This window comes from Chenopodium album, chromosome 15 (genome assembly GCF_948465745.1).
Source record: "Chenopodium album chromosome 15, dcCheAlbu1.1, whole genome shotgun sequence".
NCBI classification, from domain to species: Eukaryota; Viridiplantae; Streptophyta; class Magnoliopsida; order Caryophyllales; family Amaranthaceae; genus Chenopodium; species Chenopodium album.
The window spans coordinates 13,157,449-13,218,396 of NC_137848.1; the positions used below are offsets into that span (position 1 = coordinate 13,157,449).

Consider the following 60,948-nt stretch of genomic DNA (forward strand, 5'->3'; position numbering starts at 1 on the left):
AATGGTTGGTCGTTGAAATAGTCAGCAACCAACTGATCATGTGCTGCTTCACGATTACGTGGTATAACTTCCCTTCGTTTCTCTGACGTGGAACATCTTCTTGCTGTTGTTGCATGGTGGTGTTAACCACATATCTCAATGCATCTTCTATGATTTGTTGTTACCGATTTCTCTCAATAAAACATGTAGTCATAGATTTCATCACTAAAAGTGGAAGAATATGAATTACTACTCATTTTAAAATTACTAATATGTAGTTGTAGTTGTGATAGTGAAAGTGTTGTAAGTGAAATAGGTCAATTTATAGACAATTGAGATAAAAGTTACAAAAAATGATTTGCAATCTGGTAAGATAAGATTTTTTACTAGAAGATAAGATTTTCTGACAGAAGATAAGATTTTTTAACAGTGGATAAGATAAAAAAAAAATAAAAAAAATAAAAAAATAAAAAAATTAGATAAGTCAGATTTTGTGGCAGACAAGATAAGATTTTTTGGCAGATAAATTAAGATTTTTTAACAGAGGATAAGATAAGATTTTTAGCAGAGGGATAAGATTTTTTGTAGATAAGGTAAGATTTTGTTATAGATAAGAGTATTTAACATAATAGATTTTCATGTTACTAAACTTATATGAGTTTTACTTAATAGAAAATTACATTTTTTTTTTGGTAGAAAACATAATATTATTGCTTCAGCACATAAGATTACAACATCTAATATCAACTAAAAATACAAACTATTAAAATTACTACTATGTACGATTACATCTTAAGTACTACAACAACTCTTAAATATAACGTTATTAGCTGAAGGACAAACTCTTGATACAGAAACTAAAAGATAAAATAGTTAATACATAAAAATAACTAGTACTTAACTTATATCTTTAAATAAACCTGCTACTAAACTCCTCTCTAAGCTTCTTATACATGTCGGCTTCAAATTCATCGAGGACGGGTTTTACCATCAATGAACGTAACATGTCGAATTTCATCTCCTCCTCCTTTTGCTTTTTCCTATCTTCGCTCCTTTTGCTTATCAAGTCGATCATTCGTTCTCCTTGATCAAGCCTCTTATCACTACATTCATCAAGAGTTGTATTGAAAGCTTCAAGGTTTATCGATATAGAAGAATTACTACCTTCTGCAGCTAAACTCTTTGATTTTTTATACCCGGAGGCTGCTTTCTTCCAGCACCCACACTTGGTGATTCTGGTTCTGATCGTTTCCCACTTCCCTCGCTCTCTAAAGAAAGTTGTTGGACCGTATGTGGGTCCCATTTAGGAAAATTTTGCATTGTTTCAAAACAATGCATCAAAGTAAAATGTTTTCCTTGATTGAGTTTTGCATAATACTCATGGGCACGAAGTTTCCACTTTTCGGGTGTCATAGGATATAACCGTACGCCGTAACCCATTTCGAAACCCATTTATTGATAAAATCCAAACATTGTTGCATGGACTTAATGGTCCGTTCTTTTATCTTTTCAAGGTTATCTGCCCATGCCTCTTCGTAAAACTTCCCAATTGCAGCCCATAAACCGGCTTTAGTTCATTTTGTATTTATGGTAACGTTCCCACCGGGATTGATGTAGCGTGAAATAAGCGCTTTATCTTCAGTTATACTCCATGCACTAGCATTTTTTTTTATATTTTATTTATTTATTTATTTATTTTTATCATTGGGGTCTTCTCCAGTAATGTCAACAACACCATCATTGAGATCTTCTAAATGTTGAGCTTCCCGCATCTTTTGTTGGAGAAGCAGTGCTACTACCATTTACTCCTGGAGATTGATCCATGGGTTGGGTAAAATGTTGGGACATGGGAAATAATGGGACATTTTGTGAAGATGAGCTCCCATGAAATTGGTGATCGAGGTATTTGAGATGTATAATTCGGGTTTATAGGTTTTTGGTGGCTACCAAACCATTGCAAAGCAGCTTGAAATTGTGGATTATTGAATATACTTGGATCAAAAGGGGAAGTGTTTGAATTGTATTGAGAATTTGGACTATTTAGAAATTTCATATTTCTTCCATAATTATGATTATTTTCATCCATTACAAAATAAAGTTATAAAAAGAGAGGAAAAAGAGGAAGGAGTGAAAAAAGATGAAAAATTGAAGTGCATAAAAAATGGCCAAAATTAGGTTCATTTTATAGAGAAAAAAAAATAATAAAACCATTGGTAAAATTAGTTTTTTTTTAAAATATGTTACCGTTTGTGATTAATTACCGTTATAATTTTTTTGAGCTAGTAAAATTATGTAACAAAAGAACAAATAAAAGGTTGACACTTGTCAACTAATAGTAGGTCAATTTAAAAATCTAGCCGTTATAATTTGCTTTGCTATTTTGATGTTTCTGACCGTGTGTCAGGAGCTTTTCATTTTTTTTTATTTTTTTATTTAGCAAAACGTTGCCATTTGTTGTACAAAATTGCTTCAAATCGTGGGTTTTGGCTGTTTTGCTTTATCCTCTTGGCACAAAGGACGAGGCGTTGAATCCTTCACCAGATGAGGATTGTTGAGCATCCTCTTTTCCTTGAGGATCCTCATCATATCCTAACATCAAAAAGGATGTGTCCACATTAGCTAAAACCCCACACAAGAGGATTGATATCCTGCTTGATATTTATGCTCTTATAAATACATGCATGGTATATTTATAGTAGCCTTGTAGCATATGTCGGGTAATCAACCGACTTAGGTGAATTTCCTACACTACTCTAGATTGTTCTAATATCTTATGATAGATTTTTAATCTAGACTTTTCTAGGATATTTTTCTCTTAGATTTTTTTTTACATTATTTCCTAAATTTTTCTAGATTACTCTTTTTAACACTCCCCCTTAATCTGAAAAATCTTGTACTCCATACTATGCGTCTTCACAAATTATTCTTTCAGTGTTTGTTGATGCTCTTATCACCAACGGCCTCTGATGTTGTTTGACAACCTCTAATCTTGACTCTTCTTCTTGTCTTTATGTTGGTACTCATGTTACCAACCTTAATTTGTTGTCTTTCTTTTTTTGTTAATTTTGTTAGTACTCGTGTTACCATCTTTCGAACTGATGCTCGTGTCACCAGGTATCTCCCAAATTCTTCCTCTCGAATCTATTTTTTTTCTTTTCTTTTTTTTTTCTAATTTTGGTGCTCATGTCACCAAATATTTATGCTAAGGAAATTTTTTAAATTACCACCAAAAAATATATCCATTTTCAAAATAACCACCCGTTAAATTTTTTATTTTACTTTACCACCTCTTAAATTCAAAAAGTACTCAGATTACCACCTATTTTAAAATTTCGGTGAATTTCTCTTATGTGGACCCTACCCAACAACTCTTAGTGGTGACAGAAAGAAGATGATTAGTAGTAATGGCCATTCCAATAGCAAGCTCTTGTTTTGTTTAGTTGTTTTCTTTTGATTTTAGGTTGTCTTGTACTTTATAAACTTGTTTAAGGGGGAACTGGAGTGAAGACATGGCTGATTGTAATGCTTAGATATAGCTGTTACTAGCCGTTGGGTGGGTCCACATAACAGAAATCCATCGGAATTTTGAAATGGATGGTAATCTAAGTAGTTTTTTTTTATTTAAGGGGTGGAAAAATAAAAATAAAAATTAAACGGGTGGTTATTTTGAAAATGGATACATTTTTTGGTGGTAATTTAAAATTTTTCCTTATGCTAATGCACTTTGCCATTAGCAACCTCTTAATTTTCTGCTTCAAAATAAGCATTCTTCATTATCTTCTTTGCCAAAATTAACAATTTCCACATCAGCTTTCTTGAGCATGCAATTCTTTCCAACATGGCCGAATTTTTTGCATATCCAACATTGTGCTTTCCCTTTGAAGTAGCAATCTGCACTATCATGGTTAGTCCTCTTACAAATTTTACAAAATAATTTTTTCTCCGTACCTTTGTATTTTGATGAATCTTCTTCATCTTCACCCTCGACCTTCTTCGTGGACCCTTTTCTCTTGATTTCATCTGATTTAAGGCAAAATTTTGCTGCAAGCGCGGTCTCCATCATATCTTCATCATTACTTTGATGATTTTTACTTTGTTCATGGGATTCCAAAGATCCCATAAGTTTTTCAACACTTAAGTTGGATAAATCTTTTGTTTCTTCAATTATTGTAACTTTATTATCAAATTTGTCATTTAATGATACTAAAATTTTCTTCACAATTTTTTTATCCGAAATTTCTTCTCCATATGATTTCATTTGATTAACAATCTTAATAATTTATGAAAAATAATCTTTAACTAACTCATTATCTTTCAATTTTAAATTTTCAAAATCTCTTCTTAAAGATTGAAGTCTAATACTTCTCACCTTGCTATTATCTCCCTGTAATTCTTGTTGTAGAATCTCCCATGCCTCTTTTGTTGTATTAGCCCTCATAATTCTTGGAAAATTTGTATCTTTCACCGCATTTTGTATGAGATATAGTGTTTTTACATCCTTCATCATTTCCTCCTCAAGTCTCTTCCTTTGAGCATCACTTATGCTACTTTCATCTTCATATTCCTTATAGCCTTTATCGGAACTCCATAGCCGATATGATCTTAACATTGTCTTCATTTTGATTTTTCAAAACTCATAATTTTCTCCCCCAAAAATTGGAATGAAAAAACTTACATTGGCCATTATATATTATGTTGTGTTTGGGCTAATATGTGTATAATATTATATGAAGCCTTTGGGAATTTGTGGCTCTGATATCAAATGTTAGAATTTAGGCTTGTGGAAGTGTTATGGGTTTTGTTAATTATTAAATGGGTTTAAACTTGGGAGACAAAGAAAGATAATATGAAATTTTTATTGAATAATTAATTGGTTTACAAGTGCATGGGAGTGAGTTTCTTTCCTAGTGCTCTACCATTACATATACATGCATGGTATATTTATAGTAGGCTTGTAGTATATGTCGGTTAATCAACTGACTTAGGTGAATTTCCTATATTACTCTATATTGTTCTAATATCTTATGATAGATTATTAATCTAGACTTTTCTAGGATATTTTTCTCTTAGATTGTTTTACATCATTTCCTAGATTTTTCTAGATTACTCTTTTAAACATGTTTCAACTTTGCATAATTGAAATTCATATAATTATGATAGTTTTATGATACATTTAAATATTTTTCCTCCATTTATTTTACTTAACTTGTGAATTGTGATACTACTGTGACTTAAATCACTAATGAGTTTTCTTTAACCTCCATACTTTTTCTTTTTTTGAATAAACCTTCATACCTTTTCTTGTTGTACTTTAAAAAAAATTCAAATCTTTTTTGGTATATAACAATGGTTCTTGTTTATCTGTTTGGACCAAGGGTTGTTCATCAATCCAATATCGGACTTGACCAAACTGAAAATTTAAGAATTTTTTAAAAAGAAATTCTAAATTTTTAATAATTTCATGGAAAACTCGAAAAAGTAAAGAAAAACTACATTTTAACGTCTTTTTTTTTTAATGTTTAGTACAAAAAAGCTCATAAAATTAAAGTTTTCTATGCTTATTATGGATAATCTTAACCATTATTTACGCATAATTTTAAGCAAAAAATCAGTCCATCCCAGATCGATTTTTATAGGGTTTTGGACCGGAGTGGATAGAAGATCAGAAAAAAAAAAATTTCTAGACCCGAAGACCGGACCGATTAATTCAATCTGGTCCGGTTTGGTCTAGTCCATTTTTTAGGTCCGGACTAATTTATGAACACCCCTATTTGGACCTTTGGGTACTAAAAATCTAAAAATGACTTACATTTGGGCCTTTCACATACCTATTAGATTAAGCCAGCTTGTCCTAGTTAGCTTAAAACAACTTATAAGATGAAAAAAGACCCCCTTCCATGCCATCTTGGCCCATCTTCCTAACTGATAAGCCTCCAAAGAAGACTCCCATGTCCAAATTCCAAAGGTATCTACTCCCTTTGTCTCTAGATCTTTGTCCCATTGTAAAAATTTGGGTCAAACTTTACAAATTTTGACCATAAAATACTGTTAATCTATAAAGGAAAACATAGTCGTGGAAATCTTATTGGAGACCTCTCATTTTATATTTTATTCTAGTTTTTATGATTTTTACACGTGTAAAAATGAAGATGAAACTGTTTTAAAACGTTTGTTGGAGACCGTGAAAAGTTAAATGGAGCAAATATTAGGGAAGGGAGTAGCCTTTAGCATTTTTGCACTTGCTCTCTAAGCCGACATCTCTCCATTGTATTGTCCCTACGCTAACTTAGATATCAAAGATGTTTTTTTTTTTTTTTTTTTTTTTTTTTTTTTTTTTTTGACACACCCTCAAAGCCAACTTACATGCTTATTTGTGTAAGAGCAATGCTCAATTCGTTAAATGTAAGCTGGTTGGAGTTTTCACCTACTTTAGAAATGAACCTCATTCAAGTTGGTTGTTTTCACATCGAGTGTTCTAATTATCGAAACTTAATACTTCCATATTTTTTAGAAGGATAGCAGGGTAAAGAGAAATTATATTAAATCAAGTTTCTTAGATAGAGATCGTGACACCTTAGAAATCGAGTCAATGGGTGTGTTCTACTTACTTGATTTTCATTTATCTTATGTTATGTTAAGTTACGTTATCTTAACGTACCTAACTAATTAAACAAAATTATTTTAGTTGTAATTCTAACTAATTTTTAAGTAAATTATCATACTGCATATAAAATTAGACATTTTATATCTTATTACATTCATCTTAATATTGCAGGGGTAAATGACATCCTCATTTTACTCGGTAACACTTGCATTTAAACATGAATGGACGAACATACTTTCGTGTGTATTTCATGTTTTTCTTTCCTCTAACTCAATCTAACATTCTCTTCTCTCAATCCGCTTGCATTTAAATCAAGATATTATTTATCCCATTTGAAGATATTGTTTATACATATATAAAAACAAAAGTAATAATTTTTTTTAACATTTTTTTTTTATATATATAAAGTATGAAAAAAAAAACAAAAAGTGATGATGGCATGTATCATATAACTAATATATAAAGCTAAACTTTTAGTCAGGTCACGAGGCAACGACACTTGGCGTTCCAATTTTTCGCCAAATATTACGCCGCGTTGGATAAATTTAAATAAACTTCCTTAGATAAAAAAAAAGTTAGTTTAGAATTTTATTTGGATATAATTTTAGTTTAAAGTTGTTAGTTTAGAGTTTATTTTCCATAATATACCAATATATCAGATGTACAAATTGAATTATAATTTTATTCAAAAAAAATTATTAGATTATAATTTTAAAAAATTATCATATAAATTTATTTTTTATATGATAATATTTTTTGGAGCGAAGGAAGTAGTTCAAAGCGTAAAACATACATTTATAATATATACTAATCGGTTAACATAATATACTTCACAATCTAGTAGAATTTTATTACTATGTAGACTCAATTAGCGTCGGGTTATGAGTCATCTCGGATTGGGTCATTTCAGGTTATGAGTTAAGAAATGTTCAACCCTTGCCCAAAGTTTTGGGTTTGGGTCAACCTAACGGGCTTTGAACATATATATTTTATTTAATTTATTTTTTGCTAATTTTTTATTTTTTCAATGTATTAAATCGAACATTTCCACCAACATTATTATTAGTCATTACATGCCTACTAATCGTCACAAAAGCACATCAATTCCTAACTAATTTTGTGTCAATGATATATTTTAAAATTTGATACTTCCTCCGTTTTTTTTTATTATTGCACCATAGGGATTGGGTACAAATATAGTGGAAAAAAGTAAGAAAGAGAAAGGTAAAAATACAAAATTGCCCATGTAACATATTGATAAACTAAAAAGTAAGTGTGAAAAAGCAAGGTATGTTGGGTATTTGTAGTGTGAACACAAATAATTTTTTTCCTAAATAAGAAACGGTGCAATAGTTGTGAAACTTCATAAAAAGGTAAGTGGTGCAATAATAAAAGAACGGAGAAACTATATAGATTAATAATTCATTTTAAAATTTAATAAACAATCCGGACATCGCACGGGGCACAAAACTGGTGTACATGTAATCATGTATATGTGATTGTAATTGACATTTGGAGAAAATTGAAAAGCATGCACAACCTTCCCCTTCTACTTCTCCTACTAGTCATTCTATAGCTCGGTCTCCTCTACCTCGACATCATCTATAATCCCCACCCCTCCTTCCATTCTTGTCGCCGGAATTTCAGTCCTCCGGCCACCGCCTCCAAGGTAATCTTCTCTTTTTCCGTGATTTCATTTCTCTACTCTCACGGCTGATCTCAGATACACGGCTGCTTCTGCCGCCGCTCACGGTGGTGGTGCTGATGAGTATGATACTTTCAATTTAGATTTTGCTATTTTGATTGTTGATTAGTTCAGCATTCCTGCGTTTTGATTATTAATTATAATTGAGGTTTGAGACCTAGAAGTTTGGAATTTGCATATCAGATTTTAGAGTTATGAGTTAGATTTGATTTTGTGTTTGATTCAAGTCAAGGATATAAAAGTATGTATAATCATGTTTCTAAATCTTTTTATTTTATTGATGGATTGATTTGATGTTTATTGAGTAGTAGCACTATGGTGTTGGGTTGTAAATTGGGTTTATAAGAAGTACTCTATGTTATATAAGTATACTCTGTCCGAGAATTTAGAATTTGCATAATATAGGGGTTGGACCGTCGATTAGGGAATAGTGGAAGAGGGGTTAAAGAATGATTATATGTGATTAGAAACTTGAAATTGGAGGGAGAGAAAAAGTAGTAAGAAAAGGTGTAGGAATGGTGAGAAAAAAAGGGTTGATGTGATAAAGGGAGAAAAGGTTGTGAGATATTAGGGGGGACCGAAGTCGTCTGGGGTGTGGGAATCTTTTTCTAAAGTTGGCATTGTGAGGATATCTCGGAATCATCCCATTTAGTGAATATGGACAGAATTCCGAAATGTGTATGTGATTCTAGACAGTTGGATGATTGATAACTATATTGGACGATGCTATTATCTAAAGTAGGAGGATTAAGGGTTTAAGTGTTTAGCTCTCATTTGGTATCTCCAAGAATCATGGACATATTAAATATTCTTTAATGAATATTGATCCAGGGCTTTATTGATTAATTTATGCTGCTTGCGGCAAGATATTGAAATTGCTCCCTCTTTTTGGCTCTTGGGTCACAATTAAGATAAGTATGAGGGGTGTGTGCACTAGAGGTTATTGGAAGTATACTGTTCAGGGCTTTTTGATTTAATTGTGATAGGCGGGTCAGGTCTCCTAGGTCTATCATTGTAACTCAATAGGTTGGCAGAGGGGAATCTTCCGAGATTCACTACTATAATAACATTGATATTGAATTAGAACCGAATACCGATTGAGATGGGGTTGTGAATGTTCAGCATGCATTATATCTCATCTTATCATTCATGTGCGAGTTATTAATTTTAAACATGACTCCCAGTTCTAATTCATACATACCAAATTAATAGTCCACTTTCTATTTCCACATAGTAAACTGAATTATTAACTATCCCATTGTACCATTAACGTTCTACATTTAGATTTTCCACGACTCCAATAGTTCAGATATTGTAAAATGTTCCATAAATAAATCATATAAATCTGGTTGGTCAGATGATCCTTAATCATATTCAGCGAAGCAGCTCAGGTCCAGCCTGTTGTACAGTTCTAATTTTACTAACTCATTCTTGGTCTTTCTTCTTTCTCATCCAGTTCTGATTCTATTTTGAATATTCTTAATTTTGAGTTCTACTGAATTTTTGCTACCGATCACTCAGATGGGGGATCAAACGAATCACCCGGAGTCAAAAATTGAGGAGGAAATGGAGAGAGTGGTAGAGCAAATAAAACAATTACAGGAAGCAGCAACTTCTTTGATTTCCATGTCATCGAGAGAAGAGAAAGTCCTTCAACAACGTGCTCTTTCACTCGATGCATCCATTGTGAAACTTCGTTCCTCCATCAGTTCTCTCACGATGGATGGTTGCATAGATGCCTCACTAGCTGAAAAGGTCTTCATCAATTACTTTATAGTTGAGCTGATTTTGTTGTTTTTGTTGTTTGTTGCTGTAATTGTGATTTAATTTTGATTTTCTTGGTGCAGCTTGAGGATGAGTTGAATAGAGCAAAATGCATTCTTGTTGATGGAGATGCTTCATCTTTTCTTGCTGGCAAAGTTGACAGTGCGTGTCATTGTTTTTTCACTTGGGATCAACATTTGTTGCTAATTGTGGTGACTAATTAGTTTGGTTTACTATATAGGTCGGTTCTTGAAGATGTTTCTTGGTCCTATTAACGTGCGAGCCATTAGGAAGGATGTGCAGTTTAAAGTCAAAGAGGAGTATAATAGCTACAAGGTTGGTTCTTTTTTGCTGATCACTTATTTTTGATCTTTATTAATTAATGCCTTTTTGGCAAATCGGAATTTGTTGCAATTGAATTTATTAAGCATTCACCGAACAAGTACATTAAATTGATTCTTTAAGGGTCCGTTTGGCATCGCTGTGGTTTTCTGTTTTTTGGTTTTTTGTTTTTTAAAAGTATATTACATATGTTACATAATGGATCAAAAAATATTTAGACTTAATTAAATCATGATAATTTTAAAAACTGACAACAAAACTTTGAAAACACCTTTTTCTTGTTTCCTGTTTTTGGTTTTTAGTTTTCAAAAAAACAGGAAACTGAAAACCAAAAATAATGCGAAACAAGCCCTAAATTATTAGTTTTGTTTTTCTATACAGGCTGTACAATTTGTAGAAAGAGAAAAAGGGGAAATAAGTTCCTGGGTGATTGTGTGCCTTTCACCCCCTGTCACACTTACTAATGCATAACTTTGATGTGAATATCTCTAATAATCTTGTAGGAAAATTGTATTAAATTCTGATAATTTGAAAGTATGTATTAAGACAAATCTAACAGGATCTCACATGACTTATTTTCCTTATGTATAAATCATATAATATGGTCAAAGGGCATGAATAGTGTACAAGTCAAAATGGTGCAAGTAGCAAAGAATAGAGGAGGTATAAATTATCCTGGAGGGGGGGAGGGCATGGAGAGTTAGAAAGAGAGAAAATGGTCTCTGTAAGTTGAATTAACGATTTTGGTTGCTAGATTTATTCAGTTATTTGCATAAACATGTCACACTGTTAAAAACTGCTAAGGATTCATGATCAACTCAAATCAACAACTATTGCTGAATGATACAGATTAAAATTTTTTGTTCAGCATTGGATGTGGATAGTTAAGGAAGAAAAAAAAAAGCAAGGGATAGGGGTGGTGAGCTGAAAGGAGTTTTCCTTAATCAAGTAATCAACCACACCTGTGATGCCATTATTAAATCTGTAAGTTTTGGAAGGGGTCCATATTTATGTCAGGGTAGGGGAGCTCACATGTATCAATGTATGTAACCTTGTTTGTACAATTGCTAGAGTTTCCAATAGTACCCCTAACTGGAAAGATACTATTGATTTAACATAATGACAAATGATGAGCCAAAAGGCAACTACTGAGATATTTTATTTAATTCATTGTATTGTGGTTAAGTCTATCGTATTGTCATGAAAATTATTTTACTAGGTGCTTAGGTAGTAAAACACATGCATGTGTGAATATCAATTTTTTCTATGGGTGACTAAATCTATAGGCTAACAGACTCCATATATTGCCTTTTTGTCTGCTTTCATCTTCTTTCTCTTGTTGATCCCTCTTTTACTTTAGGTTTCTGATTTTTTTATTTATTTATTTTTTTTATTTATTTTTTATAATTTGATGTCACTCTTTGGTTGAGCAGGATAGAACTGCCTGTTTGTTTCTTCTTTTGCCATCAATGCTACTATTTCTTAGATCTTGGATGTGGGATGGCTGCATGCCTGCTTTTCCAGTTCAATTGTATCAGGTACAGGCTAGACTTGGCCACATAAACTGCAATTTTGTTTTATAGTTAGCTTAATTTAATCACAGCTATTTGTGTACTTTGTTAGGCTTGGCTTTTATTCCTGTACACAGGTTTGGCTTTGAGAGAGAACGTCTTAAGAGTGAATGGGAGTGACATTCGTCCATGGTAATGCTTTTAATTCTTTATGCCTTGTAGTCTTGTTATATCACGTGTATTAATTTAGATGTGGTGACCTAGTTTCAATCTTTTATCTTGTGCATGAGTTTACTTGGTGTATTGCCTAATTGTGTCATATGTCCCCTATTTACTTAAAATTGCAACACTTACAATTGGCACAATTCGGCAAGAGGAGAGAGGTAGTTAGTGAGTTGCTAACCCATGTAATTACGAAAAAAGTGAAATATATTATGTGATAGGGGGGATAGAGAAAGAGCAGGCCAATTATGAGTAAAGTAAACGTATTAACAGTATAAGTTTCCAAATCGGGAAGTGTCACAAGATTTTGAAATATCCTAAATTATTAAGTGTTTCAATTTTTGTGAAACAAAGGAAATTTAATACAAAAAAAAAAAAAATTAGTTTTAAATTCATTTAGCCGGTCATTTTCCTTTGATTTGCTGGTTTATGCTCCCTTTAGTTCTCTAATGAGCATGTCGTGCTTATTTAGATGTACTTTTTTGGAGCTATCCTGGATCCTTTTGTGGTGTTGTTTCTATAGCCAACATGCCCCACGATATCTGGTAGGTTGATGACTTAGATCAGCTACACTGCTTTAGGTATAGATTATATGTTTGTGTGTACACTGGAAAACTGTAGTTATTATGTGTGGGCTACCTTACCAGGAAAGCATACTATTTGTATGCTCATAAGATGTTGTGCAATAGATGGACCACACACTAAATAATATCTTATTTATGTCCAATAAAATATGTCTAGCAGCAGGGGCTTTATTAGCTGTATAGGAGAAGTTGAAAGAAATTGAGCTAATTTGTAATCTATTTCTGCTGTTTTGAGAGTTTTGTCCTCTTTTGTATTTTGATTCTTCTGTTCAGGTATATTGTGTTTTTTAAATTAAACCGGTGTATAAATAATATGTGTAACTGTCTCCAAACCTACCAACCCCTTCCCTAGAGAGATTGCCCCACAATGACTGCCCTAGCTACCACCTGACTGGTGATTGTTGCTGGTGACTATTAAGTATTAACCACCATTCAGCTGTTCCATTTATGCTTTTGTGTGAAACTTATGATTGAATGAATTTATGCACTCCTTTTATGATTTCGATTGGGTTGGTTCAAAATTATCTATAATATTGAGGATTTCACTCTAATGAACTTACGCTCTAGAATTATATTCTTGTTTTTATCTCGTTAGACTCGTTCTTCAATAGGTTTGATACGTTACAAACAGACCTTTGTTGGGGACTTGGGGTTGGAAGGGGCGCTTTTCTATGGTGTTTTGCTGGCCACTGGAAGTTTATTTGTCATCCATATTTACATCTATGTGCTGTGATTATAGATGTAAATATGGATGACAAATAAACTTCCAGTGTCTAAATTTATTTGTCATCCATATTTACTTCTATGTGTTTAAACAGTGTCTAAATTAAACAGCACTGTAAGTTGGTTTGTCATCCATATTTACATCTATGTGTTTAAACAATGTCTAAATTACATTGTGCCAACGTTTGCAGGTGGATTTATCATCATTACTGTGCAATGGTAATGGCACTTGTGAGCCTTACTTGGGAAGTAAAAGGCCAACCTGACTGTGCTCAGAAGCAGGTTAGTTTTTTTATTTTATTTTTTATTTTTTAAAATGCTTCATGTTATAGACTGTAGAGTTCCATGCATAAGAATTTAGCCTTAAGTAACAAAATTCATCTTTCATTTGCTCTAAAATAATTTGGTTAGTTGCAGTAGTGAGTATTCCTGCTGTCATCTTTGTGAAGATCTATTACTGGCGATATTGAGTCTCGACTTTATGACTTCTTTTTTTTGTCATGTTTCTTTCTTTCTTTCTCTCGATTTTATGACTTACACTATAGAAAATCAAGTATAATTTGTCAAAAAAAAAAAGAAGTAAATCAAGTATAATGGAAGATAAAATGACTCAAGTGGTGAATTCTTACTTATTGTAGTTTATTTAGCATTCCTTTTCTTGTTGAGTTCAATTTTGACTAGCCTTACTTATGCTGAGGGTCTTTTAAGCCACACTTTCCATGCATAAACAGCATAAAGACTTTTGATACTGAATTTTTAGCTTTAATACTTATGTTACTATTATGATAAACAAATTTTTTTTGTGATGGGAACTCTTGATCTGAGAGGTGCAATAGGTTTTGTGCCTAGGTTCATGCTTTACATATAGCTAATGCTTTTATGTGAATGAAAGTATGAAATATGTAGCTTTGAAACCATAATTGAATGATGATCTAACATCTAACAATTTGTCACTTAAATTGTAGCCATTGAGTTTGATTGTGCTGTCTAACAATTTGTGAGTCCCCTAGTAGAATTCAAGCTTGAGAGAGCTGTCTAGATCTATCTCTAGTTTGAAACTTTAAAAAAAAAAAATGCAAACATGATCAAATCCTAAATTTTCCATATCTTTGATTTTAAATGAAAAAGGAATTTTTTTTTTATTTTTTTTTTTATTTTATATCTTTGACTTCAACGAACAAGAATTTATTTTAGTATTTTTTGTACAATTTCTTGAGACTAAGGGGTTTCATTTATAATACAGGTTGATCACTTCTTTTTGTATCTAATTTGATTCCATATTTTTGAGCTCTGAAAGAAACTGTAAAGTTACTTTTTTTGAGGCCAAGGTATATGAGCTGTAGTCGATGATTTCCATACGTTTGTCGGAGGCTGATCATCATTTACAACCTGATATACATAATCAGGTTTGTTTCTTGTTTGTTTTGTAACACTCGCTCAATTTCATGCAGAGAGGGGTTGAACTTTTCCTACAATGGGCTATGATGCAAGGAGTTGCAATGCTATTGCAAAACCGTTACCAACGGCAAAGGCTATACACTCGCATTGCACTAGGAAAGGTCTGTGCTTTCTAATTTGAGATTATGCTCATCAGCACATGTACCCCATGAATTTAATCTAAATAAAACTTCTTGGTATAACATGTTTGGCTATCAACTTAGATTTGAGGAGTTTGTAATTGGTATGAAACGTGGACATCCATTGGTTTTCTATAGGCTGCATTATGTCTTGACCTTAACTCCATGGAAGAACAGGCTGAAAGGATCAGCTGTGCAACTTCAATTGTCCTTAAATAGCAATAATTTTAATAAGGTTATTATAAGAGGCGCGAGCAAGTATGCTATAGTATAAAAAGTTAACTAAAGGCCATCATCAACTTGAATAGTAATTGATAGTTATTTAGTTGCGTATTATATCAAGGTTGGCATGAATATGATGGATTCTTTGTAGCTGCATCCATGAAGTGAGCATATATAGGGTTAAGTAGACTTAATCTTTGCATACACCATGAGCTTCCAATGGAGCTCATACTATTGTTTCTGATGGAATGTTCATATTGCTCAGATGCTGCTTCTGTTAATTCTATATGAGTAGACTGTTGTCAAAAGAAAGAAAATAGCTGTTGCATTGATTGTGGTAATGATTGCAGATCTGTGGAAGCAAACATGTAATGTTTGTTATGTTGTGTGTTATGTCTGACACAGCTTGAATTGACAAATTTGGAAAAATTGGATTCCTTCATTGTAATTTACTAATTTTAAGTGTTGATAATTATAATTACACTTGCATGCTTCAGTGTCTTATGTTCTGTGAAGAAACTAGTGATTTTATGATGTGACTAAAATATGATTCTGAATGTGAAAATACTAGTATTAGTATGCATGACGAATTTATATTTAAAAGAACTTCTCATGTGGGTTAGAACTAGCCACCCCACATTGAAGAAGAGTAAGGAGGATGACCAGCAATTTAAGTTCGGTGGGCTATTGATTAATAAGTGGGATGGATTAGATAGCCGTACAATCTCTGGGCTTGTATGTGGCCTGACTCTTTTGACAGAAAATTTGGCATGTTTTAAACACTTGTTGTGAGATGGATCTTCCCATAAGTCATAATGGTTGGTTGAAAAGCTTTTATAGCATGAACTTTTTTTTTTTAACATGAGTGTGCTGCTATAAGCTTCACTAGGTTTGTAAGTTTGTGTCCAATTTTTACACACATTATTGCTAGGCTTGGGGAAGTTATTCATTGTTGTTTCCATGTTTGTGTGAAATTCTCCATTCTTGTATTGTGATATTTTGCAAATATTGTTCAGGCAGGAGAGGGGACCCCCTCCTAATGGTATAGCAGTTTCACACTGTTTTCTTCTGACATATTTCAGGCAAAGAGAATGGATGTTGTGTGGGGAGAATCAACTGGAGAGCGTGGCCAGCTTTTGCTGCTTTGCCCCATTCTTTTCATTTTGCAGGTATTTGGTATTCAGTGCTTATTGCATTACGAATGCTGCATAATCTTTTATTGTTGCATAATGCATTATGTACCCATACTTTTACCCTATAGTTTTCATTTTGCGTGTACTTGGGATTGTATTATTACATCAAGAAAAGGATTTTATTACTTTCCCATGTTTGGTTATATGAATGAAATGGAAATTCATATGAAAGGAAGGGAAGTGGGAGGAAAGCCCCTTTACAAAAGTTCCCCACCCACCCCCCAAAAAAAATAAAAAATAAAAAATGGAGGAATTATAACAGTTGTATCGAATTTCCTTCCTCTTCCATTTATTTCCTTTAAATTTCTTTTGGAAGGCAATCAATTTTACTTTGTGCAAGTAGTGTTGATTCATGCTTGTGAAGGGGTGACTTGATAACTTCTGTGTTAAGTATGTTATCAATAAAGCTGTTGAGTCCTAATTGCCAAGATCTAACTCAGTAGAACAGAGTATGCTCATTAATTGTTTGTACCCTGCAAATTTTTTCCAGGGCTTTGAGGCATATGTTGGATTGCTGTTGCTTCGAACTGCATTTGCTGGGGTTGAATGGCAGGTGAGTACCTGTCTTACAGCCTTTTCAATTTTCCGTAGATTAGGGAAGAAAGGGTTATGTGAATTCTTCCTGCTTAACATTTCAACAGTATTACTTAGTAACAAGTACCTTTGGCAGGTTGTCTTCTGTGGATTTCTCCTGGTTTTGATGGCAGTCGGGAATTTTGTAAACACGGTGCAAAGTTTGCTTGTCAAATCGCGGTTTAAAGCAAAGATGAAAAGGACTAAAAGTAAGCAGCAGATAGATTAGGAATGAAATTTCTGAAAAGTTTTGATATTCTCATACGAGTACTACTTTTTATTTTCTTCTTTTTTAAATGTATATTCTCAGTTTGTTGGTTATGTGATGCTTTGGTCATACTGTAGATTTGCCAAAGGTACATCAAAAGAAAAGAAAAGAATAATTAAGAAAAGGATATCGACATGTATGATTGTTAATTTACCACAAAGTACTTGTGTTTTTTAGATTCGATTGAAATTGTATCAGTGAATAATGAGATGGGTATTTCCCTATATTGACTTTAATGTATTCATTCTTACTACTCATTTGTACTCTTAGAATTGCTCAGCAGTTAATAGAAATGCATTGAAATGAATCGAAAATCCCAAAAGTGCATGTTCTCTTCTTTAAAAATGCTCAGCAAGACAGTAACTTGGAATCATCTCAACATCAAACAAACTACAAATTCGAGTTTCAAAATTTGGAAATGACCAAGATCAACTGGGTTATGGCCTCTCGAAGTATGAATCATACAATTAAAAAGAACAGTAAAGTTGGGGGCTTTCTTTGTTGAACTCATTAGCCTTACATTCGGAGAACCATTGTTTGCTCGGGAACTTTGCTTGGCTATCATAAAATTGTTCCTAAAATCTGGTTTAGAATTAGAATGTTGATCAACAAACTCGTATCTGTTTCGTTGAGTTGAAGACTGAAGTGTTTAGTGTGCATACGTACTCTTTCCTATCACTTCTAATAGCTTACAGTATGACTTTTTAATAAGGAAATCACAAACAACAATCTTGGTCCAACAGGAGAAGTCTTTAGTGATCCAATTAGTTTAGTTGGTAGTTGTAATTTGCAAACCTTGTTTTCACTCTTTTCAGTTATGGAAATTAGGCTACGACTCCTACAGTCCAATGTGTGCTGTGTGCTGTGTACCTTGCGTGAATTCGTGAAATCTTGGTTATTATGGATACTTTTTTGTTCCACAATGCTGGTTACACTTTATACAAGATGTAAAAGATACTCTTTTCGTCTCAAAATTAATGTATCTATTCTATTTTGTGTCCCATTATTAGGTGTATTTCTATTTTAACTTCATGTAAAATTATATTCATACCCCCACTTCATAACTTTTCTCACATTAAACTTCCCTACTTCACACATGATTTAATATTGCCTCCACTTTCCTTAATTCTCATGCAAAATGAGATACAAGCACTTTTTTTTTTATTTATCTTTTTTTGGAAAGAAACAAGCACTTAATTTTGAAATAAAGGGAGTTATATATTTTTGAAATTTGTCAAAGATATATCCAATTTCTATAGCTATTGACCCATTGCCCTTTTTCATTATTTTCTTTTAGGTTTAGGCCATGAACTAAACCAATGATTTGGTATATGAATAATGCCAAGATTACAAATGAGAAGATTAATGTGAAACGGAAAGAGTAAAATAGAGATATACTTTATGTATATCTATGTATGTTGCAAAATTATTTTCTTCAAATATTCTTTTAATCATTTACTGTAACTGAAAAACAGTTGGCCTTGTTGATAACAACTTCAACGAATTTTTTTGGAGATATCCTTTTTTTTTTTTTTTTTTTTTTTGAAGAAAGATGATCCATCTTTTTATTTATTGTTTCATTGATAACTTTGAGTTTGCCAATATTTTTTTCCCTAAGATACTTTTACAAGCTAGGCCCCCAAGTTTAGGTTGTAAATGTGATAAATACTACTGTATGATCTTCTTGCTCTATATAAGTAAATTTGACAAACTCATAAGCAGCTAAAACCCAGAGAAAATAAATAAATAAATAAATAATATATATATATATATATATACAAAAAAATTCAAAAGAAGAAGATTAACATTTTTTTTTAAAAAATGCAAATCTTCGTGCAAACTCTAACAGGGACAACCATAACCCTAGACGTCGAACCAAAAAGAACCATAAATGACCTGAAATCAAATATTGAAGAAAAGGAAGGAGTTCCAAAAACCGAACAACGCCTTCTTTTTGCTAACAAGGAGCTACTTGAAGATGGCATTGATGAAAATGAGTTTCCAAGTGAAGGAAGAGAAGAGTACACTCTGACACATTACAATATAAAGAGTGGCTCGACCATTCACCTTACCTCAAGGCTTTGTGGTGGTGGCTTATACGCTTATTCATTACTAGTACCACCACACCTAGCGGCCTTAGCCTACCAATGCAAGCTTAATAAGAAGGTATGTCGCAATTGTTATGCTCGACTCTCACCTCATGCTACCAATTGCCGCAAGAAGAAGTGTGGCCATAGCAACCAGTTACGCCCTAAAAAGGTTTGGAGGTATCTTCATAATTTAAAATAGTAAAACGTTTTATTCATGCATGTAACCCCTTGAGAAAATAATCTTCATTAACCTTGGATTCATACTTACATGAAGAGAAACTTGCAATATTTACATGCAATTTCATATGTTAAGCAATGATCCGTATTACTTACCTATTTACAATGTTATTTGTCCATCTGTACAAAATAATTTCCGTGGACAATTATGAAGTATTACCTAGGCTAACTTATAGCAACTCCATTGCTAAGCTCTTTCCGGTAAATCTGAATTAAGCCACTTTCATCAGCTATGGGAAGCTTCTCCTCGAGCATAATTTTATATTGTTCGTCTCTATCATCAATGTTGCGCATCAAGTCAACCTGCAGTTTGGAAGGAAGAGAAAAAATGAAACCCCGAATTCAGTCACTGTAAATAAAAAAAGCTATGTTACACCGTATAGTTGTCTTTTTGTTAGAAAATCATTAGATAAAGTGAAACAACAAAAGTATCAAACAAACAAGTATGTGTTATAAGCCCTTACTTGGCTGCACATTAGACCTTTTAATCATGACATCCATTACAATTTTACAAAATGTACATGCGTGTAAAAGAGTTGTAACATTTTTTTTTATAGTTTTACATTTCTATGTAGAATGATATGCAGTAAACAGTATCTTATGCCAATTAATAAAGATAGGAATCTTACCGAAGAACAAGACTTTAAAAAAACTTGGAGTTTATGCTCATTAAATGATAAGGAAGTAGGCTAGAGTAAAGAGCATAAGTATAGAGTTTAATTTGATTCCAAACCAAGAGCACTATGGATGATAAGTTAAAACTAGAAACTAGAACTGACAGTTTCAAATTTCCAGCAGTGGAGAAACTGGGAATCAGCATATACCTGCTTCTGGAATGACTCGAATTCATCAGAGCTGAGGGAACCATCACTGTTTGAATCAAGAAGCTGCATCATCTCTTGTGCATCCTCCCTTTGAGCACCAAGCTCTTCCATCACTTCCATTAGTTCCTCGATGCTAATCCTACCATCACCATTTTTGTCCAATAAGAAAAACACTCTATCTTTCTGATGAATCTCCGAGTTATGGTACACAGATGGAAGATCCTTAAGACGCAAAGCAGCCAGTTCTGCTGCAGCCACCATAATGGCTTTGAGCCGTTTTGCCTGAGGAAGTTAAAAATTGAATTAAAAAATCTGTAAGATATCTAAGTTTGTAGCTTCAGAAATTCTCTGCTTAACCAATGAGCTTTATACAGCAAAAAAATAAGAGACAAGATGATCTTCTACAGCTCAAAATATTGAGAAACTGTAATCACTTTTTTTAGGAAGCAAAACTGTAATCATTTAAAATCTAAAATAAGCTTCATCCATCATAGGCCAAGGGATGATTAAACATACACACTGTTACCCTTTATCATTATCAATTAAAAATCAACTGTTGGTTTTCCTAAATATGATTTATTTCTTCATTTATTTTTCCCTGCATATCAATGAACACAAGTTGACAGTCTTGGTATTCAACAAAAGTTGACAGTCTTGGTATTCTTCCTCTCCTCCCCCTTAGTTTAATTTCTTGGATAAAGCCCAAAATGTAGTCAACTGACAAACCTAGGCCCCTGGTCATGATGTTTTAGTTACTATGAAGTATTTATTATGTCCCCTAGACAAATCTTGACATCAGCATATTAGATCTTTTCTTGAAAATAAAATTAATTACACCAGCTCCAGAAGGAGATGGCTCAGCAGAAACCTCTACAACCAAAAGTTTCAACATGATTTCTGTAAAGAAGTTATGTAGTGATCTTGAACGTTGTATTAATGTATATAATAACAGAAAGAACAACCACCATTACACATCACATCATAGGAAGGGGAGTGTAGAGACTAGGGAGTTAGGTAACTCAAGTGTCACAAGGCATAACCATAATACCCCTGTGCCCTGTCAACCAAAAAGGCTTTAATTTCTTGCCTCTGCAATGTCACACCGTATAGAACTGCAATAGTTGCTAATCAATCCAGAAGGAAATTAATTTATGACGCAATCCCATTGCGAAGAGCTTGGAAGAATAATCAACACGTGACCGGGAAAAGGGGATAACGAGTTTTCAAAACTAAATGCCATTGTTAGATTCTCATGTATAATGAAATGTCACTGGTGTAGTGGTGTCTGGTGTGTGTGTGGGCTTGGACTATCTAGTTTGGTTCATTAATCATTACTATGACATTCAGAGTACAAAAGACTGCCAATTAATTCTAAGACAGCTTACCTCTTCTGGACCTGTAAGCCCACTTTTGTACAAGGAATGGGATGCTGTTCCACCAGAAGCTAACATATCCATCTCTGTAGTCCGTATCTGTACTTCCATCAGCGGAACTGCATGACCATCATCACTCACATCAACAGCCATGTGCAAGCTCCTGTATCCATTAGCTTTTGGTTTAGCTATATAGTCTTTTGTTCTATTAGGCATTTCTTTCCATAAAGAAAGGACAATTTCTTGAGCCCTGTAGCATGCCTTGTCTCCCACTTCTGTCATATCAACACCAGGCTTGGGCTTCAACACTACTCTCAGGCCCATGACGTCATTTACCTCCTCAGGCTTACGGCCATCTTTTAGAAGCTTCTTCATGGTGCTATAACGACTTTTATATCGACCTTTGACTGAAATATTATCTACAATAGTCTGCAACAATGGATCCATAGTCAAAGATTCAAGTAAGCGATCTCTACAAAGCTCTATTAAATCCTTGCTACCCTTCTCATACCTCTTCAACCATGTATCAACATAAAGGTAAGAAGAAGGAAACAAGTATCTGAATGATAGATCCTCTAACTCCAGCGACAAGAAGTAAGTTCCCACAGCATGAGCTAAAGGTGCGTGTATTTTCATGACCTCAAGACAAATAATCTGCTGCTGATATCTAGGAAGGTAATCTAGATGTCTCATCATATCTAGCCTCAAGACAAGATCTAAAACTACAGCCCTGATGTCATAATATGTCAGACAAAACCTCCTTATTGCAGCTGCAGTATCATCATCCAGAAGCTCGGCTCCAAATGGAGCCTTTTTCACACGCAGGCTTTCATGCAGTAAATGAGCAGTACCAGTACCTATCCTATCTCTCACTTCATGTAAAGAGATTGCACCAGCCTCCCAAACTTCTCTAAGTATGCCGGCTGCAATTACCTCTGCATCCATCTGCAGCCATCAGTTGAAAAAAGACTTCAGTTGCTGCACGTTCAATTTTTCCAGGACTTTAAACAATCTCATGATGCATCATAGATCACAGTAGCAAAAGACAACAAATGACAATAGTCCACTTACAAAATTATAAGCTTAATCAAGATTGTTATGCTAGTGATTTATTGATCTCTTCTTATCATTTAAGACCAGTCAAATGGGCCAATCAGGTCTAGTCAAGCTGGTCAACTTAATTTCCTGGTTTTATTCATAAGTTGAATGTAGCAGAGGTTCCTATGCTACGTTATGTGTGTGGCCATGCAAAAAAAGAAGTGGTTGAGGAATGAAATAATTAGGAAAGTAGGGGTTACACCTATTGAGCATAAGAGGGGGGAAAGTAGCCTAAGGTGGTTTGGCTATACAAGACAAAGATCGAGTGATGCAACCATTAGGAAGCTTCAAGAGTGGCAAAGTGATAGCATCCCAAGGGATATATATATATATATGAGAGTTGTATGACTGTATGAGTCTATTGGGGATAGAAAAAAACTTGGAGGATGGTTGAGAGTGATATGAATCTATTGGGGATTGAAGAAAACATGCAATTGGATAGGGTGGAGTGGCGGGAAAATATCTAAGCAGATGACAAAACTGACTTCATATATGTACATACATATTTCTTCCCATTCCTTTTCTTAAATTCATTGTGTTATTGCAAACCTTTTCTCCCTTAAGCATATTTTATTTATTAAATGCTATTACCTCCTTGCAATTTGTATTGGAAGGCGTAAATTGTCTTTAAAAGAGTTAGAAATTATCCACAGCTCATTCAACAACTAAGATTCCAGATTTTATAAATTTTTTTCTCTTTCATTCAAATATTATTTTCCAACACATTCTCTAATCCTCGATTCCTCATACAAGTTATAAACATCCCATTTAACTTTTCACAATTTCTAATGATAAAAAATTGAATAATGGCCATTATCATAATTTCAAATATATTAATGATTAGAGATATAAAACTCCAACCTTAAACAGTCAAATGGGAAGTTTATTAATAGACATAGGTAGTAGTATCATCACAATTCACAAGTATTCACAACAACAATGTTAATCAACATACTTTCCTATAATAATTAGCAATCAACTAACTAATCTTCTCTAAATGCAGGAAATCTCAACAATCAGCAATTGAATAATAGCACAAACAATTAAAGTGTCACAATCCACAGACTCACAGATAATCCTAATAAACACGCTGGAAATAGTAATCTGAAAAAACCCAAAGACTATTTTTTTACTCATTTGAAACTCTCACATTCACTCACAAGCATTAAATGACCAATAAAAAAACATAACCGAGGTACACCCGAGTGTATAATAAAAACCGAAACCCGGGAAAATATATGAGCTGAACCTGAAGATCGGCGAGCAGAACCGCAACCGTCAACGCCTTAGAAAGAGGTGACCTACCATCAGGAGACAAAGGAAGAGTCTGCAAAATCGGAATTGAAATCTTCAAAGCCTTAAAAAGAATCCGAGAAGAGCTAGTAGATAACACATTATAGTTCATTCTTTCAGTCAGCTGATTGAAAGCTCCAACGAGCTCCGCCACCATTTTTCCTCCGGGTTGCTCCAACGCCGTCGCCGGAGTTTCCTTCGCCGCCGATGCTCGGACGCAAGCGACGGATTTCCGGCGCCGGAGAAGGGTGGTTGAAGCTCGAAAAATTGGAAGTAGGGTTTTGAGATTGGGGATTGTTGAGTGGAGAATGAAGTCGTGAGATCGGAGCTCCATTGAAGGATGAAGAGAGAGAAAGGGGGATGATTTTGGGCGGGTGATTGAGTGAGTGAGATAATGCATGTAGAGTTGGTTATTGTGCTGTTTTGTGGTCGTTATTTGTTATGGTAAACATTGGTTAATTTTGTAATGTGGGTTTCGGCTAGCCACCGATGGCGGCGATCGTAAACAATTAAGGTACCTGACATTTATTAGTGAATTTTTTATTTTCATATTGCATTATTATGTCTATGTGAAATTATTATGAGTTGTTACAATAAGGTAAGGGAAAATGAAATTAGAAGACTATATATGAGGGAAACTCCTAATGCATCGGAAACAATGAGAAATAAATTAGAGTTAATACAAGGAATAAAACTAAACACCTGTTCACTTCAGCTTAATTCTAGCTCAGTTCAGTTCAGCTCAAATCAGTTCAGTTCAGTTCCTAATTTTCTTCTCTCATAAAATATTCATTTCAACTTTATTCAGTTCAGTTCAATTTAGTTCAGCTCCAATTAGTTCAGTTCAGCTCAGCTCAGTTCAGTAAATGTGAACAAACCCTAATTGAAGACTTCTTTACATAAGATACTATGTATAAAGATATGGCAGAAGTGAATCATTTTGTCCTAAGCCTCTAAATGGTTCAAAACATTGCTTTGTTTTTTCATTTATCTTAAGGGAATATGTGACTTTAGTTTAAGGATTCTCGTACCTAATTGATTTGTTGCATTGGACAATCAAATACTTTTAAACATTCTCATATGAAGGGCATGTTCACATTTATTAAACTGATTGGACCTGAACTGAACTGGATAGAGCTGAAATGAATATTTTATGAGAGAAGGAAATTAGGAGCTGAATTGAACTGAACTCAAATTAAGCTGAAGTGAACAGACACGAAGTCTCATTCTATCCTATTATAAGCTTTTTTCGTACGGAATATTGATTTTAAGGGCATACCTACTTGTTTTGTTATTTGATTTTTGAACAAAGTTAAAAACTATGGAGTGATTAAGCATATTTTGAAGAAGACTTTTTTATTATTATTTTTTTTTTAAGGTAAGGAGAAAGATTCTGACCATACCTCAACCCTTACGGGTTTTTTGGTTCGATATTAGCGAGTCAGACACTTTAAGAGTGAGGGGGAAGGGGAAGGGATCCCCACCCTCAAAGTGTCTTTGGTGGGGATTGAACCCCCAACCTCAAGATTGGAAGGTGACAGTCTTACCACTAGACCAAGCTTAGCTTGATTTAAAAAAGGCTAATTGACCTTTGGAGAATAGGATATAATCGAAAACAACCACTCGTAGTTTCGAAATTGCTTTGTAAATTGTATTTACAATGGGGTGCAAATAGTTGGACATACCTTTCTTGTACAAAGCAAAGTGATTAGAGTGTGATTATAGATGAAGACAAATGCACACCAAAAAAAAAAAAAAAAAAAAAAAAAAAAAAATTGAACTGCTACACATATATCCTTTTTAGATCTGTAATTGGCTAGTAAATTGAATTTTTTTTGCTCCAAATCCATCTAGCCTTGTAAGGGTTCATATGAAAAGCAACGTGCTTTTAATTTCTTCATTTGTTACTTGGGCTAATAATAAGTTGCAATCTTCTAATGAAATAATTGGATCGACGAAAGAGAGGCAAATGACACTCACAGAATATTTGTGGACTAGCTGGACTTAAATCTATTTTTGAATGAATCTAACAAGAAAGAATAATTTCTTTTCTTGAGGGGGTGTTTGGCACATGGGAATTGAGGGTGGGAATGATAATTTTAATTCCTATTCAAAAAAAATTCTCATGTTATGGGATTGGGAATAAAAGAGGGAATGGGATTGGGAATAAATGGGAAGAATTCTCACTATTTTATTACCTAGGGAGGGTAGGTAATTAATGGAAGGGAATGGAAATAGGTAAAAAATGACATTTTTCCCATTAATTAAAAGAATGGAGGAGAAAGGTTAGTAAGGGTGATTTTTTATTTTTGTTATTTATTCCCTATCTATTCCTATCCACCACCCAAATAGGGATGTCCATTCGGTTTTCGGTTTGGATTTAGCCCAAATCCAATCCAAATTAAAATTTTATCATTTAGATCCAATCCAAAAATCCGAATTAAAATATGTTGCGAATTTTTTGGTCCTAATACGTTTATAAAAACAAATCGCAATTATAAATATTCTATACTTGAAAGCAAGCTAGTATACGATTAATACAAGTATTAAAAACATAGTTTACATGATTAATATTAATGTATTTATAGACATAGTTCAACATGATTAATATCAACAATCCAATCCTTTGTATGTATATATATATATGTATATATATATATATATATATATATATATATATATATATATATATATATATATATATATATATATATATATATATATATATATATATATATATATATATGTATATATATATATCAACAATTCGGAATTCTTATTTCGGTTATTACTATTTTTTTATCCAACCAAGGTCAATCCGATCCAATCCAAAAATTCGATTTTTGAAAAAAAAATATAAAAAAATAAAGTTCGGATCCGTTTTGAATTATTAATTTGATTTGGATTGGATTGAATTTTGGTTGTGATCCGAATAATGGACACCCCTACACTCAAACAAGATATTGCCATATTTTTTATGTATTCCTAAAAAATCAATTCCCAATCTCATTCCCCCATTGTAATCTCCAAACTCCTATTCCCACGTTCCAAGTGCCCCGTGATTGTTGTCAAACATACAAGTCAATCAATCAATCAATTAAAGCTTTAATCCCATAAGTGGGGTTGGTTACATGAACCAAATTTGATTATTCTGAATCATCGACAAAGATCTCCTCCTTCGTCCCTTACAATCCAATGCCTCATCTTCATGCATATCCAGAACAAAATATAAATGTTAGGCAAGAGAATTGAACCCATGACCTTTGATGGGAAAACCAATACAACACACAAGTATTGAAACAATTTTTTAGCATATACATTGTGTTACTTGTGATCATTTTTCTCATTTTATTGTGAAAAACATGTGTTTTTATCCCCTTCCATTAGCAAATTACAAAGTTTCATATGTGGTCTAGCCACAGCGTGTGGCCAGCGACTTGATCAGAGTTTACTCGTTCAGGGGTTACTTGGTCGTTCAGGGATTACTCATCGGTCAGGCCGGGTTATTTGGTTAAGGGTTACTCGGTCGGTTAGGGGTTATTCGGTAAGTGTTTTAGTATGTGTCAGTTAGTCACACGGTGTGGCCACCACACTGAAAATGCGTTGAATGTTACTTTTTTTTTTTTAATATATGTTATGTAATCTAAATATATTTTAAATTATCATTTTCATGACTAAATCTAATAACCTAAATTTAATTAACTCTACAAAAAAAACCTCAAATAATACTCCCTAGAGCAACAATATTTAAAAACCCTAAAATATAATACAATCAATCAATACAACAAAAATAATTTGACAATTAAAATCATATAAAACCACATATAAACTATATATATACAAAACTTGATCAAATGAATAAAAAAACCACAAAATCTAAACATAATAATACATAGTACAACAAATACAAACAAATTATGATCAAACAACTCCAATAAATTAATTAATAGTGTGATTACAAGACAAAAATATATAAACATACGACTCCAAAATATTTATAATGTGATTACCTTTCCGGCTAAGGGTCTGTTCATATTTACTGAACTGAGCTGAACTGAACTGAACTGAACTGATTGGAGCTGAAATGAACTGAACTGAACTGATTGGAACTGAACTGAACTGAATTGAGCTGAAATGAATATTTTATGTGAGAGGGAAATTAAGAGCTGAATTGAACTGAACTGAACTGAACTGATTGGAGCTGAACTGAACTGAACTGATTGAAGCTGAACTGAACTGAACTGATTGGAGCTGAACTGAACTGAACTGAACTGAAGTTAAGTAAATATGAACAAGCCCTAAATCAATCCCATCCATAATCTACAGCCTCAACAAACATAAATTGCGAAAGCCTTGGTAATTGACTTGAATGAGATGGTGATGATGGAATCATGAGTATAAATATTTACTACTTGCATGCTTTGATGATCACAAAGGATTAAATTCAATTATTGAAAGACAATTGCTCAAGATTGCATGATATTGATAATCAATTGTAATCAATTATTTATATTGATAGTTAGGTTCAGTCTCGTTTCTGACATATTATGGGCCCTAGGCATAATGTTAGAAATAGGCCCCTAACATAAGTAATCTTTTTCATTGAGTATATTTAAACAAAAAAATCAACAAAAAATAAAACTGGTTTTACGAAGTATTCAAATTATATAGTATAAGGAAAAAAAAAAGGCAATTTGTGCAAGCATTTAGTGGCACAAAATCATTATAATTAACTCAAAGCTGATTTTTTCTAGCATATCCTTCTCAAATTTCAATTGACAATGCTGCCAAACCATTCAACATCTCTTATTAAAATTAAAGCGATTCCAGCATACATTATTCATTATTCAAACATATAAAATTATACTAATTTCTTTTTAGAGCAATAAAATTATACTAATTAATTATGGTTATATTAGCTAGCTATCACTAGAGTTAGTTTATGATAATAAAACCATACTGATAATTATATTATATACTATAATTAGAGTAAATCAAATCCATCCTTTAATCACGACACAATATTTAAAAATAAATATACATACAAGAAAAAAAGAGTAATAGCTACGGAGTACTTTGTTACCTCTATGCAATCGACCAAGGAGGGTTGAACGTTGGAGGATGACATAATTGCCAGAATAAAGTATAAAAAAATAAGCAAACCGCAAATACGAAATTGATCGAAACAATCAATAATATAAATAAGATGGGAGTTGAATAATTGGTGATAGATTTTTTTATTTTTATTTTTATTTTTTTTATTTTTTTGGTATTGTTTTTTATCTTGTTAATTGTCTTAACCATTGCCATAACCTAGAGAACTTGAATTTCGGTAATTGAAGAAAAAAATGTGAAGCAATATTATGCGTATGAATATAGTACCAGTTAATAAGATTGTAAATTGGGAAGCTAAGCTATTATTCAAATAAGGAGATGAAGAGGTGCATTGTGATTTTCACCAAATTGATTGACAGTTATTTAATTAATGCAAAAAATTAGTTATAGCTAATTAAGCAATCCAGTTTCCCATAATTTATTCTTCATATATGACTTTTTTAAATTTTACTTACATTAATGGAGCAAATTAGAAGCCCATTTACACTTTTTTAAAAAAATAATTTTGGGCCCCCTTAAGTCGTGGGCCCTAGGCAGTGGCACTCATGGCCTACCCTCAGGGCCGGCCCTGGTTAGGTTATATAACTTCTAGTTTTTGTAACTATGGATATATGTATGAGTGGTGATGTAAAATTTTAGATGACTGAGGGTGTATACATTACTTGAAATAATTTTTTTTAAAAAAATCTATAACTATAACTAAAGAAAAAACCGCTTACATCAGATGTATACACATGTCGTTTTTTCATTAAAAAAATTCCCTCCAATTTGCTTATGACATCATCATTTTTTTTTTCCTATTTTTGTCTTTCGAAATTCAAGATTGGAAAAATAATTCTTAAAAATAAATAAAAGTGTGAACATCAATTAATCAAAAACATATTAATGATTTTTCTCCTCTCAATAACCCTCATTTTGTGATTAATTATTTTATACTCTCTTATTGATTTTTTTATTCTAATTAAATCGTGCATCGCACGAGTACTAATCTAGTGTATTATTAAACCGGGAGTTAATTGTGAAAAATAAATTTTTCGTCTAATAAAAGATATCTATAATGAGTCTAGTGTAAAGAATTATGATGAGCCAATATTATTCAATATTATATGATCTTTAAGGTAATGCTTACCCTATTATTATGTATTAGAATGCGATAGTGTAATTTTCTATATATTAGGGTCATATCACAATATGTGAAAGGGAAATAATTAATATTTATGCAATATAAAGAGTCTTGAAAATTGTGATTAGTAGGTGTTTTTATAATGTATAGGAAAGAGAAATAAGTAAAGTTAGGTAATCCAGAATGTACATGTTGGGCAAATAATCTTAATATTAGCAATACAGTTTACAAATATATTGGGCAATAAAGGTCTGTTCACATTTACTGAACTGAACTGAACTGAACTGATTGGAGCTGAACTGAACTGATTGGAGCTGAATTGAACTGAACTGAGCTGAAATGAATATTTTACGAGAGAGGGAAATTAGGAGCTGAATTGAATTGAACTGAACTGAACTGATTGGAGCTGAACTGAACTGAACTGAATTGAATTAAATTGAAATTAAGTAAATGTGAATAGGCCTTAAGTTTCTGTACATGTATAAAATTTTAGTAGTTAAATGAAAGTTTTTTTAAGAAAAAAAAAACATATTGAATTTTGTAAATAAGTAAATATTTAGTTCTTATCAGAATAAGTAAGGCGGAAATAATTAAAATTGATATAGTGAAGAATTTTGAAAATTGTGATTTGTAGTGTGTTGTAATAATCAACGAATATATATGACACGTGAATTTGGTAGATGTTAAGGAGTATTTTGAGAAGTGAAACTGATAAGATTAATGCATTTGCTGTATATTTTGTTTATGTAAAAATAATTTTTTTTTTCTTATTTTAAAAAATGTTTGTTTTTTTTTTTGGTGCAAAGGAGGGCCAAGCCCGAAGTAAAATAAAAGCCTAGACAATAAAACGAGAGGTAGCCACCCCTATGACATCTTCACGAAGAAGGTCCCTTATTTCAATAGGTGGAACTTCGAAATAATTGACCCTCCCCGATTGGATGATCCCTAAATTAGCTAACTTATCGGCTACCTTATTACCTTCACAAAAACAATGGGAAATACAAAAATTACAACCAAAGTATTTAATAATTCTACGACACTCGCTTAGTACATGGATGCATTCACCTCCATGGAGCTAGTCAGATTGAAGAGCTTCAATACATGCTTTATTGTCCATTTGCACCATTAGTTTCTCAACGTTCATAGATACTGCCATATGAAGTCCCAATTCCACCGCAAGAAGTTCGGCTTTGTAAGCATGGCAGATTCCAAAATTTGCAGTGAATGCTTTAATAAAATCACCATTGCAGCTTCTCAGCACACCACCCCTCCTGCAAGATCTGGTGATCCTTTGGCTGCCCCATCAGTGTTGAGGACAGTCCAATTGTCTGGTGGGGCTATCCATCTAACATAAACCTCTTTTCTCTTGTGTTTGTCAGCATCAATCTGCCCTTGAGCCTCTCCCATGATAGCCTTCCAAGTTTCATCTACTTGTGCACGCAAGAAGGTACCTGTATCATGAGGTATTTCCCCTGCTTTTCCAAATACATGGCAGTTACGCCATTTCTAGATCCACCAGATGGTCTGAGCAAAGCATATAGGCCACTTATCTGAAAAAATCAATCCCTCAGCTTTAAGGTTGCGAGTGATCCATTCTTTTAATTCTCCTCTATAGAAGGAAGGGTAGTTAGTCGTTCCTCCTATGCTGCTCTGTATATGCCTTGCACTTGGACAATCTCGGAGAAGATGCAGCAGAGTTTCATCTTCATTTGATGTACAGCGATTGCAGCGGGGGTCATCTGTGAGATGACGTTCCAGCCTGTTTGAGTTGCATAAAACTCTGTCATGGAGAAGCAGCCATAAAAACACTCTGATCCGTTGTTGGAAAGGAGCAGACCAGGCAAGATCCCAGCATGGATCAGTGGTGGTATGGTCATGATTTTGCAGAATTTTCATGGCACTTTTCACAGAGAATTTCCCTGTATTTGTTCCCCTCCAATAATGAGTATCCATAGCTTCAGGGTCTTCTACCACCTTGTGAGCAGCAATCAAGTTCAAAGAATGTTCTGGGAGTAAATTGGCAAAGGATTCCCATTTCCAACCAGCATTCGTATCCCACATTTCTTCAACAATTGCTCCATCTAACTCACTTGGAATCTGAGTAGTTGCAGAATTACGGAGAGGTTCACTTGAGGCCCAACAGTGATCCCAGAACAATGTAGTCTGCCCATTTCCTATAGCAACAGCTGCACCTTTTTTAATCAAGTCCACATTATCCGTAATACCCCTCCATACGTTAGGCATGTTGGAAGCGGGTGTGAACATGTCTATGTCACATCTGCCCTTGCAGTACTTATGACGAAGTAATCTTGACCATAAAGCTTGTGGCTCGGTTAAGACTCTCCAACCAAGTTTGGTTAAAAAAGCTGAGTTTGCTTAGCGAGCTGAGCGCACACCAATACCACCTTTGTTTCGAGGCAGCTGTAAAGAGTCCCAGGATAAGAGGTGGATTCGACTCCTTTCATCATTCCCACCCCAGATAAACCTTCGAGCTTTCTTGTCAATGTTGTCACAAATAGTTCTAGGAATTTTCGCCGTTTGCATCGAGTAATTAGCCATCGTGGTGAGTGTAGATTTAGCAAGAGTTATGCGTCCCGCTAGGGAGAGGTATTTAGATTTCCATCCCGTAAGGCGACGATCAATTTTCTCGCAAATGTAAGCATATGTCTCCCTTGTGACTCTACTCGTCAAAGTGGGCATGCCAAGGTAGAGACCCAAGTCTTCAGTTGTATCCATACCCAACGTCTGACTGATGAAATTTGCTGGTCAGCATTCACATTGCGTGAAAAATACACTCTGGATTTTGACAAACTTACTTTCTGTCCAGATGCACCATAAAATCTAGCAAGGCAGTCATTGATGATTTGTGCTTGTTCAATGTTTGCTTCAGAAAAAAGGATCAAATCGTCAACAAAAAAGATATTGGAAAGTTGCGGCCCACCCCTACTAGCATAGATCGGTTTCCAATTCCCTCTTATTATCGCCTCTTCAATAACTTGATTCAACCGTTCCATACATAGGACAAACAAGTATGGAGATAGCAGATCGCCTTGTCTAATTCCTCGGGATGGGAAGAAAGGTTCTGTTTTTTCTCCATTCCATAGAACTTGCATTGAAGGGGATGACACACATTCCATTATAACATTCACCATACGAAGAGGAAAATTCATTTCCATGAGCGTATCTCGTATGAATGACCATTTAAGTCGATCATACGCTTTTTCAAAAATCAATTTTAATGGTCATGTATCCTTTGCCACTTTGCTTACGCTTCACAGTATGAATTACTTCTTGAACGATCACGATATTATCAGTGATTTGCCGATTTGGAACGAAACTTGATTGAGAATGAGAAACAATTTTCGGCAACAATGGTTTAATCCTGTTAACAATGGCCTTTGTAATTATCTTATAAGTGACATTACAAAGGCATATGGGCCTAAATTGTGTTGCTGACTCAGGGGAATCCACTTTGGGCAAGAGAACCAAGAAGGTTTCATTGAGAGTTTCAGGCAGCCCACCTCCCTCAAGGACCGAAAGAACCATCTGATAAATACTAGGAGCCACAATACTCCAATTTTTCTGATAGAACAAAGCTTGAAAGCCGTTTGGGCCCGGGGGTTTGAGAGAGCCCATATTTTTAATTACCACATCAATGTCAGTCTTTGTGTATGGTCTGTTGAGTTTACCCCATTCCTCATTTGATAGAGCGACACTGACTCCAGTTGGGATATTGTGTTCCCCTTCGATCCCATCATCTTGAAACAAATTGGCAAAGTAACTCACAACGATTTGCTTAACTTGATTCTTGTTATGAACCCAGTCACCTTCGTTGTTTTTTTTATACCAGCTATCCTATTTTTCCATCTCCTCACAACAGTGCTAAGGTGGAAGAAAGTTGTGTTGCGATCACCATCTTGAATCCAATCAACACGGGATTTTTGATACCAAAGAAGTTCCTCTTGCTTGAGGATAGTATCAAGCTCCCTTCTAAGCCGAGCTTCAAGCTTTAATAAACCCAAATCTCGTCCAGCTACAAGAGAAGTTTGAATGCTTGTGATACGAGCAATAAGCCTCCTCTTTTCACGGAAAATGTTATGAAACACTTCCTGATTCCAGTTTTGTAGATCATTAGCAAATGATTTGAGCAGAGGGACAATAGGTGTCACGTTGTTCCATTTTTCTTTGAGAAAATCAGAAAATTTCTCATGGGATAATCATGCCGCTTGAAAACGGAATGGTCTATTCATAGAGTCTAGAGAAGCAAAGCCATTCGATGAAATTAGCAAGGGGCAGTTGTCTGATTGAAGTGCTAGAAGATGTTTTACTTTAGCTCTGTCAAATTTAAGACTCCATTTTGATGAACAAAGAACTCGGTCTAATCGCGCACTTCTACGAGTTGCTGGAGAATTGCCTCCAGCCCACGTGTAGGAAGGCCCTAAAAACTCTACCTCAATGAGTTGATTATTATTAATCCAGTGGTTGAATTGAGCAGACCTCCTAGATGTAGCAGAACAACTCGAGTTTCTTTCCCAATCATATCTAGTTTCATTGAAATCCCCAGCCACAAGCCATGGCTAGTTGTTGTTTTGAGCAAATTTGGAAAGATCATCCCATAATTCTTGACGCTTTGAAGGGTCAGGACTTGCGTACACAGTAGAAAAATACCAAGGATCTTCCCCTACTCTGGATATCACCATAGTAATGTATTGATTCGGTTTTTCAATCGGGTCAATTGTAACTAATTCAGGTTTCCAAAACACCCAAATACCATTGCTAAAACCCTGAGCATCCACCCGAGTGTGGCCATTGTAACCAAGAACAGTAGCAATATGAATAGCATGTTCACCACCCATATGTGTTTCAACAAGAGCAGACACACAAGGTTTATTTATTCTAATTACTTCACGCAGGGCCAATAGAAAATCACGGCTGCCAGCACCTTGAACATTCCAAACCATACACATTATAGGGAAGGAATATGAGAGATTATGTTCAATATTCATTAGACCAGGGGAAGTAGGAAACATAGCATTGTAAGCATCCGTAATCCGGCTCAGGGCTTCTTTGATCTTAAGAGGTAACTTCAGTGTCACCATCATCTCGAGTAGACCTGGCATTGTCCATGAGTGTATCTCCACTTCCATCTTGTGTGTCAGGAGGTCTGCTATGCCTAGATAAGGTTGCTCCATCGGAGTGGTGGTGCAAATTATCTTCTCTGGTGGGATTCGCCCCACTATCGGGGTTGGTAGTAGGAGAGACATGGGTTAGGGAATTGGTGAGATGTTCCAGGGAAGGTAGCTTGTTAAGGTCAGTGAATGAGGGAATGGCAGGGTCATTGGTGATAGCTTGAAAGGTAACTGGAGTGTTCTCTTTTCCTGTTGCTACAAAGGGTTTTGGCTTATTTTGACCTTCGGATGCCAGCTCATTGGTAGAATCTTTAAGGATAGAATTTTGGAGAGAAATATTCTATTTCCTTGAAATTTTCTTATTCTTAGCACTCCCTAAAGGATTGACATTAGCTTTTGGCAAATTAGAGGATTTTCCTGAATTAAATTTTAAATTAATAATGGGTATAATTGGTCTTTGGGATTCTTTGCCTAACTCAACCGTTTCTTGCTGACTTGCAGTAGAATCTTCGTTACTTATTCCCATATTAACTTGATTTGCATCTTTATTATCAAAAATTTCCTGATTTCCCTCCTCAACCAGAATGGAAAATCTTGACCCTTGATTTCTACCTTGATTTTTTCCTTGATTTTTTTGCATGGATTTTGAATTGTTGCCAAAATTAGCCTTGGCTCCTTCTTGCTAGTGTTTCTCTGGCCTCGGAGGGCGTTTGCGTGGTGGTGCTTCTTGACCATAATCCAGGATCCATAATCCTGCTGCTCTACAATAGATGGAATCTTCAGTACAGTTCTTTCCTGCACTTGATCTGGTTCAGTTCTAGTGTCCATATCAACACCATCCTCCATCTTTTTGGGCATTTATCTCCCTAATGACCTATTTTTCCACATTCAAAACAGATCATACGAAGACCTTCGTATTGGATTCTCCAAGTTCGCCCTTTTAACCAGAATTTTGAAAGTAAGGGTTTGGATAAATCCAATCCTACACTCAGTCTGGTAAATTGTCCCCTCTGAGCCAAGGCAGTGTTGTTATCCACTCGTACAATTTTGCCAATCTTATTGCCAATCTTGTGTAGGAATTCTTTGTCGAAGTATTCCACTGCTAAGTGAGGAATGCGAACCCACGCAGTAAAGAAGTGCAATGGAGCATCATCTGGTATGAAATTGGGAATCCACTTGCACAAGGTATATTAATGATTTGAGGCACCCCTTGTAGCCATATCATATCACCTTTACCCCTTTCGAATATACAATCCCTTCTTGATAAAACACTTTGAGCCTCGTCTAATGGTTGACCTTTCTTTTTTCAACCCACATCTACCTAACCTTGGGATAGGATAATGTTCAACCTATACAATTTTCAAATATAAAAGCTTGAGTGATGTTATAAAAATTTCAAAATATTAAAATAGTAAAAAATAGTGTGCAAAAGGGCAAGTGTTCCAATGTCTTTGATATGAATATATCTCTGATAACAACACGTCTCAAATTGCGTCTCTTATCGTGTGCTCGGTACCATGCCTAAGAAACATGAATGCCAAGTGAGTGATAGACCGCATGATCGGGATTACCCACACTTACACAAATAAAAAAAAATTGCAAAAGCAAAAAAAAGAGAGCAAAAATATAAACAAAAGAGAGTTCAAAAGTGAGGAAACATCAAGCATACAAAGACAAAGATTCAAAAGCAAGGTTGCACACCTTGGGGGCTTATCTAGGGTCTTGAGCCTTTATCTTTTCTTCTTCAACCTTTAGCCTAACTCCGTTACAACCCTTGAAAAGACCTCTTTGAGGTATACACACACTTGTGCGAGGTTCGGCTAGAGCTACGTTCGACCTGATTCCTAACTGATACGTAGGCAACCTCACATTGGGGTGCGGCCGTAATAATCATGCATTCATTCACATACATATTCACACATAATCATATCAAGGGATCTCCAATGCTCATCCTTATCCACTTAGAGCTAGACTTGGGGGCTTGATCCCTACATCATTAGCTTACCCAGCCTAAGAGTCACCACTATTTGACTCTTTTCAAAATATTTTTCCATACACTTAGCCTTTGTGGCCTAACTTTAGTGTCACTTTCACACACATCACAGATACATGACCAAATAATCCTTCCTTTAGGAACCCTTTGTCATGAAATCTTAACACAACGATGAAGCACGCCTTGTCATATCAAGATCACTCATTATCATAATCATTATTGCATCGCAAAGTATGAATTACTTAGCCTCCGTGCCTAAGTTACCTAAATACTTTCATCATCGAGTCAACAATTGAGATAGCCTAGGATGTTATAATCCTTGCACCATGAGATATAACATCAGCACATACATTTGACAAAACTCATTCAACATGCACTCTCAAACACTTTACTTCTTCCTTTTCGCGTCTTTCTTTTTCGGGAGAAAGTCTGTATCCTCCACAAAAATGACGGAAAATATGTGCTTTTCTGAATTTCGAGTCGCACGAGCACAATCACAATACAATGCACACACGAGTCATGCACATTAAGTCATGTCATGTCATATCACATTGAGTGGAGTCTTGCACCTTGAGTCATGTTGAGTCGTATGTGTCAAAACGCATTAAGTCGAGTTCACGCAACGAGTTGAATAGCACCAAGCCTTAGGTTAACCCTAAGAAAAACATGGGCAAAGTCCTATAGTCCAAAATATAGATGCGGGTACACTAAGTCCAAAGCTGAACGAGCTGAAAAAGCTCTGACTAGGATTCAAGCGCATTTCAAATTAAACAACGCAGCACGATGCACCTTGGCGCTGCACGAAGCTTCCTAACGCGGCGTGATATACCTGTCGCTGTGCGATGGCTCTAATTAGCCCGCGCCAGCCTTCGATGGTCTCCAATTTGGATTGGTCAGTCCGTGACTAATCCATTTGAGCCTTTTGATGAGCATTTGAGCAATCGATAGCTATTCGACTGGTAATCGGCCTGATTATAGTCTTGATTGATGATCGGCCTGATGACGATCATATATTTGATTAAATGAACACCTTTGAAAAATTACACGTTTGATTAGTTGTCAGCTCGATTACAACTTGATTGATGATCTGCCTGATGACGATCAAATAAAGCAGATTAGAAAAAAAGATTAAGAACATTTGAGTAGTGATTGATTATAATCACAAAGAATTCCTAGGATGGAAGATTTCTACAAATCAATTTAAAGACTTTAAGAATCTTAGATATGGTTCTTGAAATGATTTTTCCAAATATGGAAAGGTCAATTCCTCCTAGCGGTAAAGACAAGAAGATTTGAAGGTTCAAGATTAAAGAGTCTCTCGCTTCGATTTGAGAAGGGCGGTTTGAAATGAAGCGGTCTTTGATAGCTTTCCCCATGATTGAGGAGGTTATCATTTGATTTGAGAAGATAGCACGAGATGGGCGATCTTCGACCGCTTTCGCTAAGATTGTGGAAGTCGTCACCCAGATTTGAGAAGAACGGTTCGTGATGAGGCGGTCATTGACGGCGTTCGCTATGATTGTGAAGGTTGTCACCATGATTCAAGAAAATAGCTCATGATGTAGCAGCAGATCTTCGACAATGTTCCCTACAATGTGGAAGATTGTCACAACAACAAAACTAAGGATCGTTACAAGCAGAATGATCTTCGACGACGTTCCCTAAGATGTGAAGGGTTGTCAAAAACAAATGAAGATGACTACAAGCAAAGTCGCCTTTGACGATGTTCCCTTGCTTGCAGAGAATTGTCACGAAAACGGGAGATGGCTACAAGTGGAGTTATCTTTGACTATGTTCCCTAGCTTGCGGAAGATGGTCACAAAACAGCAGAAGATCGCTACAAGCGGAGCAATATTAGATGGTGTTCCCTAGCTTGTGGAGGACTGTCAGAGCAAAAAAAAAAAAGGTGAAGACGGCTACAAGCGGAGCGGTCTTCGGCGATATTCCCCTGGATTGAGGAAGATCGTCACAAAATGCAGCACTAAAAATCAGTTACCCCAGAAACGTGTACTCGACGGTGCAAGATACGCGTTTCTTAACTCTTTTACCTGTTTAACTAACGCTAGTTTGTAGGTATTAGCGTTACAAGAATGATTTAGGATCGCAGAACGTTCTAAATCATTTTCCGTCCCTATTGCTACTTTGACTTTTGTTTTCGAAACTTATGTTTCTCCAAACTCAGCCAAAGTGGGGGCTTCTATAGACACCTGATTGTGTCTCCCCAAAAACCAAACCCAGTGATGAATACCTTTCACGTCATTAATTATCGAACAAGGTGAATGTGAAAAGTCTCGTGAATTCTTCTGTTTTCTAAAAAGTTTTAATAAAGATAATTCATTCTGTTTTCGAAAATCATTCATTTCGTATCCTATTTATGAAAAATGTCCAAAATAGTTTAGTATATTCCATAATCAAGATCCAATAATTGGTGTATTTGGATGGGGTTTGAAAAGATCTTTCCAACGATATATTATAAGCCTAATTCCAATGAATAATCAGGAAATTATGGCCAAAATACTAAACTGGGCTCAAACCGGATTTTACCTATGACCCAATGATCATGTGGAGGGTCCAAAAGCTTTAATCCCATTCTTAAACTAATTAGGATTAATTATAAGCTTCTATAAGTTTCTAAGAGATTTTAATTATCCTTTTTTGAAAAGATAAGATTAAAAAATTTAAAATTGAATAAAACTCCTCTTTTTGAGAATCCTTGTTCTGTGCGAAATGAAATATGTTCGGATATTATTTTCGTGCTTCATAATTTTTATCCTAATTTTATATGATTGGATAGATCTTGAAACTATCTTTCCAATGATAGATTATAATATTAATTCCGAGCTATAAAGAAAAAGATATGAAAGAAATACGAAACTCTATCTAAAACTGACACCCTTCCACTATTTTGGCCATATCTTTTAATCTACATAATATTTTAATCTGATTCCAATGGGGTTGGAAATAAGACTTCAAGATCTTTCCAAGGAAATATTATATGACTTATTTTGACTTTAGGATCAAAAGTTATGATAAAAACAGAATCCGTAAAAAACTATTTTTATCGCGACGCGATAGTCCTATCGCGCGCGCGTCAAAAGGAATTTTATTCTGATTCAAATTCTAACTATTTTCTAATCATTTCCGGATGTTTTTCTCTATAAATAAGGTCTTATTTCCCCATTTGAATCACCAAAAATCACCAACAATCATCAACAATCATCTAGTTATATTCTTCTCTCTCTTGATTTTTAAGCCTAGCCTTTTCAAAATACAATACCGCATTCACGAGACTTAGACGCACCCAGCCAAGCTCGAAGTTGCCTTCGCCCTAGACGTGAAAGGTTGATAATTTCTGAGGGTTTGGTCCCAAATCCCTATTTAAATTATTTAAATTAATTGTTTGATTTAATATTTTCATTGAAGTTACTAACGTATGTATTGTTTTGATAGAAAGAGATACGAGGCAACAAAGTAAGTTGTTTTATTGCTATATTTCTTTAGGGATCATGCTTAGAATATTTTATTAATTACTAGTATCATGTTAGGATGTCATTATGATTCTTAGTATCATGTTTAGGTTTCTTCCTATTTTCTTCTATCATGCTAGTATCATGTTAGGGTTAAAGCTTTGATCTTTATTGTTTAGTAACATGCTAGGATTTGTTATTAATCTTGTTAGTATCATGCCTAGGATCTTGCTAATAATATTATTTTGCTTTATTGAGATTTTTTTATGGTGATGGTGATTTGTTGTATTAATAATTTATATGTTGCTTGATATTATTGTTATTTCTTGATCACGCCCTCTCTTGCAGGTTTAAAGGGAATTTGTACTTGAAATTACGCTGAATAAGATAATTAATAATTTTATTTAGGCTAATGTGATTTTAATTCAAGTGATCGCCATAGATTTGTTTATGCATTAATATTCAACCAACATAGATTAAACAGGTTTAAGGTTAACCTATTAATTGTATGTTAGTCAGAAAATGAATATAAAAAGAATAAAGTAGAGGCCTATTTAGGGCAGGTACAATCTCTTTTAGGTTGGATTATATTTGTACCTTCATCCCCGAATATCCAGTCATGGTTCCAGACCACTATGGAGTTAGCAATCTCATGGATCGTGAAAGGGTGTAACCTTCACCCTATGAACGGTTTACAAGTTCCTAAAACTTGTTGGCGACTCTTTTACTCTAGCTTCCTTCCCTTTGGATGCCACCATGCTTAAGTGTATGATCACAGTGAGGCTCAAGTGTGGGATGCTTGAAATATTCCCTACAGGAGGGTCCAAAGGTTTAATCCCATTCCTAAACCAATTAGGATTAATTAGAAGCTTCTATAAGTTTCTAAAAGATTTTAATTATCCTTTTTTGAAAAGATAAGTTTAAAGAATTTGAAATTGAATAAAACTCCTTTTTTTTAGAGTTCTTGTTCTGTGCGAAATGGAACATGTTTAGATATTATTTTCATGCCTCATAATTTTTATCAAAATTTTTTATGGTTGGATATATCTTGAAATTATCTTTCGAATTATATATTATAATATTAATTCTGAGCTATAACGAAAAAAATATGAAAGAAATACGAAACTCTATCCAAAACTTACACCCTTCCACTATTTTGTCCATATCTTTTATTCTGAAAAAAATTTAATCTGATTCATATTTAGTTGGAAAGTAGACTTTAATAGCTTTCCAACGACATATTATATGACTTATTTTGACTTCTGGATCAAAAATTATGATAAAAACAAAATCCGCAAAAAACTATTTTTATCACGCCGCGATAATCTTATCGCGCCCTATAGGGAATATTTCAAGCATCCCACACTTGAGCCCCACTGAGATCATACACTTAAGTATGGTGACGTCCAAAGGGAAGGAAGCTAGAGAAAAAGAGTCACCAACAAGTTATAGGAACTTGTAAACCGTTCACAGAGTGAAGGTTACACCCCTCACGATCCATGAGATCGCTAACTCCATAGTGGTCTGGAACCATGATTGGATATTCGGGGATAAAGGTAAAAATCCAACCTAAAAGAGATTGAACCTGCCCTAAATAGGCCTCTACTTTATTCTTCTCATATTCATGTGCGCTTTCTGACTAACATAAAATCAATATATTAACCTATAACCCGTTTAATCTATGTTGGTTGAATATTAATACACAAACAAAACTATTATTGGCAATCACTTGAATTAAAATCACATTAGCCTAAATAAGATTATTAATTATCTTATTAAGTGTGATTTCAAGTACAAATTCCCTTTAAACCTGCAAGAGAGGACGTGATCAAGCAATAACAATAATATCAAGCAACATACTAATAACAATCATCATCATAATAACAATCTTAATCTCATCAAAGCATAATAATAGTAGCAAGATCCTAGGCATGATACTAACAAGATTAATAACAAATCCTAGCATGTCACTAAAAAATAAAAATCAAAGCTTTATCCCTAACATGATACTAACATGATAGAAGAAATAGGAAGCAACCTAATCATGATACTAGAAAACAATAAATAATCATCCTAACATGATACTAGGAATCAAAATAATCTAAGAATGCTTTCTAAAGATATAGAGCAATAAAATTACTCACTTTGTTGCCTCGTATCTCTTTCTAACAAAAAAATACACATGTTAGTAACTTCAAGGAAAATATTAAATCAAATAATTAATTTAAATAATTGAAATAGGGATTTGGGACCAAACCCTCAGAAATTATCAACCTTTCACGTCTAGGGTGAAGGCAACTTCGAGCTTGGCTATGTGTGTCTAAGTCTCGTGAATGCGGTATTGTACTTTGAAAAGGCTAGGCTTAGAAATCAAGAGAGAGAAGGAAAGAATAAGCTTTAGCTTAAAGAGAGAAAGAATTAGATGATTGTTAATGATTGTTGGTGATTAAAACGGAGGAAATCGACCTTATTTATAGAGAAAAACATCCGAAAACGATTAGAAAAGAGTTAGAATTAAAATCGGAATAAAATTTCTTTTGACGCGGCAAGATAAGGACTATCACGATGCGATAGGACTATCGCAGTGCGATAGGATTATCGCGGCGCCATAGAATTTTCGCATCGCGATAAAAACAGTTTTTTGCGGATTTTGTTTTTATTATAACTTTTGATCCAGAAGTCAAAATAAGTCATATAACATGTATTTGGAAAGATATTGAAGTCTACTTTCCAAACCAATTAGAATCAGATTAAAATATTTTGTAGATAAAAAGATATGGCTGAAATAGTAGATGGGTGTCAGCTTTGGATAGAGTTTCGTATTTCTTTCATATCTTTTTTGTTATAGCTCAGAATTAATATTATAATATATGATTGGAAAGATAATTTCAAGACCTATCCAAACATATAAAATTTGGATAAAAATTATGAGGTAAGAAAATAATATCTGAACATATTCTATTTCGCACAGAACAAGGACTCTAAAAAAGAGGAGTTTTATTCAATTTCAAATTCTTTAATCTTATCTTTTCAAAAAAGGATAATTAAAATCTCTTAGAAACTCATATAAGCTTCTAATTAATCCTAATTAGTTTAGGAATGGGATTAAAGCCTTTGGACCCTCCACATGATCATTGGGTCGTAGGTAAAATCCGGTTTGGGCTTAGTTTAGTATTTTGGCCATAACTTCCTCATTATTCATCGGAATTGGGCTTATAATATATCGTTGGAAAGGTATTTTCAAACCCCATCCAACTACACAATTATTGGACCCATATTTGGACCAAAATAAATTAGATTGGACGTTTTTTATAAACTGGGTACGAAAAGAAATATTTTGGAAAACAAAGAGAAGTATTTTTATTAAAACAGAGGAATCACGAGACGCTTTCACATTTCATCTCGTTCGATAATTAATGACGTGAAAGATATTCATCACTGGGTTTGGTTTTTGGGGAGACACAATCAGGTGTCTACAGAAGCCCCCACTTTGATTGAGTTTGGAGAAACGCAAGTTTCGAAAACAAAAGTCAAAGTAGCGATAGGGACGGAGAATGATTCAGAACATTCTACGATCCTAAATCATTATTGCAACACTGATACCTGCAAACTAGCGTTAGTTAAACAGATAAAAGAGTTGAGAAACACGTATCTTGCACCGTCGAGCACACGTCTCTGGTGTAACTGATTTTTCTGCATTTGTGACGACCTTCCTCAAGCCAGGGGAATATCGTTGAAGACCGCTCCGCTTGTAGCTATCTTCACTTTTTACTGTGACAATCCTCCGCAAGCTAGGGAACACCATCTATATTCTGCTTGTAACGATCCTCAGTTTTGTTGTGACAATCTTCCACATCCTAGGGAACATCGTCGAAGATCTGCTGCTACATCACGAGCTATTTTCTTAAATCATGGTGACAACCATCACAATCATAGCGAATGTCGTCGAAGACCGCCTCATCACGAACCATTCTTCTCAAATCTGGGTGACGACTTCCACAATCTTAGTGAACGTCATCGAAGACTGCCCATCTCGTGCTATCTTCTCAAATCTAGGTGATAACCCCCATAATCTCAGCGAAAGCCGTCGAAGATCGCCCATCTTGTGCTATCTTCTCAAATCTAGGTGACAACCCCCACAATCTTAGCGAAAGCTGTCGAAGGTTGCTTCATCTTGAACCGCCCTTCTAGAATCAAATGATAACCTTCACAATCATAGCGAAAGCTACCAAAGACCGCTTCATCTTCAACCGCCCTTCTCAAATCACATGATAACCTTCCCAATCATAGCGAAAGCTACCGAAGACCGCTTCATCTCGAACCGCCCTTCTTAAATCAAAGCGAGAGACCCTTTCATCTTAGAGCCTCTTGTCGAAGGCTTGTTCATCTTGAGTCTTCAAATCTTCTTGTCTTTACTCCTAGAAGTAATTGACCTTTCCATCTTTGGAAAATTCATTTTAAGAACCATATCTAAGATTCTTAAAGTCTTCCAATTGGTTTGTAGAAATCTTCCATCCTAGGAATTCTTTGTGATTATAATCAATCACTAATCATCTTTCAAATCTGCTTCATTTTATCGTCACCGGGCTGATCAATCAAGACTGTAATCGGGCCGATTACCAATCAAAAAGCTATCAATTGCTCAAATGCTCTTCAAAAGGCTCAAATGGATTAGTCACGGACCAACCAATCCAAGTTGGAGACCATCGAAGGCCGACGCGGGCAAATCAGAGCCATCGCGCAGCGACAGGATGTATCGTGCTACGTCAGGAAGCTTCGTGTTGCGCCAAGGTGCATCGTGCTGCGTTGTTTATTTTGTAATGCGCTTGAATCCATATCAGAGCTTCTTCTGTTCAGCTTTGGACTTAATGTACCTGCATCTGTATTTTAAACTATAGGACTTTTCTCATGTTCTTCTTAGGGTTGGCCTAAGGCTTGGTGTTATTCAACTCATTGTGTGAACTCGACTTAATGTGTTTTGACTCATACGACTCAACATGACTCAAGGTGCTAGACTCCACTCAATGTGACATGACATGACTTAATTTACATGACTCGTGTGTGCATTGTATTATGATTGTGCTCGTGCGACTCGAAATGCAGAAAAGCACATATTTTCCATCATTTTTGTGGAGGGTACCGACTTTCTCCCGAAAAAGAAAGACGCGAAAAGGAAGAAGTAAAGTGTTTGAGAGTGCATGTTGAATGAGTTTAGTCAAATGTATGTGCTGATGTTATATCTCATGGTGCAAGGATTATAACATCCTAGGCTATCTCAATTTTTAACTCCATGATGAATGTATTTAGGTAACTTAGGCACGGAGGCTAAGTACTTCATACTTTGTAATGCAATGATGATTATGATAATTAGTGATCTTGATATGACAAGGCGTGCTTCATCGTTGTGTTAAGATTTCATGACAAATGGTTCATAAAGGAAGGATTATTTGGTCATGTACCCGTGATGTGTGTGAAAGTGACACTAAAGTTAGGCCGCAAGGGCTAACGGTGTGGAAAAATTATTTTGACAAGAGTCAAATGATGGTGACTCTTAGGTTGGGTAGGCTGATGATATAGGGATCAAGCCCCCAAGTCTATATCTAAACGGATAGGGATGAGCATTGGAGATCCCTTGATATGATTATGTATGAATATGTATGTGAATGAATGCATGATTATTACGGCCGCACCCCAATGTGAGGTTGCCTACTTATCCGTTAGGAATCAGGCCGAACGTAGCTCTAGCCAAACCTCGCACAAGTGTGTGTATACCTCAAAGAGGTCTTTTTAAGGGTTGTAACGGGGTTAGGCTAAAGGTTGAAGAAGAAAAGATAAAGGCTCAAGACCCTAAATAAGCCTCCAAGGTGTGTAACCTTGCTTTTGAATCTTTGTATTTTTATGCTTGATGTTTCCTCACTTTTGAACTCTCTTTTGTTTATATTTTTGCTCTCTCTTTTTTGCTTTTGCATTTTTTTTTTTTTGATAAGTGTGGGTAATCCCGATCATGCGGTCTATCACTCACTTGGCATTCATGTTTCTCAGGCACGGTACCGAGCACTCGATAAGAGACACAATATGAGACATGTTCTTATCAAAGACATTGGAACACTTGCCCTTTTGCACACTATTTTTTGCTATTTTAATCTTTTGAAATTTTTATAACATCACTCAAGCTTTTGTATTTGAAAATTGCATAGGTTGCACACTATCCCATCCCAAGGTTAGGTAGATGTGGGTTGAAAAAAGGAAGGTCAAACGTTAGACGAGGCTCAAAGTGTTTTATCAAGAAAGGATTGTATATTCGAAAGGGGTAAAGGTGATATGATATGGCTACAAGGGGTGCCTCAAATCATTAGTATACCTTGTGTTTAGTCCGGCGTGGATTTTTATTTTTGTTTTTTTTTTTTTTGGGTAATGCAATGCGTTGATCATATGCAAGAAAAGAAATGCTCATTTTATTAAAAGGAAAAAAGAAAAAATCCTACAAAATAAAAAAGGTGTCTATGCTAGAATTATTAGGGAAAGGAGGAAAAAAAAGAAGAGGAGGTCACGAAATCTTGTCGTTGAAGCACGCCTTGTGTCTTGTGCTTTATCATCACTCGGTCTTCTTGCCATCTGGAGGTATGGGAAGCTTGTTATTATCAATCAAATATTGGATGACCTCTTTTAGCTTCCAACAACTTTCGGTAGCATGACCCCTACCTTGATGGTACTTGCAGTGTTGATTTGGGTTCCAACTAGGCAACCTCTTTTCAGGTGCGGGATCTTGAATAGGTCTAATGGGAGTAATGAGTCCCTTGGCATGGAGTCGATCGAAGGTAGTATCATAGCTCATCCGAATAGGGGTGAACTCTTTCTTTAGTTGCTTTTTAGGTCCTTGATTATCCATGGCTAAGACTTCATTGAGGTCAAAGGTACTAACATTGTTACTAAAGTAGGTGTGTTCGGAAGAAGAAGGATTGTCGTTCTTCTTTTCTTTCCAGCCACCGTTGTTACTACTGTTAGTAGCTTTTTGTTTTGCAAGGTCATCTTCAATATCAATGCCTATGTTATAAATGGCCTTAAAAGTATTCAAGTTGTGTTGGTATTTCAAATGCTTTGAATACTTCTCTTGGAGGTTCTTGATGAACATTCTTACGGACTCCTTTTCGGTAGGAACCTCTACCATCCTAGAGGAAGTTTCCCTCCACTTATTGAAGAAAGAGGTGAACCCTTCATTTTCCTTTTGCTTTAGCATCTCAAGTTCCCTATGGTCAGTTTCAACTTGAATGTTGCACTTATATCTATCAATGAAAGTGTTTGTTATAGAATCCCAAGAAGAGATTTTCTCTTTGTCAAGGGAGAAAAACCATTGTTGACAAATGGTTTCTAGAGATAGTAAAAACAACGAGTGGAAAGCTTTCCTATCAATTCCCTTAATATTCATTATAGTTTCGAAAGCTCTTAAATGAAAATAAGGGTTGTCAGTTGGCTTGAATCTAGGGATGTCGTTGGCATTGAATTTCTGCAGAAGAAGTTCTTTGTCCACCGAGACCCCTTGTGAGCTAATCCCCTGAAATTTATAGTCATTGGAAATTTTGCTCAAGCTTTCTTCCATTCGCTCAAGTTGGTGTTGCTTAGCAGGGTCATTGACTTGAAGAGCGAGAGTTTTGAACATCTCGGTCAAGTTAGTCATGTTTTGCCTTAGTTCATTAACTTCTTCTTGAGATGCCATTTTCTTAGCTTTCCTTTTTTGTCGAATCGGTTTATCAAATAGTAGTACTTGAATGAAAGTGTTGTCCTTGATTAACCGCCCTTCTCTCCTTGACCAAGTGCTGTGGAAAGGGAAGTTATGGATACTTATTGTTAATTATTTGACTCAAACTCAATTCAACATGCAATAGATGGGAAGAGATCATGGAAGAATGTGGGGAGTGATATGCATGGACAAAAGCATGTAGAGAGTAGAAAGATGATGTAGATGGAGAAATGTGCAGTGGAAGAATTAGGAATAGAGTGGACCCCCCACTCAAATGAAAGAAAAAGCAACTCATGCATGAACCTAAGACATGGTCATGGTGTGAAAAGAGTATGTACAAAGTGTGTATATACTTGTGATTGTAAGTGATATGTTCAAGACTCGTGTCATGACCATGTGACTAGAATATGTGACTAGACTCAAACAAAGACTAAGTTAAGACCTCACGTATGTACACTAAACTGGACAGGTTGTAGTATTTTAGTCATAACTTTTGATTTGTGACTTCGAATTGGACAAAACCAATGCTTAATGAAATATAAAATTCGGGGCTACAGATCCACAGGTTGTAAGAATCATAATTCTTTCTAGAACTCCGGTTATGACCTAAACAAGTTGACGCTTGTGCAGTATACGGAAATAAAAATCCGGGTTGACTCAAAGAAAATATGAGTCAATTTTAGACATATTTATTAGCTCAAATTAATTAATCAATTAATTAAGCAAAGTCCTTTAGTCATTGGTTAGTTTATTTAGACTTATAAACAAGTTAAACAAACAGTTAGTGTAAACACATATAGATTATACACAAGCAAGAAGCACAAATAGTCAAGTAAGCACAATATGATGCAATGAGTTTGCAACCTAACCATGGCTCTAGTTCTCTAAAGTTCAAGGATAAGGGTTAGTCAAAGAGGGTCCATGGTTATGAGTCCGGATGCATCGCGCGGAAGCCTTACCTTTGGAAGGGTTGGCGCGTATGGATGGGACCCCACAAGTTAAACTTGTTTCCATGGTTTGGTGAATTCACAAACTCGGATGTACCCTTCGTTGCAATGAGCGTTTGATTGGGTAGATGGAGCGTGAATTCCTAGAGGGTTATAGCCACATGTAGAACACATGCGGGTTTAGAAAAGAGGGAAAAACTCAATCAAGAAGTAAAATCGAGCAAACAGTACTAGAACCGGTCAAAGCAAGAAGGCAGATTTTTGGCTCGGTATTGGAAGAACTTGGGGCGAGACAACAAGGACCATCGCGAGACTATAGCCCTGTCGCGTCGCGATATTGCTATCGTATCGCGACAGAGCCATCACACTGCGAAGGGCACTGTTTTTTCAGCGCCAGTTCCTACATGCCTCAGCAGCTCTCTGTTTTCTTAGAATTTTCCAGTTTTCGCGGCGTTTTTTCGATTCTAGTTGTGAAAGATGTTTCCCAAATTTCCTACATGTAAAAATCCTATGTTTTTGACGCATTATGGATGGTCTATCCAATGCGGACCTTTTTATGCTTATGTCAATAATGTCAATCAAAATTACAACATGAATACTTAGAAGTTTCGAGTCTCATCCACTCATTCTAAATTATTGCCAAAATAAAATTTAAGAATTAAAATAGAAATCCTCCCCAGTGGAGTCGTCAAAAAACTATAGCGAATATTTCAAGCATCCTACACTTGAGCCCCACTGTGATCATACACTTAATCATAGTGGCGTCCAAAGGGAAGGGAGTTAGAGCAAAAGAGTCGTCAACAAGTTTTAGGAACTTGTAAACCGTTCACAGGGTGAAGGTTACACCCCTTCACGATCCATGAGATCTCTAACTCCATAGTGGTCTAGAACCATGACTGGATATTCGGGGATGAAGGTACAAATCCAACCTAAAAGAGATTGAACCTGCCCTAAATAGGCCTCTACTTTATTCTTCTCATATTCATGTGCGCTTTCTGACTAACATACAATCAATATATTAACCTTAAACCTATTTAATCTATGTTGGTTGAATATTAATGCACAAACAAAACTACTATTGGTGATCACTTGAATTAAAATCACATTAGCCTAAATAAAATTATTAATTATCTTATTAAGCGTGATTTCAAGTACAAATTCCCTTTAAATCTGCAAGAGAGGGCATGATCAAACAATAACAATAATATCAAGCATTCCACACTTGAGCGTTACAAAAGATAACCAAAACTAAAGTTATTAAATTGTTGAAAATTAAACTTTGGTTACCACAAAATGATAATGATAGCAAATCCTAAGTCAAAGATAATGTCAATTAATTATCTTTGACCCATGATATCCTTTCTGTAATTATATAGCTTGTTTGTTAATATTTGCTCCTTAATTCTAGCCGTACAATAGGATTTTATTATTGTAAAATCTATTTGTTACCTTTTGTAATTATCTTAATTAGTTATATAAAGCTAATCCCCTTGATGGAATAGTCAACTAATTCCTTCATACACTTATACGCAAGTACATGGTTCTAATATTATCTCTTGTTAATGAAAGATAGACTATACATGGCAACAAATGAAGAAAATTGACTGCCTTCAAAGATATATTTAAATCTATGCATTTATATACAAGATAATCAATCACTAAAAATAACGAGAATATTATGGCTAATATATACAAAATGATTTATGCACTTAAATAATACATAGAATCATATCAAAATAATATACGAAATAATTGAAAATACTGATCTTGAGTATGCCTTTTGTAAACTATGAAATATCTTGAGCCTTTACAGAATTCAAGACCAATCTTTTTAATATATTTACAATTATGAACTTCTGTAAATTTCATGATTATGAAATAACCATTCAGAAATTATATACAATTACAATTGCATGAATTATAATTAAATATGGTGTCATACTATATACTCAATATACTATATACTAGCATGAATTACACTGTTATACTATTGTTATCATATTATGTATGTAATATAGGGTTATGGAAAGCCAAACTTGATGGCCACATGAACTCAGTGCAACAAAGGAGAATGAGAATGATAAGAATTAAGAAAGGCAAAAAAAACCCTACTTTTGGGCATCATCAAAACCAACGTACACCGAAAGTATATGCACTAAAATACCCATTACTATCCTATGAGGATTTTTAAAGATTTGACTTAATAAAAAGGTTAAATTTATTAAATTAAATAAATCATGAAAAACCTTGCCATCATTTAATTCGATCAGTACATAATTAGTACTCAGATTTCAATAGGAAGAAATTAAAAGAGAATACTGACCTTATGATTTCGTTCGCTCAGTTGGTTAAGAATGGTGCTGATAACGTATTATAAAATTAAAGAGAAAGAGATAAAGTAGGGAAGAGAATAGATCTATATTCATATCTCTGAATGATGTATGAGTGTGTGTGTATATATATGTGTGTGTGTGTGTGTGTGTGTGTGTGTGTGCATGTGACACAATTAGGGTTTCCTTATAGAATAATAAATCTAGTATATTTTAAAAATATCCTAGAATTATCATAAGGGTATAATAGGCATCCACTAAATACATATATTATATAACACATGCTTTTTTTAAATCTTTATCATCTACCTAATTTTTTTGGTTAAGATATTTATTACGCAAATATTTATATATGGTTGACTACACCCACTTATCATAGGGATCATTTCAATGAGCGAGTAGTGACAAACTTCCTAAACATGTAATAGATTGTTTCAATGATTGAATTTTATCAGCCGAAATCCTTTCAACCTATCCAATATACTTGAAATTAACAAGTTTCTTCACAAACCTTCGAGTCATCAGTCATCTAACCTCACCTGAAAATCCAGTTATATTGTCTGATTTGTCTGATGCTATTTTTTTTTTAATGTTTTAGGGGTCAATTCGGTCCTTTGGAATCTATTTGAGGTTAAAATTGACTAAAAATTATCGTAAATACCTCATGTTTCCTGCTAAAAATACCTCGGTTAGCGTGACCTACACAAAATGAGACATTTTCGATAATTTTTAGTCAATTCCGACCTCAAACCGGACCCAAAGACCCAAAATGACCCCGAAATCTCTAAAGAACATGTTTTTGGCATGAATATCGAATAATCTTTTTAAAAACTTTTAAATTTAACGGTTCCTTTGACAGTTGGTGGTGAAAAACAACTTTTTGATTTTTAGTTGGTGGTAAGATAAAACTTTTAAAAGTTTGGGGGTAAAAAACAATTTCGTGTTTTTTTCTTGGTGGTAAAAGTAAAAAAAGATTTAATTATTTAACTATCATCAACAAATGAAATCGTATTTTTTTAAAGAATAAATCACAATTTTAATTACATTAAAAATAAAAATTATACATTTTTAATAAAAAATTTAATCACGTATTATAGAGATTTATATAATAAATATTAATAATTAAAAATAAAAAATAAAAAAATAAAAAAACTTCATTCCTCGATTTATGTAAAAGATATTAAAATAAAAAGTAGAAAAATATTAAAGAGATTCATAAATCAAAATAAATATAAATAAAATTTTGCATCGCACGGGCTTAAAGAATATGCTATAAACATAGAGGGAGTACTATTTAGAGTTTCAGGCTTAGCAGGCTAACTCATCATAAGCGAACCACTTAAATCTACCAGAGCGTTATCGTCGCAAGTCCTAACAAGAACATAAGATAAAGGACATGAAATGAGCAACACAAGACGAAACATCAAAGCACAAAGATCACATGAGAGAGAAAAAGAAACAACAATGGTGGCCATTTTACTAAATAGAGAAAACCTCCATAAATTACTTTTCGACATATTAAGAAGGTGGTTAATGGGGACTCTTTTCCGACCCCTTCTTTGCCGACGTTCCAAGGCTATCTCTCTCCTCCATCCATCATGTTCTTCTATAAACCTCCATAAATTACTTTTCGACATATTAAGAAGGTGGTTAATGGGGACTCTTTTCCGACCCCTTCTTTGCCGACGTTCCAAGGCTATCTCTCTCCTCCATCCATCATGTTCTTCTATAGTCGAAAACCCTAACCCTAATTTTAATTTGAATCTTTTGAATTCCTTATTACCACCGCCGCCTAATCAATCGGATTGCAAGGGTGTTGAAAACCCTAATTTGGGTCATGAAAAATATTCTTTTTTTATATATCTTTTCAGTATGTTTATTGATCATGGAAATATGTTGCTTATGTTTTTATTAACATGTCTAGTCATAATGATACTATTTTTTATTGGTTTATTTATTTATTAGATGAAAGTATGTGCGATACACCATTTCTTAAAATAAATCTCACGAAAAGATAATTTTTAATTAGACCATATAATATTTTGAATAATTTGTAATTTTTATTACTTTTATACAATTTATAATGCGACCTTTTTTTTATGATACATTTGTGGAAATTGAATTTATAATTAAAAAAAATAATGAATATGATATCTCAATTGTTGTATATTAGAATAAATTAAAATATTTCTATAAAAAGATAATTTTTTTGAATTTGAAATAATTTAAATCTTGAAATACTATTCTTATTTTTTTTTACATACGTGACACTTAAAACACAGATATATTATTTCATTGGTTGGAATAATACCTTTGCTGTATAATATTATTATAATTTTTGTCATCCTTATAAAACTGTATAAATCAATTTTTCAATAAATCCCTACTGGAAAATTAATTTTTATTATGTTAATTCTTAAAAAATTAATGTTTTTTCATTAGTCACATTTTTAGATAAAAAAATTCAATACAAAAAGATAAGTTTTTGTTTTAAAAATAAATCTAACTATTAAATCGTCACTCGTTATTTTTTTATCTACGTAGCAATTGAATATAAATTCTTGAATCTCATTGATTAATTTTGCTTAGGTGACGATTGAATTTTTTAATTCTAAAATAAATTGTAAACCTCTTTTTTCATTGGTTGAAATAATACCTTTTGATATGTGGTGTGCCAAATGCTCCCAAAAATTGCCTACGATTTTTTTTTTTTTTTTACTTAAATATGTGCGATGCATGGTTTTGATAATTTTATTATTTTTATGCAACTTAAAATGTGACCTTATTGACTTATTCTTAGTTGTATGGAAATTGAACATATAATTAATAAATAAATTATAAATTTGATATCTCATTCGTCGAATTTTAGAATAAAATATTTAATACCGTATAATGTTATAAGATAATTTTTTTGATAATTTAAATTCTAAATTACTATTCATAGTTTTTTACGTGACACTCAAAATTATACTCTCAAATCTCATTCATTAATTTTGCTTATGTGGAAATTGTTTTTTTAATTCTAAAATAAAATGTAATTATTTTTTCATTGGTCAAATAATGTCTTTGTATATGACAATATATGTTATCTCATTCACCGGATATCCCTACCTTATAAAAAGTTCAAAAGAACTCTTATGAATATTGTGATGACTTTTTTACCCTTAAAATGTTTATTTACCCATATAACCGTTTATTTCATATTAACTCTCATACTTCCCGTTTTTATTTCTCTTAGCTTCTTTAGTCTTCCTTCCCGTATAATCCACTTTTTACTATTTTCATAAAAAAAAAAACACCCACACCCACACACACACGCACACAAAAATCCACCGAATTTAATTACCTCATCACCTAATTAGACATTTTCTTTTGAAACTTTCTCCGTTAACTTTTAGTTGCAGCATTTTAAATTTCACGCTTGTCAATACATAATTTCAATGTCTTGTATCTCACATTATAGGCATGTAAAAAAATCTAATGATTAAATATTTAAAACATATATATAAATCGATATGAATCTAATAAGATCCCACAGAACTATTTTGCCCAACAAAAAAAGTCAATAAAAATAAAGACCAATTATAAAAAAAATGAAAAATGTTTATATATTTTTAAGTGTTGCAACTAAAAGTGATGGATGATGTATATTATAATTCACAACAAAAGCCATATCAATACTATTATTTTAAAACAAGAAGTTGGAGGGACACTTGTCCTCCTCCTATTTTTCATGTTTTAACTTAATTTTTTTTTATTGCACAAAAAAAAAAAAAAAAAAAAAAAAAAAAAAAAAAAACCACCCCTCTTCCATCCATCCCGCTATTCAAGAAAAAAAAAATCAAGGCAAAAAAAAATAATTAAAACAGAAATTAAATCAGAGGTGAACAGACACAAATGAAATTGGACAATTTTTAGGGGATTGAAAACATTTATGAGGGTTTTCTAAAAAAATTCAATAAAACATCTCTTATGACCGAATTTACATATTTACAAATCATGTTTGTTCTAAATACATTTGTAGGATTATTATTAAATTTTTATTGTACCTTAAAAAAATAAAAAATAAAAAATCAATACTATTATTTTAAAACCGGAAGTTGGAAGGACACTTGTCCCTCATCCCGTTTTTCCTGTTTTAAAATAATTTTTTTTAATTACAAAAAAAAAAAAAAATCATACATCTCTTTCATTGAAAATAATTTTTTTAAAAAAAATCATACATCTCTTTCATCCCAATCCCTAATCATGCCTATTCAAAAAATTATTTTAAAAAAAAAAAAAAAACAAAATCATTCATCTTCTCCATTTCAATCCCCTAATCATGCCTATTCAGATTTTAGTTTTTTTTCATCAAAAAAATAATTATTAAAGCAAATTTAGTGTTTTATGTCAAAGGAAGTTAATCTTTCATAAACCCATCACTGAAAATAGTAAATTCCTGTCTAATTCCAATTCACTATGCATTCATATTTAAAGTTTCGCTTATGTATGATCAAAATTTATTTTCCACATTTAAAAGAATTGTTATGTTTGATTTGCAGAAAGGTCATTGTGGACCAAATGATTAATAGTAACTGAAGTTCAAATTGGGTTACAAATTCTCTTTTGGTAAACACTAATGTTATAATATTGCCTATTATTACTGGTATAAGATTCGATATATATATATATATATATATATATATATATATATATATATATATATATATATATATATATATATATATATATATATATATATATATATATATATATAATAACAACCGTGCATGGCACAGATTTAAGACTAGTTGCACCATAAAAAGCTTACAACTAAAAAGTGAATAGTGTATATATATTTTTAAGTGTTACATTTCTGTACCTACGCAAAGATATGATTGTCAACAATTTAATTCTTAGTATATGCGTTCAAAAGCCTAGCCACTAAGTTTTGGGTGTCATGACAAGCTATTACAACTCGACCATAAACAACGACTGTGCCGCGCGCAACGCGCGTGTAGGCTCCCCTAGTTAGGATAAAATTTTAAATGTGAAAGGATTTTGTTTTTTTTAAAAAAAAAAAAAATAATTTTAATCCTAAATTACTAATCTTAGTTTTTTTTTTTTTTTAACCTACGTTATGAAAGCCCATGCAATACATGGTTTTTTTAATATATAAATCTCAAGAATATCGATTCTTATTTATACACTAAGTTTTTTTCATTATTAGTTGGATATTTTACTATGTGAAAATTGAATTTATTAAAAAATTAAATAAAATAATATGTTATCCCATTGGTCAGATATTAGGATAAAATCTTTAATGTGAAAAGTTATTATTTTTGAATTTTAAATAATTTAAATCTTGAATCACTATTATTGTTAAATAAAGTCTCAAATCTCATTCGTTAATTTTGCTTTGCTTAAATAATTAAAATTATAATAAATCACTATTAATTTGTCGTTTTTACCTAAGTGGCAAAGTTCTTAAATCTCATTTGTCACTTTTGCTCAGGTGACGAATGAAATTTTTAATTCTAAAATAAAATACAAATCTAGTTTTTAATTGGTCGAAATCATATCTTTGCTTATGTGGCGCACCGAATGCTCTTGAAAAATACCTACTTTATATATATATATATATATATATATATATATATATATATATATATATTAAAATAAGTAAATTTCTAATCAACAAAAAAGAAGTGTATAAACTATATATTAAAAATATAATTTTTATGTATAAAAATTCCTATTAAATTTAACACATTATTATAAATTTAAAAAGCAAGACATACTTATGTATTATGTTATGTTATGTTATGTCATTATGTGACGATTGATTTTTATTCAAATTTTAATAATAATTATAATAATATTTGAATTAGTTACGAAGTATAAATAATCTAAGTATTATCCGTGCATGCACGGAACCTAATTTAGTTATATTATATGGCTCATAAGGATCAAATTGAAAGTTTGGACATGTAGCACAATTTTAAGTTGTTTTACTATTTCTTCGTTAGCCATTAAACTTCTTGTTGTTATTCCCATTTTTTTTTTCAACCATTCTTGTATAGAGGACTTTACTGTTGATAACTTTTGTTGGACAAAAAAGAAAATTTTCACTTTAATTGAAATTGGCCAAAAAAAATTAACAATGCAATGTGACTCCTCGATCATCAAGGGTCCTAAAATTTTGGAACCTATATAGTCTATCTTATGCTTGGAGAGTGGATTGTATCATGAGTTGCAATAAACATAAGTTTAATGTTTACATTATGAAATTGGTCAACTAAATTTTTTGTATGTGATGATGAGATATATTTGTTATGTTAACTGATTAATAGGTTTCACATTGTCTTAAACATTTGCTTTGTACGGATTATGAGACTTTTGTACCTAGATAATTTTCTTGCAGTAATAAAAAAGGATTCACTATAGCTATAATTTACTAAATTTAAGGTGCAAAAGTCTAATTATGGATTACAATCTATTCAACAGGAAGTATGGATTACAGAAAAAGGCCAACAAGATTTGAGATATTTTCAATTAAACCTAGCCTTACAAAATAACAATGTGCATCATGTTTCCTAATTTTTTAAGCCTAGAAGAAACGGCATGGTTGATGATGGAAGCCGTTGTTGCCCTTGAATAAAAGGACCGATAGTGAATCTCATAGCTTCATCCCTATTTGTAATTACATGGTACCCCTTCCATCGTACCCTCCTACTCGTATCAGCACCGGGACCTCGATTAGCATACTCACCATAGTACAACATATCCAAGGCAAAGTTACCGGCCCACGGCATCCATCCTAATGGTTGGATAAAGTCTGCAAGCATTGATTGCATGATTATAGTTGTAGAGTATTCCTTCCATGGTCTTCCCAAAAATGTCGGGATTTTGAATCTATCAGCAAACAACTTTTGCTCCGGAACAATTCTACAGTTATGAATAACAATTCCTGTAATTTCTCGGTGATCCTTTTTTCCTTGTGCAGTGACTGTGTTTTGTTGATTGTCCATAGGCTTTCGGACAACTATAAGCGAGTTTTGGATGATTGCGCTACCATCTCCGAATATGAAGTCCATTGTGCCTGAAATCACACAATTACGGTAAAACTGTCGATGTGCTTGTGGGTATAATGTGTCTTGATATCCATCCATCCTACAATTATAAAATGCTGACATATCGGATTGTACGCAAAGTGCCACTGCTTGGTGTCCTTCTGCACCTGCTGTGTTTTGAAAACCCATCGACTTCCCAATGAAGCCATTTCTAATTACAGCTGCAAAATTACAACCAAGATTACATTAACATTACTTCAAAGCTCTATCTATGCGTTACCTTTGTTCTCAGAGTGATGGACAATAAATATACCATTAATTTGAATTACACAAGATTTAAAAAAGTTGTAAAATTAAAATAACTTACCAAAGGTAGCTGTTTTATATGTACTGACACCATCGCGAAAACTTTTTTTTCCGGTGACAATAGTCTTACGAGGTCCATCTCCATACATATATACGTTAGTTTGGTCTTTTGTTATAAGTACATGTTCATCGTATATCCCTGCTTTGACATAGATAACATATTTTCCTTGTAAATTCTTTGGATATGCTTTAAGGGCGTCGCTAATAGTCTTAAATTGTCCGCTTCCATCTTGAGCCACGATTACATTAGGCTTAGGATTATTAGTATTAATCCTCCCTAATAATTTTCTATCTTCACTTGAAAGCCATGTAGGGAAACCATCTTTATCAACCTTAGGGACATTTTCATTCGTATTAAGAAGTCGTCGAGAGTAATTGGTTACATTTATATTAATGCCAAAATGACTAAGAATCGAACTAATCTCCGAAACAATAGCAAGCATATTACTAGTTAATTGAGATGCATTATCAAGACCTTTAGTCATTTTTTCCTTCAAATCAGAATTATCCACACCATCGAGACATGATTGTTGGTATGCCACGGTAGCACTTAACCAATTTTTCAAATCATCTTCCTTATTCTTCATCGTAGACATATTGACATCACTTACATCTGAAAGCACAGATTGTAACTCATCCGTGGCAAGCCGCAAAAGTTCCTTACAATCCTCGAACGCCATTTTATTCAAAGGATCATTCGCTTCTTTCCTATAGATTCCGACTTGTCAATACCTTGTTTCACAGCATCCATAGTCGCCATTATGGCAACGTGAATGTAGTCTTGCAGGGAGGCACTTTGGTTTTTCGCAACCGGGGCAAGGCTTTGGACACATGCTTCTTTGTAATCTGTAGGACTACAAATAGCTTGAACAGCTTTGGAGGTTGAAGATAAAGGATCGGGTTTATCCTCATTAGCAAAATGTGTGCGACGCACAAAATATACAAGACCAACGGCTACACCAGCTATAATGATTATTGATATTCCTAATCCAATCAATTTTCCCTTCATTTTTTATTATTTTTATGTAAAGAATACCAATTGAATATTTAGATAAAGTTATGCCTAGCCAATTGGTAAGGAAAAAAAATTTTATTTTATGATTAATATAGAATCATACATTTCATTATTATCTTATTTTAGATTAGGCTTCCTAATTTAGTGATTTATTGTTTAGGAAATAACTAATAATAGTTTAGACAACTATGCTACTATCCTTTTGAGCTTTAAATTCTATATGAAATTTTTTAGACGAAAATTTACATATTAGCTATATTTTTCCATTGATTTTCCTTATTTAAAGCTAAGCTAAATTAAATCTAGTGTATCTAGAAATTTTTTTGCTAATATATCGGTGATTAACTTAAATTAAAGCCAATATTTGGCCCTGAATGTTTCTTTCTTCATCTTTATTTTCTAATCTTTTGCATATTATATTCTTGAAGCCAAAAATACAAGAGATCATTAATATTTAAAAAATAAAGAAGTTTGTTAGTTATACAAGT

General features: G+C 33.7%; 3 protein-coding genes and 2 pseudogenes across 3 annotated transcripts; 2 read left to right on the forward strand and 3 right to left on the reverse strand.

Annotated features, from left to right (window-relative positions):
• Window positions 1-8,111: 8,111 nt before the first annotated feature.
• On the forward strand, window positions 8,112-17,524 carry LOC145582976 (uncharacterized). Its single transcript, XM_081640055.1, has 11 exons — window positions 8,112-8,252; window positions 9,810-10,043; window positions 10,136-10,214; window positions 10,294-10,388; window positions 11,828-11,932; window positions 12,018-12,097; window positions 13,626-13,716; window positions 14,886-14,993; window positions 16,316-16,402; window positions 16,917-16,979; window positions 17,097-17,524. The coding sequence occupies exons 2-11, from the start codon at window positions 9,810-9,812 to the stop codon at window positions 17,226-17,228; spliced, it is 1,074 nt and encodes a 357-aa protein (XP_081496181.1). The 5' UTR covers window positions 8,112-8,252; the 3' UTR covers window positions 17,229-17,524.
• A 1,564-nt stretch (window positions 17,525-19,088) lies between these two features.
• LOC145580846 (uncharacterized) lies at window positions 19,089-19,556 on the forward strand (annotated as a pseudogene).
• A 29-nt stretch (window positions 19,557-19,585) lies between these two features.
• Window positions 19,586-24,619, reverse strand: LOC145582975 (putative GTP diphosphokinase CRSH, chloroplastic). The gene is made up of 4 exons (XM_081640054.1): window positions 24,139-24,619; window positions 21,804-22,736; window positions 20,419-20,700; window positions 19,586-19,897 (listed from the first exon to the last, which is right to left on the reverse strand). Exons 1-4 carry the CDS (start codon window positions 24,580-24,582, stop codon window positions 19,760-19,762), a joined length of 1,797 nt encoding a protein of 598 aa, XP_081496180.1. The 5' UTR covers window positions 24,583-24,619; the 3' UTR covers window positions 19,586-19,759.
• Window positions 24,620-33,642: 9,023 nt separating this feature from the next.
• LOC145580847 (uncharacterized) lies at window positions 33,643-35,387 on the reverse strand. Its single transcript, XM_081637934.1, has 4 exons — window positions 35,074-35,387; window positions 34,644-34,962; window positions 34,268-34,529; window positions 33,643-34,178 (listed from the first exon to the last, which is right to left on the reverse strand). Exons 1-4 carry the CDS (start codon window positions 35,385-35,387, stop codon window positions 33,643-33,645), a joined length of 1,431 nt encoding a protein of 476 aa, XP_081494060.1.
• A 23,215-nt stretch (window positions 35,388-58,602) lies between these two features.
• On the reverse strand, window positions 58,603-60,454 carry LOC145582224 (putative pectinesterase/pectinesterase inhibitor 58 pseudogene; annotated as a pseudogene).
• Window positions 60,455-60,948: the final 494 nt, after the last annotated feature.

Bases quoted from the DNA above. Each gene is read 5' to 3' on its own strand.
- LOC145582976 (XM_081640055.1), top strand. From the start codon at position 9,810: ATGGGGGATCAAACGAATCACCCGGAGTCAAAAATTGAGGAGGAAATG. The intron at 10,389-11,827 runs GTTGGTTCTTTT...TTGGTTGAGCAG, and splicing joins AGGAGTATAATAGCTACAAG to GATAGAACTGCCTGTTTGTT. The intron at 13,717-14,885 runs GTTAGTTTTTTT...AATTTCATGCAG, and splicing joins CTGACTGTGCTCAGAAGCAG to AGAGGGGTTGAACTTTTCCT.
- LOC145582975 (XM_081640054.1), bottom strand. From the start codon at position 24,582: ATGCATTATCTCACTCACTCAATCACCCGCCCAAAATCATCCCCCTTT. The intron at 22,737-24,138 runs GTTCAGCTCATA...TGATGGCTGCAG, and splicing joins TTCTGCTCGCCGATCTTCAG to ATGGATGCAGAGGTAATTGC. The intron at 20,701-21,803 runs GTAAGCTGTCTT...TAACTTCCTCAG, and splicing joins GGCTTACAGGTCCAGAAGAG to GCAAAACGGCTCAAAGCCAT.
- LOC145580847 (XM_081637934.1), bottom strand. From the start codon at position 35,387: ATGTGTATGGTTTGGAATGTTCAAGGTGCTGGCAGCCGTGATTTTCTA. The intron at 34,530-34,643 runs GCATGATTATCC...AACTGGAATCAG, and splicing joins GACCATTCCGTTTTCAAGCG to GAAGTGTTTCATAACATTTT. The intron at 34,179-34,267 runs GTATAAAAAAAA...ATTTGTTTCAAG, and splicing joins ATGGAAAAATAGGATAGCTG to ATGATGGGATCGAAGGGGAA.